A 72,089-nucleotide genomic window follows, 5' to 3' on the forward strand; every position below is an offset into this window, starting at 1 on the left:
TCATCTATCCATCCAACTAACTGTCTGTCTATCCATCATCTATCTATGTCTGTCCATCCATCCAACTAACTGTCTGTCTGTCTATCCATCTAACTGTCTATCCATACATCCATCATCTATCCATCCAACTAACTGTCTGTATCCATCCAACCATCCAACAAACTCTGTCTATCCATCCATTCATCCATCCATCCAACTAACTGTCTGTCTGTCTATCCATCAATCCATCCAACAAACTCTGTCTATCCATCCATTCATCCATCCATCCAACTAACTGTCTGTCTATCCATCATCTATCTATGTCTATCCATCCAACTAACTGTCTGTCTATCCATCATCTATCTATCCAACTCTCTGTCATCCATCCAACTAACTGTCTGTCAATCCATCTATCCATCCAACTAACTGTCTGTCTGTCTATCCATCCATCCATCCATCCATCCAACAAACTGTCTGTCTATCCATCCATCCATCCATCCATCCATCCATTCATCCATCCAACAAACTGTCTGTCCATCCATCCAACTGTCTATACATCCATCTAACTGTCTATCTATCCATCCATCTAACTGTCTATCCATACATCCTTCCATCCATCTAACTGTCTATCCATCCATCCATCATCTATCCATCCAACTAATTCTCTGTCATCCATCCATCCAACTAACTGTCTGTCTGTCTATCTATCCAATTGTCTGTCTGTCAATCCATCTATCCATCCATCCAACTGTCTATCTATCCATCCATCCATCCAACTCTCTGTAGGTCTGTCCATCCAACCAACCATCCATCCACTCATTCATTCACCCATCCATCCAACTCTCTGTAGGTCTATCCATCCATTCATCCATCTATCCATCCATCCATCCATCCATCCATCCATCCATCCATCCAACTGTCTATCTATCCATCCATCCATCCAACTCTCTGTAGGTCTGTCCATCCATCCAACCAACCATCCATCCATCCATCCATCCATTCATTCATTCATCCATCCATCCATCAATCCAACTCTCTGTAGGTCTGTCCATCCAACCAACCATTCATCCATCCATCCATCCATCCAACCCTCTGTAGGTCTGTCCATCCAACCAACCATTCATCCATCCATCCATCCAACTCTCTGTAGGTCTGTCCATCCAACCAACCATTCATCCATCCATCCATCCATCAATCCAACTCTCTGTAGGTCTGTCCATCCAACCAACCATTCATCCATCCATCCATCCATCCATCCAACCCATTCATTCACCCATCCATCCAACTCTCTGTAGGTCTATCCATCCATCCAACCATCCATCCATTCATCCATCTATCCATCCATCCATCCATCCATCCATCCATCCATCCATCCAACTGTCTATCTATCCATCCATCCATCCAACTCTCTGTAGGTCTGTCCATCCATCCAACCAACCATCCATCCATCCATCCATTCATTCATTCATCCATCCATCCATCAATCCAACTCTCTGTAGGTCTGTCCATCCATCCAACCAACCATTCATCCATCCATCCATCCATCCAACCCTCTGTAGGTCTGTCCATCCAACCAACCATTCATCCATCCATCCATCTATCCAACTCTCTGTAGGTCTGTCCATCCAACCAACCATTCATCCATCCATCCATCAATCCAACTCTCTGTAGGTCTGTCCATCCAACCAACCATTCATCCATCCATCCATCCATCCATCCATCCAACCCTCTGTAGGTCTGTCCATCCAACCAACCATCCATCCATCCATCCATCCATCCATCCATCCAACTGTCTATCTATCCATCCATCCAACTCTCTGTAGGTCTGTCCATCCAACCAACCATCCATCCAGTCTATCGGTCCGTCTATCCATCTAGTCTAAAACAGAGGCTACAGCTGAAGGATTTGTACACTACATAAATGTACTTGAGGCCAGTGCAATGTTTTTCTGTAGCGGTTTTCTAATTTAATATCAAACATTTGAGTGAAAAACATGTCACAATTTTCACAAATTTGCTTAGTGACCTAAACAGTCCTGAAGCGGCTATTGTTTATTTCCTCTTTGTTTACGTAGTATTTTTTTCTAACTCCTTATTAGCAGGTTTAAACATGTTTCTGAGTGTTCAGGAGGAGCTCGTGTGTATGCGGGACTTCAGACAGAGGTCTGTGTGTGTGTGTGTGTGTGTGTGTGTGTGTGTGTGTGTTTGTGTGCGTGTCACAGTCGCTTCCTGGTTGCAGCAGGGGGATTGTCGTGCAACAACATTTCCGGGACGCCGAGCGCGTGAGCGATGGTCAGTCGGCATTCGGTCGCGCGGGTCGCTGAGGGATCATGTCGATTCTCATCTCACGGTTAATATTAATGACGGCGGTGTGGCGCGTGGCGGACGGGAAGGTAACGAGCAGGTTTATATGTGCTGCTAACTGACACAATGTAATGATTCATTCTTATACTTGTCACTTTCATAAGTGTATATTGACAGACATGAGAAGATGCCTCCCATAAAAAAAAAAAACACTAAAGATAAGTTATTCTCGGATTATAAATGTGTTTCGTAAATGAAGTATTTATTTAATTTCAGTTGTGTTTTGCTCTTTTGCTGTTGGAATTCCCAGCCGAGGTTGAGCGCTTGGTTAGGCTATGTCTCAAATAGTGAGATGACTACTGGTTTGGCTGTCACGTGCATAGGTAACATAACTGGGCTGGAATTTTTTAAAACTTTATTAAATCTTTACGATACAAACAGAGGAACCATAACTGTTTGGACAACCTAGTGTGTTGCCTACGTAAACAACAGTGTGGGTGTCATAGTGACCTAACATGAGCATCATAGGCATCCTAAACGTAGTGTGCTGCCTATTTAGACAACTTTTTGGGAATCTTGGGCATCATCAAAGCCCACAGTAAGCTGCTTACATAGATGATTGTGTGTGTGTGTGTGTGTGTGTGTGTGTGTGTGTGTGTGTGTGTGTGTGTGTGTGTGTGTGTGTGTGTGTAAGATGGACATTAGAAACAAAATCTACCTACCTAGATAGCACATTTTGGTGTCATAAAGCATAATGCCTACATAGACAGCATTGGGTGAGGGGTCAAAACAAAGTGACCTGGACATCAAAAGCATCTCACTAGTGTGCCAAGAAAACACTGGCCTAGCCCTAGCCAAACTGCATCTTTTACAGCGATCTGAAATACATAGTGTGCTGCCTATTTAGACTGCTTTTTGTTGTTATCATGGGCATATGCAAAACTCAAGCTACTAAGCTAGATGGGGTTTTTTTAAACAATGGACATGGGAAAAACCAAGTGATCTGCCTACATAGATGACACATTTAAGCATAATAACACATAATGCACTGTCTGCTAGTGCTGTAGTACTTGAGAGCGGTCTTAAGACCATTTTTTGAAAGTCTTGGATTTTATCTCAAGACCATAACTGCGAGGATTTCACTAAATTGCCGGTGCATTGTCTGATTTAACATCATTAATGTGATTTGATGTAAAACTTACTGCTTAAAATGCGATCAATAACTTCTGTGAAATATGATTTATGTTGTTAGTGTGCTGCTGGGTTCTCAAAATCAATGCAAAAATGCGCAAAATTAATATAAATGCCCACAAAATTCTGAGGTTTCGTTTTTTTTGTATAACATAGAATATAATTAAGCAATATCACGAGCTATTTTCATGAATATAAGCGTGATATGCAATTATAACAACTGCTTTGAACAAATCGGTTGAATGAAGGATTCTGTGACTGTTAAATAATGTTAATATTTTAATGTTGAATTAATCTGAACATTATTTATTCACATGCAACTTCTGAGTTTTATTGGTAGTGATTTGACTTTAGTGTCTTACTATTCTAATTGTGTTTAATTATTCAATAGAAGTCATTTCTCAGACAGTAGATATGGATCTTTTAGATGAATTTAAGGAGTGCTGCTCTGGGGCCGGTTGCATAAACCGTTAAGACTAGTCTTACAAGTTAGACATACATTTTTTTCTTTAAGACTGTTCATAACTTTTTAAAATCAGCTACATAAAAACATAGACTGGCCTAATTTGATACAAAAAGTAAGACTGAATGCCACTTGCCTAACTGCTAGTGGCTCATACTAGATCTTAAGACACTGTCTTAACATAATGGCTTAGTTTATGCAACTGGTCTTGGTCTTGTCTTGGTCTCAACCCCACAAAGTCTTGGTCTCGATTTAGGTGGTCTTGACTACCAAAACAAACTGTGCTGAGCATCATAAGCATCTCATAACTGTAGTTTTTTGGGGGTATAAAACTAGTGAGCTACATTTTTGAGCGTCATAGTTATCGAAAATATTTTGGGCATCATAGGCATAGCCTAAACAGTATTTTTGAACATGATAAATGAGAAAACCCTAGGTGAACTGCAGCTTTATCCATTATAAGCATCTCAAAAGCAAGTGTTTTTGGGCATCACAGGACGATAAGCTGCCGACCGCAAGTGCTGTCTTGATAGGCAGGGCAAGATTGCAAGATACAGCCGTTCGGTGCAAAGTCAAGTAGTTCTTGCTCTTGTGGTCTAGATTGAGAGGGTGGGGAGTTCACGCATACATCACAGTTTAACTAGAACACATCCACGTACTTTACCATGTAGCAAGTGAGCATGCTAATGAAGTCTCTACCACTCAAGGCAACAAAAAAAGTTACATTGCAGGTTCTACTCGCTGTACTTGTTGTAATTCCACAGGTCATGGCAGAATAAACAGCTTTGCTTGAGGAATGTGCTGGAGCCCTGACCATAGAGCGTGTTTAAAAAATAAACAGATGGAATGGTTCATGTACATTAGGGCTGTACGAATATTCGAAAAATAACCGAAACTGACATTCACGACATATTTTTCCCATGTTGGTTATTTCGGTTGTCACGTGACTCCGCCCCGTCAGTCACATCAAGTGCAGTTTGCAGACACAGAGAGAGTTATCTGTGTTTATAGATGCCCAGAATCACTATAGTAACTGCATGTTTTTTACAGGTCAGTTAATCGTCGTTCTTATAGCCTACGCGCTGACACACACACGCGCGCACGCGCAAGCCCCGAAGCCAGATCGCTTTCACTTTCGTGCTCATAAAGTTTGTCAAGTATGCGTTTAAAGGCTTGCCAGTTTCAACATTTAAAGCGATTGTGCACTATTCAAAAATAACAATACGGAAAACTTCTCCTTTCAGTGCTCAGCTTTTTTTCATTGACACAGAGCCGTGTCGCGTCTCTGATAATGCGCGCGCGCCCTGAAGGCAGATCTTTCACCTGCGTCCTCACAAAGCTTTGTAATTTGCAGTGATGGGAATAACGGCGTTACAGATAAACGGCGTTACTAACGGAATTATTTTTTTCAGTAACGAGTAATCAAACGAATTACTGTTCCTCCCGTTACAACGCCGTTAGCGTTACTGAGGGGGAAAAAAGCGGCGTTAGTCACGTTACTATAATTGAGCTCACTGAAGCGCTTTTCATCCGAACAGGCTCTCTGTCAGTCGGACCTGCAACGTGTGTGTGTGTGTGTGTGTGTGTGTGCGCGCGCACCAGCCATGCGTGTTGGGGGTGGGTGCGGTGGTGCACATAACTGATGATGATTGGTGGGTGGGAGACAAGGTTGAAGTTGATAGGTTGAGTTCACACCTATTTTTTTCACGGTCTATGGTTCACACACACACACACACCAATGACGCACACGCATATGCACATTCAGCGATGGTCCTACGACTTCAAAGGTAGCTTTCGCAAACTGGAAGTATAAGCGCTACTTTTCCCTCGTTGAGGTGAAAGGTAAGAATATTTATGTAACATGCAACTTATGCCCAGGAAGAAACACGCCGGTGGCAAGTGATTCTGAAGCGCCTCACATCATCATATGCCACAAAATTAGTGGCTAAAAACCCAGGTGATAACGTGAGCTCCACTACCAAAGGAAAGTATAATACTGATAATATTTACACAATATTTACACTATAGTAGGCCTACTGATAATATTTACAATAATGCATTGAATTTGATAGGTGTCTCTTACATTGTCCCACAGCAACATTACAATAGTGTACATTAATGTACAATGTTTTATAATAATAATTTATTCTATTTAGTGTCCAATTCATTCATTTAACATATCTAATATTGGGGGCATCCAAGTTATTTGACATATTTGAACATTTGAAGAAAAAAAAAAAAGTAACGCAGTAATTACTTTCCCTGGTAATTAGTTACTTTTATAATGATGTAACTCAGTTACTAACTCAGTTACTATTTGTAAGAAGTAACTAGTAACTATAACTAATTACTTTTTTAAAGTAACGTGCCCAACACTGGTAATTTGTATGTTTTAAGCCCTGCCAGTTTGAAGATTAAAGCGAGTTTCAACCATCAGATGTGTATTATGTTGAATTAATGCCTGATATATTGTGACAAACGAGCACTCAAGACAGAAGCGCGCACATCACGTGAAGATCTTGGGCAGAAACACAGTCTCAACGCTGTCACTAAAGTAGCTTAGAAACTCAACCGTTATAGCATAGATTTTAATACCTTTGCAGTAAGTACAAACCACAGCTTCATAATGAATAGAGACGGAATGAGTAATTCACACACACAATCACTCTCTCATTAATGCATTCAAATAAATGTAATGTAGGCCTACTGTGCTAATTTATCTGTATTTTAAAATCACAAAGAAATGCACTTTTTCCTTAGAAAAAAAAATCCACCTTTAATAGTAGAACATTTTTACAATTCAAACCTTATCAGTGAACTTAGTCTGAAAAAAAAGAGCAAAATAATCATTCATTGAGTCGATTCAGCAGTTTGAATCGCCTAATTTCAGCAGTTTGGCGGTTTGACACGCGATCCGAATCATCATTCGACTCACTGATTCATAACGCTTCGAAGCTTCATGATGCTTCATGATGCTTTGTTTTGAAATCGTCATCACTATATAAGTCGTTATTTAGGGTTTTTTTGCGCACAAAAACTATTGTCGCCGATTCATAAAGTTATTGTAGTGAGATGGACTTTGTAACTTTAGTCTTTAGTGTCTTTTAAGGGTCTTGAGAGTGTAAAGTTGAGCCAATGGAGGCCTTTCAGAGCATCAGATTTACACTAAAATATCTTCATTTGTGTCTGAAGATGAACGGAGGTCTGACGGGTGTCGAACCACATGAGGGTGAGGAATTAATGACAGAATTTTCATTTTTGGGTGAACTAACCCTTTAATTGTAATCGAGGTCAAATGTTCAAATAATCGAGGTTGGTCAAATCGTTACAGCCTAATGTACATACAACATTTGAGTCTTTTTAACAAGAAATATGTGTGTGCATTTTGCATGCAATGTGTAAATCAGCTAAGAGAACGGCTTTGACTTGTTTGGCTGACTGTACAAGCGAGAACAGTGATAGCGTAAGGATAAGGGCTCAGGTCTATTCTTCGGTTGCATGGAGGATGTGGGTCGTTTCCCAGTAACACACCTCAGCAGTTTCCTCTCAACATCTTGAGCGTTTGTCATTTTTCTGAGAGGACGTCAGCGGTTTTAGAGATGATGCAGTCATTTTTCGTAACATCTAATCTGCATGCCTATCTAGACTGTGCATTTCCTGCTGAAAAGCTTGATTTTTCATTTGGAAGTTGACGTTAATCAAATCAGATAGTTTTACGGGCCAGATTTTTTTTTCTTCTTCTTAGTTATAAATGAGTCATTTATGAAGCCAGCCACCATTATAAATAGTCTAATGCTCGATTGCAAAACTCTTAGATCATCCTGTGCATTTCGGTCTGTGGCAGAAAGCGCAATCCTCCAGCAACTTCCTTTTTTAGGTGCACAGATCAGCTACAGTGCTGATGAAGTCTGTACAAATGTGGTCAGGGTTGTATTCTCAGATCTATGAGGGATTATGCAGAATCCACCTTTAACTGGGAAATACCTGGACCTTTTAATGTGAAATGTGTTTTGTAACGATTTCATGTTAAACTTCTTCCTTGTTCCTATAGGGCAGGGGTGTCCAAAGTCCAAACCTGCTCCTGCATGGAAGTTATGCTGCGTTCCAGGCAGGTTTTACGACTTCAAACCACGATTCACGACTTTGTAGCGTTCCAGGTAGGGCTGTCAAAAGATTAATCACGATTAATCGCATCCAAAATAAAAGATTGTGTTTACATAATATATGTGTGTGTGTACTCTGTTAATTATTATTTATATATAAATACACACACAAGCATGTATATATTTAAGAAAAAAATATTATTTTTATATATAAAACATTTATATTTATATATATATATATTATAGATTATATAAATGTATATACAGTATATACATGCAAATATTTCTTAAATATATACATGAATGTGTGTGTATTTATATATAAATAATAATTAACAGAGTACACACACACATATATTATGTAAACACAATCTTTTATTTTGGATGCGATTAATCGTGATTAATCTTTTGACAGCCCTAATTCCAGGCAAAGTCACGGCGACTCGATGTAAACAAAGCATGGCGGACCGTACGGAGCTTATGCTCATTTACAATTAGGGCTGTGCGATATTGAAGAAAAATGCGATATCCTTGTTAAATAATGCGATATTCGATATGCGATACGATATTGCTTTAACCCTCGGGTCCTCTTCGTTTAGGGGTCACACTTGTCTCCTTCGCGGTCAAAAGTGACCGAAGCCTTAAAATGTCACTTTTCTTTTTTTTTTTAAGGAAAACCAATGTAATATATTTTTGTTCAATAATATTTTTTGATTACTATTTAGAATTTTGAAGGGATTCTATGGTACTATGCAATAATTATACAATTTTAATGAGCAATTTTTTCCATTAGAATTAATTTTAATTTTTTTTTATTTTAATTTTTTTTCCCAAAAATGCAACATTTCACATTACAATAGAGTGCAGGCCTTTAAAATACATTTTTTGAAGTGAGAATAGCGCCTTCTGGAGCCGTTAAAAAAATTTAAATGTGTAATGTTGTGTAACCATCTGAAGGCTATAGCTTTTTTTTTTCAATAAATGCAGTCTTGCCTGTTCATTTCTCTCTCTCTCTCTGTCTCTCTGTCTCTCTGTCTCTCTCTCTCTCTCTCTCTCTCTCTCTCTCTCTCTCTCTCTCTCTCTCTCTCTCTCTCTCTCTCTCTCTCTCTCTCTCTCTCTCTCTCTCTCTCTCTCTCTCTCTCTCTCTCTCTCTCTCTCTCTCTCTCTGTGTGTCTGTGTGTGTGCATTTGAGCTATTTTTCTGCACAGTGGCTGATTTGTAATTTGTACCACCAAAAGTTTCTCTGAGTTTTCGTATTTTTGCATATTTCCCATGACCGACATAGGAGACAAGTGTGACTATTTTTTTTTACGACCCTTTAACATATCCGAATCATCTCCTTGATTTTTTGTGTGTGTTCACATAGCTAATACAACAAAAGTCACCAAGTTTCATCCAATTCCGATAAGGCAAAACATTTTAACATTTCAAAACGTAAAGGTTTCCGGTCATTTTTGAACGAAGAGGACCAGAGGGTTAAGTGTGTAAAATCTATTTCTTTCCCCAACTGATATCTTTCACTTAAAGCATAACCGACTGTGTTTACATGAATATTCATCAAGACAGCCATTTTGACAAAACTTTGTGTATTTGACAGTTCGAGTGTGTAACAAGACACGGAAAAAAGAACGGCTTGTGCGCACGTTTCGGTGCGTGTGTCAGACAGGAGTTGTTTTTCGCAAGTTATTGCGTTTAATAACTCTTTTTAACGTCAAGCAAGTCACATGAGTAACATTCGTGTGCTCAGTCTATTCTCTGCTATATGTGTCAACCTAAAACATACACTTTTCACAATGTTGAAGTAGCCTATTAAAATCATTCAGATATTGCGTGACCTTGCGATATGTACATTTGCGATATTTCGGTAATTTCGATGTATTGCACAGCCCTACTTACAATAATTTCTATCACCAAAGGTGTTTACTCCTCGCTTATTTGACGGAAACGGTGGAGAAAAAACAGCGCATAAGGCAAGAGAAGCTGTTATACTTTTTATTTTACGTTATTTAGCCCTATTCGCACGGGATTAGTATTATCTGGGGAGCTCTGGTGATTTGTAATAATTGCAGAGAATGTCTGTGATCTTAATCCCGTGCGAATCGGCCATGTCTGTAATATGTAAAGTAAAAATTCCCCCGCAAATGACCTACCATATTTCACCAAACACCGAGGTCCTGTGATAATATTAGTCCCGTGCGAATCGGCATCTCTGTGATTTGGCCAGGATTAGGCGGATCGTATGTCATTTTTGCAAGGTTTTTGTGTCCTGTGCGCATTTTTATCTTTATCTTTCACGAAGAATAGAGCTAGGCTGCATATAATGCGCACCGTTATGAATTCCCATGCAGCCGCGCGGATTATACTTTAACTTTAGAATGAGCACCAATTTGGGAGTAAATTGCTTGAATGGTGTGTTTAATATTATTAACACAAAAAACACAAAAAACACAGAAAAACACAAAAACAGAACAGTACAATGACAAACTCGCTTAAATGGGCGCTTTTACATTTAGCTTTGAAACTGAATCTTCCGCCGTATATTGTTATTATTGCTCAGTTCATTTTTTAATTGTAGCATCTGTTCTCTAACTGAACTAAAAAAAATGATTACTATAAAACAATCTAAATGATATCGAAATTTGTATTTGTAAACAATATTTGCATTAATTTGCGTAAAATATATTCTTTGCATGAGTGAGTGAATAAATATAGATCCACGATTTATTTACGTATTCTCTAGTGGTCTGGTGGTAGTATATTTGTCAACTGTGTCAAAGGTTCCGGGTTCTAATCCGCCCTCATGTAGTTTTTCTTCATTAAAATCAAAGATGTTCATCAATGATTGTATAATAAGAGCATGGACACATTTGCATTTTGTTTTGTGATTTCACCGGAAAGAATAGAGTCTCTCTCCGCAACGGCATTAAGCGATAGATTGACGCCAGGGATGGAAATTAACTTTTTTGTCCACCGGCCACTGTGGCTAGTGGATTTCAAAATCTACCAGCCACTCAATGTTTTTACCAGCCACTTTCTTGGTTTTAACCGACAATGTGTAACTGCATGTGAAAATTAATACTACAAGCTCTACAATACTTAAGCAGTTTATATAATCTCAAGTCTCAATGAAATACTGACATTTTCTTTCTCTCTTATACACACACAAACCATGAACTGATATACATTTCATTAAATGAGTAGGGCAGATTAATGGATGTGGCATTTGGATGATTCGTGGTCTTTTATGGCTTCCAGTTTTAGGTTTTTAGTCCCAACAATGAAACTATTAGTTTTGGCATCTTCTGAAGCGTGTTGATGACATACTAGGGTTGCCACCTTTAGTGTGGCAAAATAAGGGACACCCTTTCACGACAATATAAAATATAACATTTTATATTATTTTACATTTGATTATTTAATTTATTTGTAAAGAACTCTTTAGTAGCCTATTTGGTGCACTTTAAAGGGATAGTTCACCCAAAACTAAAACATTCTGTCATCATTTACTCTCCCTCATGATGTTCCAAAGCTGTATGAGTTTCTTTGTTCTGCTGAACACAAAAGATATTTTTAAGAAAGTTTGTACCCAGGCTGCTTTGGGGGCACCATTGACTTCCATAGTAGGAATGAATCTTCCAATGTGTTCAACATAACAAAGAAATGTATACATGTTTGGAACATCGGGTGAGTACATGATGACAGAATGTTCATTTTTGGGTGAACTGTCCCTTTAAGCAGTCATTCTGAACCAGTAATCACTTTTTTTGACAATTCTGAAATTCAAAAATGTATAATTTTTTATTAATTTACTTAAATTATGACTATTATAATGTAATTATTTGTCCCATTTTTATCTAAATATTATTTTAATAAATGTCAAACTTTATATGGCAGGATTATTTATTATGTGTGATTAAAATGATACATAACATTAATTAGGCTATAATCTATAAATTAATCTGTCTAAAAATATATAATTCTGTCTGCCAAGCTCTGATAATGTATGGAATATTATATAAATATATTAACCATTTAAAAAAACAATAGGCCTATACCTTTGGAAGCACGGATGTGTCTGTCACATAGACCGGTCTGTCAGCGCTGCTGCTTTAAGTCAGTCAGTCTGAGCAACTGAAATGCTTCTCTGCAAAGTGTGCAGTTGGCCTGAGGTTCATCACGAGTTACTGGACAGACCCATTGATACCTGTTTGATATTCAGCTCTATATCTGGAGATCCTCTTGCGTTCAAACGGTGGACGTTGCGCGAGCTCGAAGTTTTAAAAAAACCGCACACGTTTACAGCGCATGTTCTCTAGACTCCGCCACAATGGCAACAAAGCAGCTAAAACGCAACCACGTGCAAATTAACTTCTCCACTACTTATTGTGAATTTGATTTGTAACGCCACTTTTTTTTTTTTTTTTGAAGGTGTGCCTCCTCTAAAAGTGTCCGCTGTCGAGGTGAAACAGCAGGATATGCTATTTTTATTTACCCGCCACGGTGGCCGGTAGGTAAAGCGAGTCTATCCGCCACAACACAAAATCACCCGCATTTGGCTGGTGGCGGGTGCTAATTTCCATCCCTGATTGACGCGCTCATCTGTGTGTGAAGACTGTGCACGAGCCAAAAGAGAACGCAAACCCCGCCTACTTTGATTTGATTGGCCATCTCAATCATTTTGATATTGACGAGCGCTGTTCGACCACATTCGTTTCGACTGTCTGATCAGCTTCGGTCGTCTGTTCCTGTCAATCACGTGGTGCCAACCAATCATACTGCATGTAAATTTCCATCCATTTAGCCCAAAAACCGGATACTAATGGCTTGGTCAAAAGGAAGGAAATTCTCTTAAAGGGTTAGTTCACCCAAAAATGAAAATTCTGTCATTAATTACTCACCCTCATGTCGTTGGACACCCGTAAGACCTCCGTTCATATTCGGAACACAAATGAAGATATTTTAGTTGAAAGCTGATGGCTGAGAAAGGCTTCACACAGGCCTCCATTGGCATTCAGTACATTGACACTTCCAAGATCCATGAAAGGCACTTAAAACGTCGTTACAAAGTCTATCTCACCACAGTGGCTCTACAATAATCATACAAAGCGACGACAATAGTTTTTGTGCGCAAAAAAAAAAATCAAAATAACACCTTTATCCAACTTGTTCTTGTCTTCCGTGTGTGCCTCCACGACGCATGCGCGAGAATATGACGTAGCGCCGGTGTTCGGGAATCGATGAAATACACACTTAAGCCCCATTTTGAGAACTACGCCGAGACCTAAAGCACGATCAATGTAGAATCCAACAGCTTAGACACGCGCGTCTTCCTCTGCTCGTAAACAAATCTCTTCTGGGTCATATGTCCGAACGCCGGATCTACGTCATATTCTCACGCATGCGTCGTGGAGGCATACACGGAAGTCGAGAACAAGTTGGATAAAGGTGTTATTTTGATTTTTTTTGCGCACAAAAACTATTGTTGTCGCATTGTATGATTATTGTAGAGCCACTGTGGTGAGATAGACTTTGTAACGACGTTTTAAGTGCCTTTCATGGATCTTGGAAGTGTCAATGTACTGAATGCCAATGGAGGCCTATCTGAAGCCTTTCTCAGCCATCAGCTTTCAACTAAAATATCTTCATTTGTGTTCCGAATATGAACGGAGGTCTTACGGGTGTCCAACGACATGAGGGTGAGGAATTAATGACAGAATTTTCATTTTTGGGTGAACTAACCCTTTAATTTATTGATATCTCATTTTAAATCTGACTCCATTAATAATTTTAGCTGACTCCAATTCTAAGTGACTCCATAAAGTGTGCTACATTTAGAGTTTATCAGCTGATTTTACGATTAGTTGCGATTTAATTTAGATCGTTGATTTTCTTTGTATCTTCCTAGTTTTCATATTCGTTCATCGAGAGACCCAATATCGCAGAGAGACAGACGCGTCCGGACGCGCGCTCACGGGCACAAAATGTTTACTTCTGTAATTAGTCAGAGGATGCAGAGTGAATATTTTACCTTTAAGTGGTTGCACATGCTCACTCAACAAAAAGTGTAATTTTAGTAATATTCACGGACTACAACTTGCCAATCCAGCGATAGTCAGGAATCGGAATATCGCGCACGCTGCGCCCCATGCTTCAGTCGCGCCGTCATCGGTGTGATCTATCATAACCCTAGATTTTGCGGTAATAAAGGAGAATACATCGATCCATACTAGAATAATGATTTCAGAATCATACAAGATTAATCAAGATTAACATTTATTTTGGCCAGACAGGAAAAGTAAATAAGTAAACAAGAATCCCTGGTACACAACTGATCAGCATAAAAACATAAAACACAATTGCAAAGCAATATGAAAATAATTAAAGAGTCATCATGTCTGGCTCATAGTCTACATGTCGTGTATGTGTGTCCCAAAAGACACTGATCCAGCACTACATGGGGTTCTGACTACAGAATATTCCCCCCTCAGTTTGGTTACCCTCGCTTAAATACTCCAACTAGAACAAAAGGGTTGTAAATATTTGCAACACAAACACCTGGTTTTGGGGGAGTGGATCAGATATCTTTGAAGAAATTCCTCAGAAGGAGGACTGAATTCTCATTAGTTTTCAATCTTTCTAATACTACTAGTGACTGCAGTGAAACTGAGACCATTTTACCATTCGCACCGAGACCTTTAAAAAGACATCAAACATGAAAGGGATAAAACAATAGATTTACAAGATAGATCATCACTGGTATATCTGCATTTGGTGACTTGAAAACAGGGCAAGGAGAGGGCAAAATGGGGAGAGGGGAGGAATGTTTGTCAGGGTGTTGTCTCTCTCTCTCTCTCTCTCTCTCTCTCTCTCTCTCTCTCTCTCTCTCTCTCTCTCTCTCTCTCTCTCTCTCTCTCTCTCTCTCTCTCACACACACACACACACACAAAGGAGGCAGCAAGCGCTGCACACGCCACGACTCAGCAAAAAGGTGCTTTTCAGAGCAACACGCGGGCCGCACTAACACTAAACTTTAATGTCAAGAAGGGGGCCACAAAATATCATCCCGCGAGTTTAAGACCCCTGCTGTAGAGACGTGAAACTTTGAGGGATGGTAGAACTCACACCATCTATAACGTCACCAAGGCTCGACTGCGAGTGCGGAGACTTCATTCACGAAATATACCCTAATGTGTCCCTGTTCTTGATATACAATTACTGATTAACATCTTTGGTTTTAATGAGAAAATAAATAAACTATATTCAGCGGATCTATGTATTTATTTACTACCATAAAGAATCGCTGGACTGCAAAATAGTGTGTTATAGCAGACGTAAGGAACTATCATCCAATTTCTGGACACACACACACACACACACACACACACACACACACACACACACACACACACACACTCCTATCGCAGATTTTTTATTTATTTATTGACCTGAGGGAAGGGTTCTGGCAGACCAATCACAGCGCTTGCGGTCCGCGTAGAATTGACGCGTTGTTACATTTTTGGAGAGGTGCGCGTCAGGCTACGGCGTAGGGTACGGCGTATCCAACACGTCTATGCGTATGGTACGCCGTACCCTCTGCGTGCACTCGACGCAGAAGTATAAATTGGCCTTAACTCCTAAACTGTTACGGTGCGCTCTCGCCGGGAGCAAAGTCAAACTTCACTCTGCCAACGGCGCTGTAGAAAGATTCGCTCTGACGTAGATCGACTGCTTGGTCTTTTTTTAAACTTTATTTAAAGGGTCCAAAGCAAACAATCATGATGATCGGGATTTGTGCTGACTGACCACAAGTAGGGTATAACCGTACAAATTGACCTCATGAAATCATTGTCATTAATTACTCACCCTCATGTCGTTCGACACCCGTAAGACCGTCAAACTGCTGAAATCACGTCACTTTGGCGATTCAAACCGCTTTTTGGCGATTTCATAACGCTCTGAACCACTGAATCGACTCACTGATTCATAACGCTTCAAAACTTCATGATGCCTTGTTTTGAAATCGTCATCACTATATAAGTCGTTATTTAGGGTTTTTTTGCGCACAAAAACTATTCTCGTCACTTTATAAAGTTATTGTAGAGCCGCTGTAGTGAGATGGACTTTGTAACGACGTCTTTAGTGTCTTTTAAGGGTCTTGAGAGTGTAAAGTTGAGCCAATGAAGGCCTTTCAGAGCATCAGATTTACACTAAAATATCTTCATTTGTGTCTGAAGATGAACGGAGGTCTGACGGGTGTCCAACCACATGAGGGTCAGTCATTAATGACAGAATTTACATTTTTGGGTGAACTAACCCTTTAAAAGGATAGCTTTAAAGACTACTTAGTCCAGTAATCACGTGTTTGACAGGCGTTTAGTGCGCACGCTCGGAAAAGCGCATGTGCATAAGTGCGCGAATTAAGGCTTTAAAACGCATGCAAATAATGAACTTTGGTGATTGTGAATAACTTTAGTGTCCCGTGAGTATAACTCTAACACTAACGTGTGATGTGAATGTATGTCGCGTTGTTCAGTATTGGGATGGAGGTAAATGATAGAATTTGTAGAAAAATAATTAAGTAAATGCAAAACCGGATAAAAAAACGCAATTTACAAGGGCGTATTGAACCGTTAATGCCGTAACGAACGGTTCAATATTATATTGAGAATTGTGGCATCCCTAATAACTACGCAACCCTAAGTCTGATTGACTTGAAAATTGGCATGTGGTGTCTTTGTCCAAGGTGCCAAGACTGTCTTTGAGGACATTTGCGTATATAGAAAAAACGTGGCCGGCGGCCAATGAAGTTTGAGCAGCTATCAGACAAGGTTAACCGAGGCCGATCGGAACGAAACTCGCTGGGCAAGTTTGACTCGCAGTCCTTGAGGCCTATGAGAAATTCGGCCACCGGGGGCGACTTGGTGTTTTTCATGTGTGTAAAGGATTGTATAACCCCCCCCATTTTATCGCACAAATCCGCGACCTTCATACCACATGCTAGAACTCCTCATTCTCAGCAACTTTGCCTCTAGGACCGCCGCTGTCAATCGAATAATTCGTTAAATATTGGTGTTTATTTCAAAAAACAACTTTCAAGACTAGTCCTAGATTTTTGGCTCATCCTCGATTAAAATCACTACAATTCTCGGAACTCTCTAGGACAATAATTATATAAAAAAAATTAACTTTGGCCTTTGGATAGCTATAGCTGGGTCCTTTAGAAAACAGGCGTGGCCAAGTCTACCTAAAGCCTATCATTCCTAAACAAAAACTTGCATTATTAGTTGATTCTTAAGAAGCACAAAACTTTTATGGAGCATAGGTGGGGCTATAAATGTTAAAAAGCTTTAAAAACCATATATTTTGTATAGTGAATTGCCTCTATTGGCTGTAAATGGTATTTCCATCTATAATTGAGTGGTTACATGCTTGCTAAATAAAACATCATATATTTTTACGCATGTGCTTAAAGGCCTGAACCACATTATTATAAATTACATTTGATCCTGGGGTGAGATGTGACCTCAATAATATGTTGTGTAATATATTCATCCTTGTGGATATCAAACAATCGAGCAAGATAATATTAAATATTATAAATCACCTCTTGGTATGTTTTAAGTGCGTCAGGTTTGGAAAACACATAAACAAATTCAAGCTTGACTATTAAAGCAGTCAGAAAGTTCCAGATGATTTACAAAAGTCCCTTGGTTTTCCTGTAAACAGTTTATCTGGTTTCCCGATCTGAGTTTCCCGGTCATTATTCTAATTTGCATATTCTATTATGTAGCTAGTTAACAGTCATTTCCCTCTGATTTCACTTCTGCTTTTGTTCTCCTCTTCCATCCCATCATCAATGTTTATCATGTGTGCGTTCATTTGGAGTTGTGCATGGACATCATCTGCCGCTGGAGATTCTGTATGCAGGATATCAATTAGAGGACAGAAAAACAGCAAGCTTGGTCTTTGCCACTCTCCATTGCCCTTGGCCCAATTTGTCCATTCACCTCTTCACTGCGTAGTTTGAGGGAGAGTAGTGTGTGTGTGTGTGTGTGTGTGTGTGTGTGTGTGTGTGTGTGTGTGTGTGTGTGTGTGTGTGTGTGTGTGTGTGTGTGTGTGTGTGTGTGTGTGTGTGTGTGTGTGTGTGTGTGTGTGTGTGTGTGTGTGTGTGTGTGTGTGTGTGTGTGTGTGTGTGTGTGTGTGTGTGTGTGTGTGTGTGTGTGTAAAGTTGTGCTCATAAGTTTACATACACTTGCAGAATCTGAAAAAAGTAAATTATTTTAACAAAATAATATTTATTATTGAAAAATAATAGTTATTTTTTATTTAGTGCTGTCCTGAATAAGACATTATACATACAAGATGTTTACATGTAGTGTAAAAAAATGAATTTATTAAAATGACCCCGTTCAAAATGTTATGAACCCTTAAAGGGATAGTTCACCCAAAAATGAAAATTATCCCATGATTTACTCACCCTCAAGTCATCTGAGGTGTGTATGACATTCTTCTTTCAGACAAATAAAATCTGAGTTATATTACACAAGTCCAGGCTAATCCAAGCTTTATAATTGCAGTAATAGTTGCTCTGTTTTTGAAGTCCATAAAAAGTGCATCTGTGCGTCATATAACTGCTCCACGCGGCTCTGGGGTGTTAATAAAGGCCTTCTGAAGCGAATCGATGCGTTTGTGTAAGAAAAATATCCATATTTAAAACTTTATCAAGTAAACTTCATTTTTGGGTGAACTATCCCTTTAATTCTCAATACTGTGATGATCCACGGCTGTTTTTTTGTCTTGTGATGGTTGTTCATGAGTCTCTTGTTTGTCCTGAGCCGTTAAACTGACCAACGTTCTTCAGAAAAAAGGTTTCCAGCATCTTTTGCATATTCGAACCCTCTCCAGCAGTGATTTTATGATTTTAAGATCCATCTTTTCACACTGAGGACGATTGAGGGACTCAAACACAACTACTAAAAAAGGTTAAAACATTCACTGAAGCTCCAGAAGGAAACACAACGCATTAAGAGCCGGGGGGGTGAAAACTTTTGCACAAGTTGAAGATTTCCAAATTTGTCTTTTTTTGTATAAATCTATAAATGTTTTCACTGCCCTTGGGAAGCAACGGATCTTCAAATTCAAAAAGTTTTAACTTAATGCGTCGCGTTTCCTTCAGGAGCATCAGTGAATGTTTCAACCTTTTTTAATAGCTGTGTTTGAGTCTCTCAATTGCTCAGGACAAACAAGGGATTCAAGAACAAACATCACAAAAAAATGATCCAGGGAACGACACACAGTATTAGGAATCAAGGGAATGTAACAGGTCATTTTTATAAAATCAGCTTTTTTTTTTTGGTCTTGTGGACTATATGTAAACATCTTTTATGCAAAATATCTTAACTAAATTAAAAATAACATTCATTTTTTATAATCCCTCTTGTTTTGTTAAAATCATTAACATTTTTGCAGATTCTGCAAGGGACATGTAAACGTATGAGCATGAATGTATATCCCTTTTTCTTTCAATAAATTGTATAGTATTTATCATATTTACATATCAGCAACCAGCCAACCACCCTGAAAAACCCACATCTGTCACTCACCACATCTAGATTAGTTCACATCTAGACATAGTTTATTCATGTGTGCCAAATTAGTGGTTGACCATGTGAGTTTGTTTAATAAAAATTAAATCTGTTTTTCATATGTCAATGGATTTGTCAAATATTGGTAGACTAAATAAATATGAGCTAGTTAATTGGCTCGGCTGTTTCTGAAACTCTTTTTGTGTAGTTTTTGACTAGCTTTATAGCTGACGAGTGCAGATTTGAGACCATCATATCAGCATTTTCAGCATCCATCCATTTAAAATTCACATTTGATCATATCAGTGAACCTAAAAGTTACTGTCCTGCACTAAATACACTAGTAGCAGCATTGAGAAAAGACTCAAATCTGTGTATATATTGTGACCATGAGAAAACCGAGCCGCATGACATGTCCAAGTATCAGTTCCTGATAATCCAAAGAAAATGTCACTGACTGATATTTTTGGCTGTGTCCCTGTGTGTTCATAGGCGCCACTTCCATATAGCTCAAATGGAGAATGTGACAACAAAACCTCTGAATATTACATCAGAAGTCTGAACAAATGCTGCAGTAAATGCAAACCAGGTAGGTTGTTAAAAAAGATTACAAATGTTTTTACAGTATTAGTTTTGTTCAGAAACGACTGCAAGTTCTGACATATTTATATGTATTCTAGGAACCCGTCTGAAAGAGCAATGCAAGGAGAATTCAGATACCATCTGTGCGCCCTGTCCAGATGGACAGTACTCGGAGGGCTTTAACCATTTTTCGAATTGTTTCTCCTGTCCCAGTTGTAAAGATGGTGAGTCGACTTTTACAATAAAACACTCCACAGTCAAAAAGGCTTGATTTAGTATTAATTAGAGAAATAGTTACTCATAAATATAATTCTGTCATCATTTACACTCCCTCTTGTCCTTCCTAACCCTTGAAGAGTGTCTTTCTTTAATAAACTACACAAGGAGATATTTAGCACAATGTTCACTTTTCACAAAAAAAAGCACCATAAAGTAGTCTATGTAACAGTTTCAAGTATAATCTGTGTAATATGAATTTACAGGTGAAGGTTATCAGTGAATTTCTGAATGTTCTGCACACATTGATACCGTATGACTTAAAGGAACACGCCACTATTTTTGAAAATAAGCTCATTTTCCGACTCCCCAATTGAGTATGACCGTTTTCGAATCCATTCAGCCGATCTCCGGGTCTGGCGGTAGCACTTTTAGCATAGCTTAGCATAGATCATTGAATCTGATTAGACCGTTAGCATCTCGCTCAAAAAATGACCAAAGAGTTTCCATATTTTTCCTATTTAAAACTTGACTCTTCTGTAGTTACATCGTTTACTAAGACTGACAGAAAATTAAAAGTTGTGATTTTCTAGACCGATAAGGCAGGAACTATACTCTCATTCCTGCAAATCATGTCTGTGAGGCAAGTATACACTGAGTTTCAGTTCATTTTTGCGACCTGCTCAAGTTCACTGAGACCCAGACTGCAGAAAGCACATCCTGATTGTTTTCATTATTTTACAAAAGCACAATGTTTTGTTGTTATTGTGAGTTTACGGAAATAAAAGTAAGCCCTTTAGAGTTTGCATTCCTCTTATCTGTATGACTGTATGACCATTGATTTTTTTTTTCCCCCACTGAATTTCTTATTGAATTGTTGCTGTTCAATTCTTCTTGTTAGAGAAAGGACTGGCTTATGAGAAGAAGTGCTCCGCTGATACCAAAACAGTTTGTGTTTGCAAGCCTGGAATGTTCTGTGGACACTTCAATTTCAATTCTGAATGTGAGAAATGTAGAAAATATAAGTCCTGCAAACCTGGTGAACACATCACCATAAAAGGTAAGAGGCAAACATTATCTATCTATTGTACATAAACACTAATGAGAGTCCATGTCTGTTGATTAGGGATGCCACAATTTTCAATATAATATTGAACCGTTCGGTACAGCATTCACAGTTCAATACGTGCTTGTGAATTGCGGTTTTGCATTTAATTAATTATATTACTACAAATTCTATAATTTGTCTCCATCCCAATACTGAACAACGCGACATACATTCTCATCACACACTAGTGGTGGAGTTATACTCACGGGACACTATAGTTATTCACAATCACCAAAGTTCATTATTTGCATGCGTTTTAAAGCCTTTCCGGTTAAACATTTCATTCGCGTGCTTATGCACATGCGCTTTTCCGAGCGCGCGCACTAAACGCCTGTCAAACACGTGATTACTGGACTAAGTAGTCGTCTTACTGCGCTTATACTGTCAAATACACACAAGGTTTACATAAACACAGTCGGTTATGTCTAAAGTGAAAGTAAAATCGTGTGTGTGTGTATATTAGATGCGCGCAGGTCTTAAATTCACAGCCGCGCAGTCTATAGTGAACACGCTGTCCTTAAAGGGACAGTTCACCTCTAAAATGATGTCATTATTTACTCACTCTAATATTGTTCCAAACCTGTATTCATTTCTCGATGACAGAATTTTCATGTTTGAGTGAACTATCCCGTTAATGTTAATACAACAACAAAAGACAAAGAGAAAATCACTCACTGCTCTTGACTGAAGAACTTTAATACAGTAGCTTTAATAAGAATCAGTGTATATTTTATAGTGAAGTCTATGTAGTGTTTTATTTTTACATTTATTCATTCAATTTCATACGTAAATGCTGCTGTACAGCTCTGAGCTGCCAGTGTAAATCTTTATATATATTTGTTTTATATTATACAATACACTAGGAATGTGTACAAGGGTTTTTTTTTAAGTAAGGTTTTAAGTTTAAGTAAAGGTTTTCAATAATTTTTAGTAAAATAAAGAAAGAGTATTGCAATAAAAAATAGTATTTTTGTCCTTAACCTCTTGCTGTTCCTGTCGCCTAAGAATAGAATAACAAAAAACTGATGTGACAAGCCATCAGAACCGAACCGAAAACCATGGTTAAAAACCGAGGGATGTATTGAACCGTGGACTAACTGTATTGTTGCATCCCTACTGTTGACGAAATACATTTTCAGCACACATTCACATCTAAAAGGACTCTTTTGGGAAAACTAAAAATACTGATGACTCATTCAACTTTTGTCAAATAAAATGCTCTCTAGATTACGAATGCTTCTCCTTTTAAAGGGATAGTTCACCCAAATATGAAAATTCTGTCATTAATTCCTCATCCTCATGTCGTTTCGGACCCATAAGACTTTGGTTCATCTTCAGAACACAAATGAAGATCTTTTTGATTAAATTTGTCCCTCCACTGACAGCTAGTCAACTACCACTTTGACGCTTCAAAAAGTTCATAAAGAGATCACAAAATTAATCCATATGAATTGGGCGGTTTAGTCCAAATCTTCTGAAGAGACTCAATCAGATTTAATTTAGGCTTTTATTCACATAAACACTGATCAGTGAACATAAAGCTCAACTGACCCTGCTTAACGTGCGTGAACAAACCTCATTGGTTCTTGAGAAGCTCAAACGTGATGCGTAACACGAGAATGAACCTCATTGGTTCTTGAGGAAGCTCAAACGTGCTGCGTAACACGAGAATGAACCTCATTGGTTCTTGAGGAAGCTCAAATGTGATGCGTAACACGAGAATGAACCTCATTGGTTCTTGATGAAGCTCAAACGTGATGCGTAACACGAGAATGAACCTCATTGGTTCTTGATGAAGCTCAAACGTGATGCGTAACACGAGAATGAACCTCATTGGTTCTTGAGGAAGCTCAAACGTGATGCGTAACACGAGAATGAACCTCATTGGTTCTTGAGAAGCTCAAACGTGATGCGTAACACGAGAATGAACCTCATTGGTTCTTGAGGAAGCTCAAACGTGATGCGTAACACGAGAATGAACCTCATTGGTTCTTGAGGAAGCTCAAACGTGATGCGTAACACGAGAATGAACCTCATTGGTTCTTGAGAAGCTCAAACGTGATGCGTAACACGAGAATGAACCTCATTGGTTCTTGAGGAAGCTCAAACGTGATGCGTAACACGAGAATGAACCTCATTGGTTCTTGAGAAGCTCAAACGTGATGCGTAACACGAGAATGAACCTCATTAGTTCTTGAGGAAGCTCAATGATCTGTTCATCATGTAAAGTGATCGTGTCTCTTCAGAAGGTTTGGACTAAACCGCTCCGCTCATATGGATTAGTTTTACGATCTCTTTATGTACTTTTTGAAATGCCAAAGTTGAGAAGCTGTCAGTGAAGGGACAGAAATCTCTCAGATTTCATCAAAAATATCTTAATTTGTGTTTCAAAGATGAACGAAAGTCTTACGGGTTTGGAACGACATGAGGGTGAGGATTTAACCCATAAGAACCCGGACCAATTTATCCTTATAGGAAAATTATGGGGCATATAAAACAGGCTTAATGGACACTTGTAACATGTTTCTGCAGTTGTTTTTGAAATACAACCCCTCCTTGTGAGAGATCTGTAATGTTACACATGTGACATTGGGTGTTTATGATAAATTTTTTATGTTACAAATATGTCACATTGGGCATTTATTTCTCAGTTAAAAAAAAAAAACATTTAATTTTTTTTTTGCTAAATAGCAGTTTTTTTCTGTTTCTTTTCTGTTCCACAACATTTATCAAAATTATGCATATTATTAAAAAATTATTAACAAAACATATCAAGCCATAGACGGATCTTCCAACACTTATCCCCTGCTTGCTGATTTTAAGAATTATTGTTGTCAGTGAAATGTAGACATGCTAGTAGAGTCTGAAAACTGTTGCGTAACATTTGGTCATTTTCCCAAGTATGCATGATTTCCTGACATTTGGTGCAGATCAATACCAATCAATATTTCAATTATATTAAACAGTGCTGTTAACATTTTTCTGAGTCCCAGATTTTATATAAAACATAGAGAAAATATATAACACAAAAAAAATATTGAATCTGCTAAATTAATTGAGCAGCTCATTAATATTTTTCTTACTATGACAAATACATAACATCAAAATTCCACCAACTGTTGTAAGGTTAACAGCCCGATGTGACATATATGTCACCACAATATTTTCATAACTTGTTTTATATCAATTTGTTTAAGAAATGTATTAAAATCAGGTTAAGTGTAATTTATGATAAGTTATTAAAATGTTAGAATTGTTGCATGGGTTGAAACATACCTTTAGTAACCAAAACAAGCGTATTAAAAAATTGCTCACACTGCAACATGTGTTAACCTGACAGGCCAACATTTTGGAAAAAATGCACAAATTGTCACATGACTGAACCTGGGTGTTCCTTATATGTCACTTAGGGACTTCCTGAGTTGAAATTTAGGGATATTGCTTTAAAAAGACCTTTCCAGATAATCACCAGTGTCACTGTGGGTTCTTATGGGCAAAATGACAGAATTTTCATTTTTGTATCTATAATAACTAAAACTAATTGCTGGTAACTTGCTATATAAAAAGTCTTTTTCAATTGGAAGTACATTAATGAAGTGTTTTGATGCAGCATGTGAATATTTGTTTGATTGGGCCAGTTAAATGTGGCGTCATCATTGTGTTTGTGAATGCAGGATCTCCTGAAGCTGATGTCAAGTGTGAATCGTGTCCCTCTGGAACGTTTTCAAACCACAGTAATGCCGAGTCCTGCCAACCACACACACAGTAAGATGTCAATGGAAAGAAAGACTCACTGCTTACAAATGCACACAAATGCATACAGCTTTTTTTTTTCCTCTGTTAGATGTGGTTCAGTTTTAAGACTCGGCAACTCTACAGCTGACACTCAGTGTGATATGACGGCAGTCCCATCAACAACATTAGAGCTTCCTCTACAGGTGTCATCCAGGCATCCTCACCCAAGAGAACAGGGTAGTTTCCGGAGTCCGATGGAGGAAGTGGATGCGACCACCACCAGAACATCCAGCACAAGCACAGCAGCGAGTCTAACCACAACCAGCTCTAACCCAGAAACCCCGACTATGATCTACTGCGCTGGTAAACACCAGCCCTTTCAGTAGAGTTTAGTGTACATGTTCTTATCATGGTATCAGAATGATATGCAGGAAATCGGTTGCCTGGTACAACAAAACAGTTTTGCAGTCATTATGCTAAAATATTTGACTGTAGAATACCAATCAAGTATAGAGACAGAGCATATTTAGGCCACGCCCACACCGGGGGGGGGAAACAATCCAACGCTCTCCATTGACTTTGTATTGCGTGAGGCTGCCTCATTGTCATATCGGACTTATAAAAAAAAAAAACAGAACAATGTCTAAAAGCAGATATGTGACAAAGTGTACAGCAAACAAGCTAAAAACACAGAAATAAGTTTTTATACGCTGTCGACCCAAAAAAAGCGAGAGTTTAAGGAGACAAAAGTGGATAAAGGCAGTAAAACGTGACGCTTCAGCTGAAGAATGGGGACATTTTGGGATCCTGACACTCAGTGTGTCTCAGTATATCTATGTGTGCAGTAAACATGTTGTCACTGTTAAGTCAAATATCCAAATGTCAGTTTTATATATGATATTTCCTGTCGCTGATAACGTTCCCCTGTAGTGTGTGTACTTCTCAGTGTAATATAACGTGTCTCAATGGCCTGAATCCACTTTTTTTGTCCTTAAACGCTCGTTTTTTGGGTCAACAGCTTATAAAAACATCTGGGTTTCTGGTTGTGGGTTTTGTTTAGCTTGTTTGCTGTACACTTTGTCACATATCCGCTTTTAGACATTGTTCAGTTTTTTGTTATAAGTCCGAAATGACAAGGAGGCGCTTCACGCAATGCAAAGTCAATGGAGACGGTTTGATTGTTTTCCCCCCCGGTGGGCGTGGCCTTCAGATTATGACGCGTGTCGCTCTGTCTCTATTCCAGAACGCCACTTAAAGCTACACTGTGTAACTTTTTTAGTTTATTCTTTGCTAAAAACACTTAGTTCTTTCAAAAATATATGTGCTCATTAATGTATATTTACTTCTTTCAAGTAATTAAGTATTCTCGTAAGTTTATAATATGCCATTGTAAATACATACGGGTGAGGGTTCGAATGCCGGTCGCCATGTTGCCCCTCCATCTTGAAAGTACATTAGCCAAAGAGGGACATTCCCGTAAATTCGCGTTTTAACACTCGATGGCACTGTGTCGAATGTGGACGAGGTCGAACTGGAATTCATGTTAATCTTGGACTAAATCAGCCACCGTAGGAGTTAAAACGAAATCGTAATTGAGAGGAACAGAAACTAATATTCACTGGATGGTCATATACCTTTTCACCACTAGATGGAGGAAAATATCACACAGTGTAGCTTTAATAGAGTGCAATAATTCTGTTGCAAAAGTATTTTTCCCATGGTGAATCATAACAATACAAACTTTGATTTGAAGCAACAACAAAAACATTTAAAATTGGACAAGACTTTGTTGAGACGTATGAGGGAAAGAACTACAATCCCATGAAGCATTGCGAGTGATATGAACAATGGATAAATACAAAACTATTGATTTTGTATACACCGATCAGGCATAACATAATGACCACTGACTGGTGAAGTGAATGACACTGGTTATCTCTTCATCACCTGTTAGTGGGTGGGATATATTAGGCAGCAAGTGAACATTTTGTCTGCAAAGTCCATGTGTTAGAAGCAGGAAAAATGGGCAAGCGTAAGGATTTGAGCGAGTTTGACATGGGCCAGATTGTGACGGCGAGTCGACTGGGTCAGAGCATTGAGCAATGGTGATGCTTTTGGGCAATGTTCTGCTGGGAAACCTTGGGTCCTCCATCATGTGGATGTGACTTTGACTGGTCCCACCGACCTAAGCATTGTTGAGCCCATGTCCAGCCTCTCATGGAGACGGGATTTCCTGTGGCTGTGGCTCTTTCAGCAGATAATGCGCCGTCACAAAGCACAAATGCTTCAGGAATGCTTTGAGGAGCACAACAACGAGTTTGAGTCCAAATTCCCCAGATCTCAATCCAATCGAGCATCTGTGGGATGAGCTGAACAAACAAGTCCGATCCACCTTGCAATTTACAGGACTTAAAGGATCTGCTGCTAACATCTTTTCACCAGATACAACAGCAAAAGGGGGGACCAACACAATATTAGGTCATAATGTTATGCCTGATCAGTGTATATAAACAATACATTTTATGTTCATTGCAAATATGCATATATGCATTGTTCGAAAGAGTTCATTTGACATGATTTGCGTGTCTCGATTCCCCGATTGGTGTAGATTGCTTTGCAGAATCATGGGTAATGTAGTTTTCAACTGATATAATGTGTTCTGATGGCTTTAACAGAAGCATATACCATCGATTAACAACTTCGATAGAGCGTTTTTTACGTTATTTTAAAAACTGATTCCCCTGTTGAGATTGAAAATGAATGGAATTCATTTGCCATGATATTTATGTGATGTGATGATGGTATTTTGAAGAATAATCTAGTTTTACCATCCAAACATATCTGGAAAAGCCTAGCACTTTTTGTAAGTGAACAATTACTCAACTTTGATCTCATGTTGATTGTCCATGCATGTCAGTGAGTCACTTTTTGATGCTTGTGACAATGATTTTTTTCATGTCATGTGTTTCCTTCCTGACCTTTTCTTGTTTCTGTGGTCTGTCTTTATCTCTCTGTCTCTCCAGTCGTTGTTTGTGGTGTTCTGGTTTTGCTGACGCTGACAGTAATGGTGATTACTTGCAAGTTACGTAAGAGAAGAGGTATAGTGGGTATTTTCATATGAATTATGAAGAGATCAGAGAAGTGATTTTGATGGATCATTTCAATGTTATCAGCTTCTTCAGATTCTGTACTTTTTTACATTTTTATCATGATCGCATGTTTTACTTTCGGTGACGTCTCTTTTATTAACTTTCTCCAGCAGGTTTACAAAAGGTTCCAATCACAGATGGCAGCAAGGTACGTTTTTTAAGTGCATACTGCACAATACTATTTTTTTAAAGAAAATTGTATGTTTAAGGCAATTATTTTGGTGTAGCTTTACTATCAAACAAGGTAGCACAATATTAATTTAAAGTTTAAAGTCAGCAAGCATAAATTCAGAATAGCATACCATCATAATACTATGTCTGCCATATAAAGATATAGTAAGTCTATATATCTTGTGTTCTTACATATAAAGGATAAGCATACTAGCATACTACTCTTACTATTCCTGCCACGTAGAGATATAATAAGGCTGTGAAATCGCCCTATACCCTTAAATAGGGCACTATTTAAGGGGACAGCCATTTGCAGTGGTGTCCGAAACCATAGTGTACGTTATTGAGTGCACTCATTCAATCCCACAATGCACCGCAATAACAAGTGTACAACTATGCCAAAGCGGCAGCCCTTCCAGCTCACTTGTTTTCATTCTCTCCTTCAAGTGGACTATATTAGTGGAGTGATGTAGGGAATGAGGGTATAGGAGGCGATTTCAGACGCATATATATATATATATATATATATATACACTCACCTAAAGGATTATTAGGAACACCTGTTCAATTTCTCATTAATGCAATTATCTAATCAACCAATCACATGGCAGTTGCTTCAATGCATTTAGGGGTGTGGTCCTGGTCAAGACAATCTCCTGAACTCCACACTGAATGTCGGAATGGGAAAGAAAGGGGATTTAAGACATTTTGAGCGTGGCATGGTTGTTGGTGGAGTATTTCACAATCTGCTCAGTTACTGGGATTTTCACGCACAACCATTTCTAGGGTTTACAAAGAATGGTGTGAAAAGGGAAAAACATCCAGTATGCGGCAGTCCTGTGGGAGAAAATGCCTTGTTGATGCTAGAGGTCAGAGGAGAATGGGCCGACTGATTCAAGCTGATAGAAGAGCAACTTTGACTGAAATAACCACTCGTTACAACCGAGGTTTGCAGCAAAGCATTAGTGAAGCCACAACACACACAACCTTGAGGCGGATGGGCTACAACAGCAGAAGACCCCACCGGGTACCACTCATCTCCACTACAAATAGGAAAAAGAGGCGACAATTTGCACAACCTCACCAAATTTGGACAGTTGAAGACTGGAAAAATGTTGCCTGGTCTGATGAGTCTGGATTTCTGTTGAGACATTCAGATGGTAGAGTCAGAATTTGGCGTAAACAGAATGAGATCATGGATCCATCATGCCTTGTTACCACTGTGCAGGCTGGTGGTGGTGGTGTAATGGTGTGGGGGATGTTTTCTTGGTACACTTTAGGCCTCTTAGTGCCAATTGGGCATGGTTTAAATGCCACGGCCTACCTGAGCATTGTTTCTGCCCATGTCCATCCCTTTATGAGCACCATGTCCCCATCCTCTGATGGCTACTTCCAGCAGGATAATGCACCGTCACAAAGCTCCAATCATTTCAAATTGGTTTCTTGAACATGACAATGAGTTCACTGGACTAAAATGGCCGCCACAGTCACCAGATCTCAACCCAATAGAGCATCTTTGGGATGTGGTGGAACGGGAGCTTCGTGCCCTGGATGTGCATCCCACAAATCTCCATCCACTGCAAGATGCTCTCCTATCAATATGGGCCAACATTTCTAAAGAATGCTTTCAGCACCTTGTTGAGTCAATGCCACGTAGAATTAAGACACAGTATTAGTATGGTGCTCCTAATAATCCTTTAGGTGAGTGTATATAGTAGGGAAGTATGCAGCCAGTGTTTTGAAAATGGGCACATTGCATTGTGGGATACAGCAGGGCTCGACATTAACGCTTGTCCGGGACAAGTGGATTTTTTGAAGGGGCAAGTGAAAGAGAATTTTACTTGCCCGACGGACAAGTATCCTGATAAAACGTCATTAACAAAAATAACTAGGGAATCACCCAAATGCAAGAATGATTCTGCATTCATTACTGTAAGTGGCGATCGTCAGTGAATGATAATAATGTATAATGAACTGACGGTAACGTTGCTATGTTGACGCTCGCGCAGCCTCTCGAGGAGAAATCGAAACAAATGTGCGACGCTCACACAAAGAAACTCAGTTAACACACTGCCGTAAAAATGTGGAGTTTATTTATATTTATAACATGATACAGTTGCAACGTCACATTACCAAGAGTGTTGTTTTCCTGAATAACATTACGACTGAAAAGTACACTGATTTCATATGACAGTTCCATAAACAATTATTAACATTAAGTCACTTACATTTTAGATGCAATATTGAGTGTTTTTGTTCTATTTCAGCAGCGAAAATATTTCCAAAAGATCACAGCAGACGCGTGTCACCGCAACAGCGAGTTAGTGAATGATTCAGCGTTTTGAATGAATTGATAGAATCAAAGATTCAATAAACTATTCGTAAACGACCGCCTCATTCTTGAATGAATCAGCGTTTGAATGAATTGACTCAATGACTCACTCATTAAGAGTCACCTGCTGCCACCTACTGGTGGTTTAGTTTCATCTTTCCAACATTTCTTATTTGTATATTCAAAAAATATTTAAAACAATCTCATAACATTATTTAATGCAGTTGTAATTTTTCAGTGTAAATTATTTAATTTGACTGGTAACAGCCAGTGTCGTCTTCTAATATAAGTTATTGATCCAATTTAAGAATATAAAAGGAAAGCTGAAGCATAGCCTATATTTAAAAAGATTAGGGGAAAATGCCCTTTATAAAAGGTAAAAATATCACAAATATGCATATGTCAAAGCTGATTGAACACTGGTGAGAATATTGCTTCAGAATAAATTTTATTTACAACACACACAAAAAAAAAATCTTTTTTTTTTCAGGACAAGCACATTTTTTACTCGGACAAGTGGATGACAGATTTACTTGTCCGAAGGACAAGCACATGAACATGCTTAATGTCGAGCCCTGATATTCCGCACATCCTCATTTCACTTTTCCCATGTCTTCAGCTTGAGCAGGTTTCTTCAGAGAGCGGCATGCCTGATTGTCAGCATCTATTACACGCCGAGAAGTGCCAGAAGGAGCCGTCCATGAGTTCCTCGGACAGCCAGAGTCAGCCGGACTCCAGCCAGAGTCACAGCAGCGGAGACTGGGTGGAGCGCACCAGCCAGGAGGAGTCCCTACCAGAGCCTCCATCCGTCTCCAGCCCCGTAGTCAATCTCAGCATCACGGCCACCTTCAACTGCCAGCTGAACCCGGGGACGGCTTCCTGCTCCATCCCTCTGAGCACATCCACACGGAGTCCACATGTTGAAGCTCCAGTGCCGCTCTCTCAAGAGGAAGTCTGTACATCCTGCCAGCAAGAGGACGGGAAGGAGGCTCTGCGGTCAGTGCAGGAGAGCGGCCCGTGTGCCTTCTGATCAGACAAACTACACTTTTAGATAAATATATTTGCCAAATGCCCGAATGCAATGCGCTGTTGAACAGAGATTTATTGCATTATTTAAGGGCGTTTTCACACCTGCCTTGTTTGGTCCGGATTTTCGGACTTTTCAGTTTGGTCCAAATCAAAATGACCGGTGTGAAACTTCCACCGTACCACGGGCCGGATCAAACAGACGAAATTTGGTCCGATGAAAAGAGGTCGTCTCAATCCGGATCAAACTGAACAAGCTTCGGTTCGTTTCTAGTGTGAAAGCGTTTTCTGTGTGGTTCACACTTTCAGACCATTTACAGGAAGTTCCTGTTTATGTTTAAATATTATAATGTTATTTTTAAATTTCATCTCGGCTACATTGATTATGAAAAGTGAAAGATGCGCAATATTTCATAAGACAGAAAGTCAGAAATAATTTTGAACGAAATTTTGTATGATTTTGCTTAGAAAGCCTTTCTTTAAAGTGAATTTCGTTTTGTATAAATTGTATCTTAAATTTAATTAATGTTTAATCAGATAATTGCCTGGATTTAATAAATAAGAAGCTAATAGTCTATAGCAGACAATAATGGCGGGAGCGATCACATGCTTTGAACTGAAGCGTCTCAAATAAACCCAAACTCAGCAGATACTCGTCTCACAAACATGAGAAATATGTGTTTATAAAGCTTGAAATGTCCACTTTTAAACGTAACTAATAAAAAATAGTCCAGCAATGTGCACTGTTCACTAGTGGCGGCGATATGCGTCCGTTCATTCATTCTTGTCAAAGACGCGTCAGACGCACGTCCGTTTACAAACCAATCAGTGTCCAGATGCCGATAGACGAAGACGAGTGGACTCAAGTGTGTCATGTTCAGTTCTTTAGTGCGATCGCATAATTACAATATGACCAAACCAAAACTAACCCAATGTATAAAATGTATCAAAACATGAACTTCGGTTCGGATCTTGGTGCGACTCTCAGGTGTGAAAACGCCCTAAAAAAGGCTCACGTTACTTCTTGTTACTACGTTGCAAGCGGACGTTACTAATGCTAATTAGGGGTTTCTTATCTACAGTGGCATGAAAAAGTGTGTGAACCGCTTGCAGAATCTGTGAAAATGGGAATAATTTTAACTAAATAAGAGGGATCATATAAAATGCATGTTGTTTTTTATTTAGTACTGTCCTGAATAAGATATTTTACATAATTTCTTTTTTACATATAGTCCACAAGACAAAAAAACAGCTGAATTTATTAAAATAACACCATTGAACCATTGATTCTCAGTGTTGTGTGTCGTTCCCTGATGATCCACGGCTGTGTGTGTGTGTGTGTGTGTGTGTGTGTGTGTGTGTGTGTGTGTCGTTCCTTGATGATCCATGGCTGTTTGTGTGTGTCGTTCCCTGATGGTCCACGGCTGTGTGTGTGTGTGTGTGTGTGTGTGTGTGTGTGTGTGTGTCGTTCCCTGATGATCCACGGCTGTGTGTGTGTGTGTGTGTGTGTCGTTCCTTGATGATCCACGGCTGTGTGTGTGTGTGTGTGTGTGTGTGTGTGTGTGTGTGTGTGTGTGTGTGTCGTTCCCTGATGATCCACGGCTGTGTGTGTGTGTGTGTGTGTGTGTGTGTGTGTGTGTCGTTCCCTGATGATCCACGGCTGTGTGTGTGTGTGTGTCGTTCCCTGATGATCCACGGCTGTGTGTGTGTGTGTGTGTTTTGTGATGGTTGTTCTTGAGTCTCTTGTTTGTCCTGAGCTGTTAAACTGACCAATGTTCTCCAGAAAAATCCTCCAGGTCCTGCACATTCTTCAGTTTTCCAGCCTCTTCATATTTGACCCTCTCCAGCAATGACTGTATGATTTTGAGTGTATGATCTGTATGACTGTATGATCTTTTCACACTGAGGACAATTGAGGGACTCAAACACAACTACTAAAAAAAGGTTTCTGAAGAACATTGGTCAGTTTAACGGCTCAGGACAAACAAGGGACTCAAGAACAACCATCACAAAACACACACACACAGCCGTGGATCATCAGGGAACGACACACACACACACACACACACACACATACAGCCGTGGATCATCAGGGAACGACACACAGCACTGAGAATCAATGGTTCAATGGTGTTATTTTTAATAAATTCAGCAATTTTTTTGTCTATATGTAAACATTTTTAATGTAAAATATCTTATTCAGGACAGCACTAAATCAAAAACAACATGCATTTTGTATGATCCCTCTTATTTAGTTCAAATTATTCCCATTTTCACAGATTCTGCAAGCGATTCACACACTTTTTCATGCCACTGTATATATCCGATGCTCATATCTGATGATAAATGCACACATACTGATAAAATGTATATGTTTAGATAAATGCATTGGCAAATTCCTGAATTCAATGGATGAAAAAACCGCATAGGTTGATTAATAAGCTCACATTACTACTTTAGCACTATTTGTATATTTTTTCAGTGACATCTGAAGAGCAGGGTGGCTGAAGGCTGATTTAATTCCACATCATTTGATGATAGCAACTTGCACATAAACATAACTGCTGGCCCAGCTAGAAAACATTCCATCATACTTCACGCCACACTAAAATTATCTCACCAAACGGGTAAAGTCGACCAATGATCATCTAAAGTACCAAATATTGGCCTGGCTGACATTGGCCGGTTTCGTTGTTATAAAGCGTTATGAATACTTATTTAGTAATTGTGTTTGACCCATAAAATACAACATTTGTACCATGTAATACACACACACACACACAGACACACACTCACACACACTCACACTCACACACACACATACACACTTTTTGTATTAGTTTAACTGTTAAAGTAATAAATTAGAAATAGAAATGATTAGGCTACCCAAGATTTTTGGATATCAAATATTGTAAATACCAAACAAAAATATTATATTTAATTTAAAGTGGGTTTTTTTATCACTGGTTTGGTTACCAATATTCTTCAAAACATCATCTTCTATGTTGAGATAAACCGAGGGTCAGTAAAGGAGGGCGAGTTCTTACTTTAGGCTGAACTATCCCTTCAATGAACAATAAATGGATGTTTGGACGTGTGAAGCAAGCGCCACCCAGTGGTGATTTCCTCTACCTCTCTTGCAAAGTGTTTTTCTGACTATTGATTTCCCGTCATGATATTGACTCTGAATGTGTTTTTAGGGATTGCGTGAGATGAATGAGAAGTCTGTTTCACCACAGGTTGTCCAAAACGTTTGTAAAAGTGAACATACTGTATATATAAGTGCATTGCTAAAGATGACAGATATATAAAGAATTATTTTTTTATGCTTTTAAATGCTTTTTAAACTTGTACATTGATTTTGTCATTTTGTATATACTGTTATAAAACACAATATTGTTCCAAATTGTTATATTTTTCTGTTAGGCAAGCTGTTACTATTTCTTACAGATGATTTTTCACCTTGTGGACAATAAAGTCTTTTGAGTGACCTAGCAATGCTTTGGTAATATGGCAGGAATCTCCCGCTGCTCAGTTTATTCAGCGTGAATCGCTTTGATTTAGATATTTCATCAGAGACCAAACTGTGGAAACTCCTTTATGTTGGTGGACCTCCAGCACAGAAAGCGGTTTAGGATGAAAGTGTTTAAAGGGTTAGTTCACCCAAAAATGTAAATTCTGTCATTAATTCCTCACCCTCATGTCGATCGACACCCGTCAGACCTCCGTTCATCTTCAGACACAAATGAAGATATTTTAGTGTAAATCTGATGCTCTGAAAGGCCTCCATTGGCTCAACTTTACACTCTCAAGACCCTTAAAAGACACTAAAGACGTCGTTACAAAGTCCATCTCACTACAGTGCTTCTACAATAACTTTATAAATCGGCGACAATAGTTTTTGTGCGCAAAAAACCCCTAAATAACGACTTATATAGTGATGACGATTTCAGAACAAAGCATCATGAAGCTTCAGAGCGTTATGAATCAGTGAGTCGAATGATGATTCGGATCGCGTGTCAAACTGCTGAAATTTGGCGATTCAAACTGCTGAATCGACTCACTGATTCATAACGCTTCAAAACTTCATGAGGCTGTGTTTTGAAATCGTTATCACTATATAAGTTATTTAGGGTTTTTTTGTGCACAAAAACTATTCTCGCCGCTTCATAAAGTTATTGTAGAGCCACTGTAGTGAGATGGACTTTGTAACGACGTCTTTAGTGTCTTTTAAGGGTCTTGAGAGTGTAAAGTTGAGCCAATGGAGGCCTTTCAGAGCATCAGATTTACACTAAAATATCTTCATTTGTGTCTGAAGATGAACGGAGGTCTGACGGGTGTCCAACCACATGAGGCTCAGTCATTAATGACAGAATTTACATTTTTGGGTGAACTAACCCTTTAAGATGAGGCCGGAGGACAGGATCCAGACTTGAGGAATGCTGGAGAAGTGTGTCTTCAGGAGCTGATTATTGAAGATGTTTGTCAGAGGTGGACAGTAACTAAGGACATTTACTTGAGTACTGTACTTAAGTACACTTTTTGAGTATCTGTACTTTACTGAAGTATTATTTTTTAGGAAAACTTTTACTTTAACTTCACTACATTTGAAAGACAAATATCGTACTTTTTACTCCACTACATTTCTATCAAGGTCCTCGAAGTCGAAAGTCGTTTCTGTAGCAGCTTTAAAAGTCAGTGGATGAAATTTTTTTCTTCATTAAAAGTTTTTTTTTTTTTTGCAAAATGTAAATGTCTGGGAGAAAGAGAAGCGCAGACATATGGATGAATCTGAGAAAGCCTGATGAAGGAGCTCAGTTCAGTCTGGTTTTTTGTGGCTCTGAGATGCCAGAGCACGAGTATTGAATAGAGCTTTCTTTTGTGTTTTTTTCGCACTTAAACAGACCAAAACACACAAAATGTCAAAATTTTCATTTTGGAAAGTATTCACGTAAACAAAGTTGATTATGTCTTAAGTGAACGTAACAGTTGGGGGAATATCGGATGTGTATCAGTGTGTAGGATTTGTGCATTCTGCCTTAAAGTGACAGCAGCTTTGTAAAAAGCTTTGTAACTTTTAAGTATTTAAATTGGTTCAAGGTGGTCGTATGCTAGCATGTCGGATGGAGCATCACTGACTGGCTTAAACCAGCATGGCATAGTGTGCATTTATACAACAATGCAACAATAATAAAATAATGCATTGACATAAAAAAGAAAATTTACTTTTGATACTTAAGTACTTTTAAAAGCAAGTACTTCTGTACTTTTACTTAAGTAAAAATAGTTTTTAACAACTTTCACTTGTAACGGAGTAATATTTGACCAGTAGCTCTTTTACTTTCACTCGAGTAATGGAGTTGTGTAGTTTGTCCACCTCTGATGTTTGTGAATGAGCTGCTCTTTCTCTTTCTGAGCGGAATAAAGTGTTCAGTGGAAGAAGCCACAGTGTGTGTGTTGTGGGACGGCTGCAGGAAATCTGGGTTTCATTGAGGAATCATTGAGCAGATGATGTAAGTATTATAATGTACACACGTGTTCTTTTGGACACGGTAACACTGTTGAAATCCTGCTGGGGAATATTAGGGTGTGTGACTGTGAACACTTTTTATTGGAACAAACGGGTATTTTGTTGTTATTAAATGAACTTAAAAGGATTTTCCCCATTTATTTCCTTTAAAAAAAAAAGTTAAGTATTATGTTCATCTATATTAATTATTTCAATATTTACTGTGATTCCTGTAGCTAAAGAAATAACCATTTATTTTTAATTATATTATTTTATTTTATTTTTCATTTATTTTATGCTATTTGTATTTTATGTATAGATTTTGTTTTACCCTCATCATAGATCCACGTCTTTCCATGTGAAAATACATCATTAAATATTCTTTCTAAATACAGTTAAATAATAATTATTATTATTATCCAAATAAAAAATACAATTAAAATGATCATCATCTATATAAATGATTTCAATGTGATTCCTGTACCTAAAAAAAAAGTATTATATATTTACAAACTTTTTCCATTTATTTTCTTTTTCATTTTTTTCTCTTTTTATGTATAGTATTATTTTTAAATTAAATGTAAATAATGATGGTCATCTATATGAATGATTTCAATATTGACTAATTCCTGTACTCAAAAATTAATAATTGTTTCTTTTTTTTATTACATTTATTTCTTTGTTATTTTCAATGTATTTTTATGTATAGATTTTGTTTTACCCTCATCACAGACCCAGACTTTCAGTCATGCAATAATTAAAAATCCATCTTTAAATATTAAAAAGAATAATAATAAATAAATAAAAAATTATGGTCATCTATATGAATTATTTCAATATTTTTTTTATAATTACTGTACTTAAAATGAATCGTTTTTCACTTTTTATTATATATATATATATATTTAAAAATTATGTTTTCCCATTTATTTAATTTTTCATTTATTTCTGTTATTTTTATGTATAGACTTGGTTTTACCCTCATCACAGACCCAGACTTTCAGTCTTTCAATATGAAAATACATCATTAAATATTATTATTATTATTACAAATTATCCAAATAAAAAATACAATAAAAATGATCATCTATATAATTATTTCAATGTGATTCCTGTACCTTACAAACTTTTTCCATTTCAGTATATCATTTTTTATGTATATTATTATTATTATTATTATTTTGGTCATCTATATGAATGATTTCAATATTTATTATAATTCCTGTACTCAAAAATGAATAATCTTGTAATCTTTTTTTTTTATTATTCTTTTTTCAAAGTATTTTATGTATAGATTGTGTTTACCCTCATCACAGACTTTCAGTCATGCAATATGAAAATGAAAAATCCATCATTAAATATAAAAAAAAAAATCGAATTAATAATAAAAAATGATGGTCATCTTTATGAATTATTTCAATATTTATTATAATTACTGTACTCAAAACGAACCTTTTTCATTTTTTTAAAAATCTATTTTATTTCCAACGTCTTTTTAGAAATAGATTTAGTTTTACCTTCGTCACAACCCAGAATGAAAATGCATCATAAAATATTAAGTATACATTAAACATTAAATAAAAATGGTCATATATGAATTATTTAAATATTTATTGTGATTCTTTTCTTTTCTTCTGTTTTATTTTTAACATGTCTTATGCATATTTTTACCCTCATCACAGACCCAGACTTTCAGTTTTGCAATATGAATATCCAAGAAGTAGAGCTTATGGGTTATGGGTTTAACTCCAGGCAATGCATGATCAAATCAAGGCAATATAAATCTAAAATTGACTTTGTGCAAATCCATTTTTACACATGCATGCCTCAGTTTAAAGCATCGTTTCTATCACAGAATAATGCAAATGAAATTCTATATCATGGTTTCAGAAGAAAAAGATGAATGGCCACTGTTGGACACATGAAATGGTTTGTTTTGTAGAAGTTGTCAGTTTTCAGAAAGCCCTGCTGAGTCATTTGAGTAAACCGTGTTCTCCATAATCCATCCCTGCTGTGAAACCACGGCGATGTGTTAAAGCCCAGGTGTTCTGATTATGAGTAAGCAAACTCAGATCTGGTGGAGCTTGTGGGAAACGGTTTGTTTGCTGTTCTCTGTGACTGACAGGAAATCCTCACATCAACATGAGGCAGGGAAGCAAACGCAGGACCTGCGCGTTAACAGATTTCTCCAATCAAATGTGTGCAAGCTATGAATGAATTCTGATAGTATCTTCTTGCACACTTTCACAATGAAGATACAGATTGCGCTGAAAGGTGCAAACAATAAATATAAACCGCAGGACCTCAGATTTTCACACTGAAGCTTCAGAGATAAGCACAGTTTGCGCTGATGTCTGGCGATGAACTGCTGATTCATACCTTTCTGTGTTGTTCTTGTAAAGTGGGCACAGGTGAGGAAGGCATCCTTATTTGTTTTAGTGAGACAGTAAGTGCTGTTAAATGTGTGGCACAAGTCAAACCACGAGCACCAGATTAACTCAGCGAGGTCAGAGGTCAGCGGTTTCGGGAAACGTGGGTGCATGAGGTAAAGGGGAAAACAACACAGTGTGACATTACATGGGCATTTTTGGGAAAGAGCTTTGGCAATAATTCAGTCAGGCTGTTGACCTGTGGTTCTGCAAACCTGTGTAAAAGATCACGTGATGAGTTGTGTGCAAATTTCAGCCATTTCATGAGATTTGCCATAGAAATACATAATTTTTTTACACTTTTTTAACCCTCTGGTGCTCTTTGTTTGCATTCCTCATCTTCCCGGTCATAAGTGACCGGACACCGACAAATTAAACTTCTTCCACCCCAGTCAAACCAATGCAATTTATTTTTCTTCAATAATATTTTTTCTTTTTAATTTTGTATTTTGAGATGATTTGATGGTATCTTTTTATATTTATGCAATAATTATGGTCTATTTTTGCCATTGAAAATTATTTAAAAACATTTTTTTTTTTAATTATTACAGTGTTTCAGGTTAAAATAGAGACTAGGCCTTCAAAATATTTTTTTTGAAGGCAGATTAGCCCCTCTTTTAGAATGATTTAAGAAATCATGTGTGTAACCACTAGAGGTCTCTATGGAGAATTCACTAGTTCTGTTTTGAACACATTTAATGATTTCTTTTTGATGGATTTGAATATATAAAACTCAAAGACTATTCATTATAAAGTTTTAGATATTTTTGTTGTTGTTAGAAATATAGATTTTTTTCAGTGAATTTGTGTTTTTGCAGATTTCCCATTCATTTCCTACGGTGGTCATTTTTGACCGAAGAACACAAGTGGGAGTATTTTTTTTCACGACCAATTAGCATGCTCGAATCATGCCCTCAATTGTTTTGTGTGTTATCATACTAATGCTAGAAAAGTCAGTCACCAAGTTTCATATCATTCTGATGAAGCTGTGATTTTTAAAAATTCCAAATGTGGTTCATAGGCTCAGTTTTTCATAGGTGTGTGTGTGTGTGTGTGTGTGTGTGTGTGTGTGTGTGTGTGTGTGTGTGTGTGTGTGTGTGTGTGTGTGTGTGTGTGTGTGTGTGTGTGTGTGTGTGTGTGTGTGTGTGTGTGTGTGTGTGTGTGTGTGTGTGTGTGTGTGTGTGAGACTGGATGTGTCCTTCTTGTGATGTGGAATGTTTTAATCTAAAATTACTATAAAATCAAAGCCATATGTCTAACCAAATTTGAAGTTGATATCACAAAAATTGAAGTTCCCAAGAGATGTTGTTTAGGGCGCTGTACCACAAACAGCCACCGGGTGTCATTTAAATTCCATTGATTGTTTTTTTTATGCATTTTCCTGTAAATTTCTGTCCAAATGTCACTTCCATTACCAAATATGAACCCTTGAGACTCAGACCTTTCCGACGATATGTGTCAAGATTAGAAAAGATTTTGATTATAAAGTCGTTAAAATAAATGTTGTAATATGAAACATGACGCCGCCCACTAGGGGGAGGAGCCCGCAAGAAGAATTGAAAGTACCATTTCCATGGAAACGCAACGTCTGATCTCAAAACGGTTTTCACAGGATGAATTTTGAGTTCGTAAGCTTTCCAATGATACCTAATTTATGATAATTACTCAAATATATGATACGAAAAAAAGGCGATCAAAAAAAGAGCACCAGACGTCCCACCAGCGGGACGGTGACAGTTAAGAGGTTTTTATTGCTGGTTCTGAGAGAAAGGGCTCAGAATACACAGAGCATCTCAGTTTGTTGTGTATGGGGCGGCACAGCCGCTGACCCCTGACCCCTGACCCCGCCCAAAGCACCAACAGTGGCACATGAGCATCAGAACTGGACCCCGGAGCAATGGAAGAAGGCCTGGTCTGATGATCACGATTTATCCTGTACATGTGTTAAAGGAACACTCCACTTTTTTTAAGATAGGCTCATTTTACAAGTCCTCTAGAGTTAAATAGTTGAGTTTTACCATTTTTGAATCCATTCAGCCGATCTTTGTATCTGGCGGTAGCACTTTTAGCATAGCTTAGCATACATCATTGATTCTAATCAGTCCATTAGCATCTCATTCAAAAAATGACCAAAGACACTTTCAATATTTTTCCTATTTAAAACTTGACTCTTCTACAGTTACATCGTGTGCTAAGACCAACTGAAAATGAAAAGTTGTGATTTTCTACACCTATATGGCTAGGAACTACTTTCTCCTGCGTAATAGTCGAGGATCTTTGCGGCCGTACCATGGCTGCAGCGGCGCATCTATTATCTATTATCCGGTTAATTTATTGGCTAATTTACCGATTAATCACTTAATCTATCGCCTAATTTGTCGATTAATCTACAGACTCAATTAATCTATCGACTAATTTACCAGTTAGTCGATTAATCTATCGACTAATTTACAGATTCATCGTTTAATCTATCGACTAATTTACCAGTTAGTCGATTCATCTATCCACTAATTTATCTATTAAGCATTTAATCTATTGACTAATTTACAGATTCATCGTTTAATCTATCGACTAATTTGCCGATTAATCTACAGACTGATTTATCTGTTACCCGATTAATCTTTAGACTAATTTACCAGTTAGTCGATTAATCTATCCACTAATTTATCTATTAAACGTTTAATCTATTGACTAATTTACAGATTCATCGTTTAATCTATCGACTAATTTACAGATTAATCTATTAATCTATCAACTAATTTACAGATTAATCACTTAATCTATCGCCTAATTTGCCGATTAATCTACAGACTGATTTATCTGTTACCCGATTAATCTATCGACTAATTTACCAGCTAGTCGATTAATCTATCCACTAATTTATCTATTAAACGTTTAATCTATTGGTGGTAGTTACACCTTCGACTTACTATCACAGCCCTTTACAACACACAGAACCATGGCTAATCACACAGGTAAATCCACAACACACAGAACCATGGCTAATCACACAGCTAAATCCACAACACAATTTGTCGGCTGCAAGCCTGAAACTTTCTCTGCAACTACACAAACTTAGTGCCGGTCACATTGAAAGTAACTGGGGCTACTTTCAGACGCTGTAATATCACTGCGCCGCTGCAGCCATGGTACGGCCGCGAAGATCCGCGACTATTACGCAGGAGAAAGTAGTTCCTAGCCATATAGGTGTAGAAAATCGCAACTTTTCATTTTCAGTTGGTCTTAGCACACAATGTAACTGTAGAAGAGTCAAGTTTTAAATAGGAAAAATATTGAAAGTGTCATTTTTTTGAATGAGATGCTAATGGCCTGATCAGAATCAATGATGTATGCTAAGCTAAGCTAAAAGTGCTACCGTCAGATACAAAGATCGGCTGAATGGATTAAAAAACGGTAGTATTTAACTCTAGGGGACTTGTAAAATGAGCCTATTTTCAAAAAAAGTGGAGTGTTCCTTTAACAGGCTTCGTGAGAATGCACTTTTACCAAGTTCCACTGAGAAATTAAAAAACAATAAACGTATCTTTCTTTGATAATGATCATTTTTGGAGTGGCATAAATGTCCTTTAATTTAAATAACCGAGTACTATTTCTGAATCTGAACTCTTTTGTGTTTTGTGTCGACCAACTACAAATACACGCCAGCAGAGTGCGAGCAATCACCCTCATATTATCATATGTCTGAGATGAGGAAGCCGGGGCTGTACCATCGCACCAGCGGGGGGGGATTCACCCTTCACCCGTTTAAAAATGTCTTATATTCCTCACAAATCCAGTCCAGACGATGAACACAAATTAAAAGTATGTACTGTACTTAATTTCCTTATAGTATAAATAAAAGTCCCGAGAGAGCTGTATTAGCTTGTCATCTATTAATGTGTCCACCCCCCCTCCGGTGTGGAGTTGGTTCGTCCCGTTGCTGTGCGCCTCTGGATTGAGTTTAGAGCGGTGGGATTGCGAGGAGCTGCGAATGCGGTCGGTCGCTTCAGCTTTGATGGATCAGATGTGATGAAAATGTCTGATTAAAACAACGACCCGCTCTTCCAATAATGTGACAGTCGTCTGTTTGCAGTTTATAACGCGTCAGGACCGTTTAGGGTAAGTGAGCGAATCGATAATGTCAGTTTTTTCAGAGGATTGAAGACATGGAAAAACCTGTTTACACATCCTGCTAGCTGGCTAATTATTTAGCAGCCGGCTTTGATAAACAACAAGAAGGAAATTATGGAGAAAGCGAGGAGACGAGGTTAAAAAGCTGTTTTTTGAAACAAAGCAGTGATGCTCGTAACTTTTGTGCAATTGCCATGGTGTATAGGAGCTTTAAATGGACGTGATAAAATCCAATTAAGTTCATGTATAATCTGAATAACCTTATGAAGATGAGCACTTTTTATTAAATTCTTTACATTTATTTGAAAAGTGTCATTTTGTACATGTACTTATTTTTTTCTTTAGTTATTTTATAAAATGTTTGTTTTTATTATATTGTATTTATTAAATTATGTTGTTAAATGATTAATATGTAAAAGCCAGTGATGCTGATATGGCTATATATATATATATATATATATATATATATATATATATATATATATATATATATATATATATATATATATATATATATATATATATATATATATATATATATATATATATATATATATATACTTATATACCACTACTGCTTATTGAAAAGTGTTTGGTGACTGAGTGACAGCTTGTATAAATTAACCTGTTTTTATAAATGAAAGTCTTAAATTAGCCTGTCTTGAGGGAATATCATTTTTGATATATATATTTTTTATGTTCTTTAAATGCATTTGACAAGATTTTGGAATCCCAAAACCTGCTGAAATAAATAAAATAAATAAATATAATAATGATAGGGAAATAAATCAAAAGAATAAAAGTAAAGGTAAATAAATGTGCAGTACAATAAAGCTAATTAAACACAGATAATAGTAAAGATAAATAAATAAAAAATAATAAAAGTAAAGGTAAGTAAATGTGTAGTACAATAAAGCTAATTAAACACAGATAATAGTAAAGATAAATAAATAAAAATAATAAAAGTAAAGGTAAGTAAATGTGTAGTACAATAAAGCTGATTAAATACAGATAATAGTAAAGAGAAATAAATCAAAAGAATAAAAGTAAAGGTAAATAAATGTGCAGTACAATAAAGCTAATTAAACACAGATAATAGTAAAGAAAAAAAATCAAGTCGTATATTGCTTTTTCCTTTTATTCAATTTGTTAATTAAATTTTATTTAACATTTCTGCGAGTTTGGGCCTCAATAGTGAATGGTGACACAAAATGAATGAATGTCTTTAATTAGCCTGGGAATATCGTTTCCGATTCTTAAATGAAAATGTAATTATGTTTTTAATGGGCGTGATAAGGTTGAGGGTTGTAAATAATACGATTTTCAGGCGAATCTCCTTTAATTAAGGAATATCATCATTTTCTTGTCTGCTTTCAGTCAGTGAAGATGTATCTGTATTCGCTCATCAATGCAGGATCATTTAGGGCAAAGTCCATGTCTAAAGCATTTATACTAGGGCTGCAACAACTAGTCGATAAAATCGATAATGAAAATCATCGATAACGATTCTCATTATCGTTTAGTCGGGTCTGCCCTCTGTTCACGATAAGCTTCGAAAATCTGTCTTTCACTTGTCCGAGCAAAAAATTAGCTCGTCCGGAATTTGTTTGTTTGTTGGTAAATATAATCTATTCTGAAGCAAAATTCTCACCAGTGTTCAATCAGACATATTTAAATCTGCATATTTGTGATATTTTTACCTTTTATTTCCATAATCTTATTAAATATGGGTTATGCTTAAGCTTTCATTTTATATTCTTAAATTTGATCTATAAATTAATTTAGAATAAGACACTATAGGGCTGTACCAATCAAATTAAATAATTTACCCTGAAAAAAATTATGAGATTGTTTTAAATATTCTTCAATGTACAAATAAGAAATGTTGGAAACAATATTTAAACATGAAACTAAACCACCAGTAGATGGCAGCAGGTGACCGTCTTAATGAGTGAGTCATTGAGTCGATTCATTCAAACGATTCATTCAAACGGCTGATTCATTCAAGAATGAGACGGTTGTTTATGAATGCGACGATTCAACTGATTCATTCAAACACTGAATCATTCAGTCACACACACTGTTGCTGTGAGGTGTGTTATGGTTCTGCTGTGATCTTTGTTTGGAACTATTTTCGCTGCTGAAATAGAACAAAAACAGTCCATATTGCGTCTAAAATGTAAGTGACTTAATGTTAATTAATGAATTGTTTATGGGACTGGCGTATGAAATCAGTTTCACATTTTCAATCGTGATGATATTCAGGAAAACGGCACTCTTGCTTGTGTGATGTTGCTTAACTGTATCATATGTTATAAATATAAACACAATTTGTAATTTTAACCTTGTATGTTAACTGAGTTTCTCTTTGTGAGAGGCGCTCATTTGTTTTGATTTCTCCTCGAGAGGCTGCGTGAGCATCAACAGCGTTAGTTTATTAAACATTATATACTATTATCCACTATCGATCACCACTTACACTAAATGAATGCAGAATCATTATTGTATTTTGGTGATTCCCTAGATATTTTTGTTATTGGCGTTATAATCAGCTTGTCCGGTCGGGCAAGTCAAATTCTCTTTCACTTGCCCCTTCAAAAAAATCCACTTGTCCTGGACAAGCGTTAATGTCGAGCCCTGCTTAATGTATAGCACAAACATACCCTTACGAAAATTAACCGTGGTTTTATTATAATAAAACCATATTTTTGCAGTATTGATTACCAATTGTATAACCACTAAGGATGCACTGGTTGACCGGCCAAAAATCGGAACCGGACGTTTTTTTGCTTCTAGCGCACGATCGGTTTTCTTTATATTTTTCTGCCAGTTTTTCCGGAAGTGCGCCCGCGTGCACATACGCCTGTATTGCAATTATTCGCGAACATGTCACTTGTGTGTTTCAAACGGAAACTGGAGAACCGAGGGAAGAGACGAGATCCGCTGAAGGGAATGAAGAGCCGCTTTCCGAAACAGACTAACTTGTGACAAAGCCGAAATACTTATTTTTGTAAAGAAGAACATGCACGCACTTTTGAAATGAAATACTATCAGTTCTGCAGCCTATAGGATGATCATTTTTAGGAAAAACCCTGAAAAATAAGCCCTATTCGGACGGGATTAGTTTAACATGGGGAAAGTAATTATTACCAGAGGTTCTCTGTGATTTTAGTCCCGTCCGAATGTGCCATCTCGGTTATCATTATGGACAATGTCAGTAAAGATCACGGAGACTTTTACCTTCTGTAAAAAGGTCCGGGAAAATGACCTCAGCTAATACTAATCCCGTTCGAATAGACCCGCTGTAAAAATGTACGGTAAAATTCCGTCATTTACTGTTTAAAAGTAGTTTTTGGCGCATTTTGCAAGCATGCAAACGCTCGGTTGTGTTGTAGGTGGTGGTACAACTCTGTGGTAGTATTTTCCGCATACCATTTAAACCAAAAAGAAGATTGAAAGCACTTATTAGAGGCACAACACTTCTTTAAGCATTACATTAGAATATTTTTTAATATTCATATAATATAAAAATGTTATTTAAGATTTTTTTAATATTCCGAGATTAAACACAGCGTTTCCCTGCTCCAGTTTCGGATTTTTCTTGTTTTCGCGTGTTTGCTCACATGATAACAGGAAGCAACGTCATACGACAAGGAGGTTATTGTGATGCGTAAAGCGAGTTACCCCTCCCACTTCTGCTAGTTATACTGAGATGTCTTATCCCGTGCGAATTGGCCATTAACATTAGACGTCCTGAGGTAAAATTACTTTACCCCCACCTCCCCATGTTAAAGGTCCCGTTCTTCGTGTTTTTTTGAAGCTTTGATTGTGTTTACAGTGTGCAATATAACATTTGTTCATGTTTCGCGTGTAAAAAAACACAGTATTTTTCACACAATTTACTTTTCTGTATACCGCTGTTCTCACCGTCCTAAAAACGGCTGGTGATTTCCTTGTGCAATGAAGTCCCTCCTTCAGAAATACGTAACGAGTTCTGATTGTGCAAGCGGTTCCTGTGTTGTAATTTGACAGCAGCTTAGCGCACGTTGGAAAGGTCACGCCTCTTAACGGGGAGATGTATGCGTTCAATAATCTCTACAGCGTCCCTGGGAAAGCCAAACAAAGGTGATTTGACTCCTGGATGAAAATAACAGCGTCTCGATGACATGGCGATAAACACACTCAACGCAACAGTTCCTTTTCTCCACGCGACCGTCCGCTTCTCCACGTGGGACAGCAACAAGACCGCGCCCCCTTTTTCGCGTTTCTTTGTGGGCGGAGGTTAGTCTGTTCTACTGCTCTACTGACGTAATTAAAGAAGGAAGTACCAGGATGTAGTCCAAGCCAGCCGTTCGCTGTAGGCTTTGAAAGGGAACTTCTGTTAAATCAAATATCTCGCTTGGCATTGAACTTTGAGCTTTATAATTTTACAGGTATTATTTATGCTCTAACAGCAACATTACACACTAACTAAAGTTTGAACAATGGAATCGCGAAGAAGCGGACCTTTAAACTAATCCCGTCCGAATAGGGCTTTAATAGCCTGGATGCCAGCCGAACTTAGCCCCGCCCACAACATTTTAACTCGGGCAGTTCGGTCTGGACTTGATCCGTAGAGGAGTAATTATGCCTGAACAGAAACTGTTTGGACCAATGAAATCATCAGGGCGGGCTTTAGACGATGATGGACAGATGATAAACAGTAACGTCATCATCCACGTCATCGAAGCCGCTTGGGTTGAATTTGTTCTAATCCTAAACGGAGAACTTGTTCGTATATGCGTTCACCTTTACTATTTCTCTCAGAAATGATGATGGTGTTGGTAAGTACTCTGTGTATCCTTAAATTCTTTTTTACAACACCGGCAAAGATCGTTTACACTCATCTTCTTCTTCTAACGTAACTTATTCCAGCGTGCGGGCAGACAGGGTTGCCAAGTATTTACAACAAAACCCGGCCAATTGCTACTCAAAACTAGCCAAAAACAAGCCCAATAGCTTTCCGGGGTGGTTCTCCGTGAAAAAAATGGCATTTGGGGGGTAACGTGTTATTTTGGCAGGGCTGCCTGATAACATTTGCATTCTGTATATCACATAATTGGGGTCGCTTCAACCTGCGGACATGGCAACACAGGTCAGTCGAGTTCTGTTGACATGTGACAACTAATGTTATTCGTCACTCCATTGCTCTGATTGGTTGTAGGTCTGTCCAATTGAGGTCTTTCCTGGTTTGGTTGAAACACACCCCATAATCACAGCCCAACGGAGCAGATCAGACTCATATTCTGACTAGAATTGAGTATGACGACGTCAGGCTAGGGCTTTAAGGCCTGTACACACCGGGACGAATATCGCGCGCGCTTATCGCCAGCGTTTTTCGTGCCGTTTTTCGGCGCGTCTTGAGTGTTCACACCCAAGCGATTTTCACTGGCGCTGCGCCGAGTGAACGTGCACATTCAGTAGATGCGCTCCCGGTACACAAGATGGCGCTGCGGCACTTTAAGCCTCTGACACTCGCTTGTCACACAGAAGGAGAAGAGAGACAGTATTTACGTGCTTGCCAAAACCACAGACATATTATGTATATGGACAAAACCATTCACACACTTTTTGCTAACTGGCAAGCAGCATTAGCAGTTCATCTTCTTCTTTGTCTACTTACTACTTCTTCGTCGTATCAATGTGTGCTCGGCAAGAGCGTTTTGTGCTTGAGCGCCACCAAGTCGTGTTTTACTGTCACTTCAGCAGCTCCAGGCACGTGAACAAAAGCGCTGATCTCATTGGTCGGACAGTTTTTTACGCGCCGCGTCAAAATAAAAAAACGAACCCGAGGCGTTTTTTTTTTTAAATGACGCTTTTACGCCTGGCGTTTTGCGCGTCGGTGTGAACACTCACATTGGCGCCCATTGTTTAGTCCCGAGGCGTTAAACGTCGGCGATAAACGCGCGCGAAAAGCGTCCCGGTGTGAACAGGCCTTTAGTGTACCTGTAGCAGAACCATCTTGCTCATCCTCTCTGTTTCTGCTTTTCCTTTCTAGAACATTTCATCTGATTCAGGAGGGGCCGTTTTCAAGACTCACAAAGCACACAAAGCTGGTTTGGAGAGTGCATGACTGACCCCTCCATAGATTCAAATGGCTTGCTGTCTGAAGGACGAGCTCTTGTGTTCCATTTGTCTGAGCATTTATCAAGACCCGGTCAGTTTCGGCTGCGAGCACTACTTCTGCCGAAAGTGTATCACGGAGCACTGGAGCAGGCAGGAGCACCACGGCCCGCGGGACTGCCCGGAGTGCAGGAGAACCTTCGCCGACCCGCTCCTGTCCCCGAGCCTCAAGCTCTCCAACATCGTGGAGCGATACGCCGCCTTCCCTCTGGACGCCATCCTCAACGCCCAGAGGAACTCATACCCATGCAAAGACCACGAAAAGGTCAAGCTCTTCTGCTTGAGTGACAAGAGCCTGGTGTGCTTCTTCTGTGACGAGCCCGCCTTACACGAACAGCACCAGGTCACCACCGTCGACGAGGCCTATGAGGAAATACAGGTCGGTTTTATTACAATCATGCTTTAAAAATGTGCTTGAGGATGTTTTTAGTACAATACAAACATGTACTTAAAGGGTTAGTTCACCCAAAAATGAAAATTCTGTCATTAATGACTGACCCTCATGTCGATCGACACCCGTCAGACCTCCGTTCATCTTCAGACACAAATGAAGATATTTTAGTGTAAATCTGATGCTCTGAAAGGCCTCCATTGGCTCAACTTTACACTCTCAAGACCCTTAAAAGGCACTAAAGACTAAAGTTACAAAGTCCATCTCACTACAGTGGCTCTACAATAACTTTATGAAGCGGCGAGAATAGTTTTTGTGCGCAAAAAACCCCTAAATAACGACTTACATAGTGATGACGATTTCAAAACAAGGCATCATGAAGGCACCATGTTGGGGGAAACGCATTACAAGTAACTTAAGTTACGTAATAATATTACTTTTTCTAGTAAACTAACGCATTACTTTTCAAATTTACAACAATTTAAGTTACTTTTTCACATTAATTTGACTGACAGCTCTCCTGTCCCCATGTTGAGTTAGTGTGTGTGTGTGTGTGTGTGTGTGTGTGTGTGTGTGTGTGTGTGTGTGTGTGTGTGTGTGTGTGTGTGTGTGTGTGTGTGAACATGATGGTTATTGTAGTTCTAGACTAAATGTGAGCATTTATTTATCTCACTTGCACAATAAAGATTCTGTCCTCCTCAAAATGAATAAAATCAGTCAAATGCAAAATCAGAGTAATATGCAAACCTCCAATAATTAAATGTTAAATAAAACAACTATTTTTATGCATAATCTGCCTTTATATTTAATTGACCAATGTCTTGCTGCTGAGCTTTGATGATGAAAATTACTAGATTTTTTGTTTTTATTGGTAAAACTTTTTTCTCCTGCATCTATTCTCCATTATCCAGAGCTGCGCCCTCTAGTGTTCATGCGGGAATCTGCATTTTTACCTCAGCCTGGGGCTTATTATTTACATTTTGGTATGAAGAGATCTTTACCGTTGCACCAAAATATTACTTTTTTGTTATAAACAAAAACAAGCCCAGGTTAGAAAAAAACACAAAAGTAACGCAACGTATTACTTTTCTTAAAAAGTAACTAAATAACTCAATTGGTTACTTTTTAAGGGAGTAACGCAATATTCTAATGCATTACTTTTCAAAGTAACTTTCCCCAAAACTGCTTAAAGGGAAAGTTCACCCAAAAATGAAGATTAGCTCATAATTTACTCGCCCTCAAGTCATCCGAGGTGTGTATGACATTCTTCTTTCAGACGAATAAAATCTGAGTTATATTACACAAGTCCAGGCTAATCCAAGCATTAGAATTGGATTCATAGTTGCTCTGTTTTTGAAGTCCATAAAAAGTGCATCTGTCCGTCATATAACTGCTCCACGCGGCTCTGGGGTGTTAATAAAGCCCTTCTGAAGCGAATCGACGCGTTTGTGTAAGAAAAATTCCATATTTAAAACTTTATCAAGTAAACTTTCAACATTCAACACTTTTCCACAAAAGGCGGTCGGCCGAAAGTTTACTTGGTAAAGTTTTAAATATTAATATTTTTCTTACACAAACGCGTTGATTCGCTTCAGAAGGCCTTTATTAACACCCCAGAGCCGCGTGGAGCAGTTATATGACGGACAGATGCACTTTTTATGGACTTCAAAAACAGAGCAACTATTAATCCAATTCTAATGCTTGGATTAGCCTGGACTTTTGTAATATAACTCAGATTTTATTCATCTGACAGAAGAATGTAATACACACCTCGGATGAGTAAATTATAGGTTATTTTTAATTTTTGGGTGAACTATCCCTTTAATACATTTAGTGTGTTTTTCACATGGGATGTCATCATGAAGCTCTTATTGTTTCCATTGGCGTATTACGATGATAATCCTGCAAGTTTTCTTACTGGTTGTGAGGAGCAATTAAAATGTTATGAAATAAACAAGATGCCAGGCCTTGAGGAAGGTCAGTTCTTAGGCTAATTACATTAGCATCATTGCCAGATAAATTATTTATTTATTCTTTTGACAGTTAGGCGGTAACTGTATTTATCACTTAGGTGACATAATTTGTGCTTAGTATCTGAAAACTTGCTGGTGTTATTGGGAGGGTTTATGATTACTGTGATCAAGAATGAGGTGTGGAATTAGTCCAAACCCCACTTTGCATTTCTTTAAAGGGATGGTTCACCCAAAAATGAAGATTAGCCCATGATTTACTCCTCCTCAAGTCATGTGTATATCACATTCTTTCAGACGAATACAATCTGAGTTATATTAAAAATGTCCTGGCTCTTTAAAGCTTTATAATGGCAGTGAATGGTTGGGTTGTTTTTTTCAAGTCCATAAAAGTGCATCTATCCATCATATAACTGCTCCACACGGATTCGGGGGGGTTAATAAAGGCCTTCTGAAGCAAAGTGGCGCATTTGTGTAAGAAAAATATCCATATTGACTAAAATAGCTAGCTTCTGCCAGAAGCAGTTATATGATGGATAGATGCACTTTTATGGACTTAAAAAACGACCCAGCCATTCACTGCCATTATAAAGCTTTGAAGAGCCAGGACTTTTGTATTATAACTCAGATTGTGTTCGTCTGAAAGAATGTGATATACACATGACTTGAGGAGTAAATTATGGGATAATCTTCATTTTTGGGTAAACTATCCCTTTAAAGATCTGTCCATCCATGTCTGTCTGTCTGTCTGTCTGTCTGTCTGTCTATCCGTCCATCCATGTCTGTCTGTCTATCCGTCCATCCATGTCTGTCTGTCTATCCGTCCATCCATGTCTGTCTGTCTGTCTGTCTATCCGTCTATCCGTCCATCCATGTCTGTCTGTCTGTCTGTCTGTCTGTCTGTCTATCCGTCTATCCGTCCATCCATGTCTGTCTGTCTGTCTGTCTATCCGTCCATCCATGTCTGTCTGTCTGTCTGTCTATCCGTCCATCCATGTCTGTCTGTCTGTCTGTCTGTCTCTGTCCATCCATCCATGTCTGTCTGTCTGTCTATCAGTCCATCCATCCATGTATGTCTGTCTGTCTATCAGTCCATCCATCCATGTATGTCTGTCTGTCTATCAGTCCATCCATCCATGTATGTCTGTCTGTCTATCAGTCCATCCATGTCTGTCTGTCTGTCTATCCGTCCATCCATGTCTGTCTGTCTCTGTCCATCCATCCATGTCTGTCTGTCTGTCTATCAGTCCATCCATCCATGTCTGTCTGTCTGTCTGTCTGTCTATCAGTCCATCCATCCATGTCTGTCTGTCTGTCTGTCTATCAGTCCATCCATCCATGTCTGTCTGTCTATCCGTCCATCCATGTCTGTCTGTCTATCCGTCCATCCATGTCTGTCTGTCTGTCTGTCTATCCATGTCTGTCTGTCTGTCTGTCTCTGTCCATCCATCCATGTATGTCTGTCTGTCTATCAGTCCATCCATGTCTGTCTGTCTGTCTGTCTGTCTGTCTGTCTGTCTATCCGTCCATCCATGTCTGTCTGTCTGTCTATCCGTCCATCCATGTCTGTCTGTCTGTCTGTCTATATACGTCCATCCATGTATGTCTGTGTCTGTCTGTCTGTCTATCCGTCCATCCATGTCTGTCTGTCTGTCTATCCGTCCATCCATGTCTGTCTGTCTGTCTGTCTATCCGTCCATCCATGTCTGTCTGTCTGTCTGTCTGTCTGTCTGTCTGTCTATCCGTCCATCCATGTCTGTCTGTCTGTCTGTCTGTCTGTCTGTCTGTCTGTCTGTCTGTCTGTCTATCCGTCCATCCATGTCTGTCTGTCTGTCTGTCTGTGTATCTGTCTGTCTGTCTGTCTGTCTATGAGGAGTAAATTATGGGATAATCTTCATTTTTGGGTGAACTATCCCTTTAAAGATCGTCGTAGCTCCGTGATTGAGTCTTTATGAGTCTCATAAACATGTTCTAAACCTTGAAATTCCAGCGGTAAATATTGTTTCCTGTTTTATCTGAACAGTTGGTGTACAGTAGATGTTCATGTAGTTTCTCTCTCTCCATCTTTGTTGGAATATTAGCACAGAAATATGTGCTAATTCTAGATCTGTGTAGGTGAGACGTTTAACCTTTATTATGTCCACTTTGAGGAGAAGCCAGAGATTATCTGATGGTTTAATCCGAACCGCTGTTCCGGAGAGATATTAATGAAGCACGTCCCATTTATTTGCTTTGCGAGCTTGGAAACGCTTTTGAAAATGTGCTTTTGCTCCTCACTGTACCAGGTTTGTGCTAATGAAGTAATGATTCCGCTTGAGTTTCTTGACTGTAATGCGTTTGGTATCAGTGGATGTGGACCTGTTCTCTTCATTCACTAAACCTGCTGACTCTACAAACACACACACACACACGTGCAGATAGACAACACTGATCTCACTAGAGCTTCAACAGACCACAATATAGACACACAGACAGACATGGATGGACGGATAGACAGACAGACAGACAGACAGACAGACAGACAGACGGACAGACGGATAGACAGACAGACAGACATGGATGGACGGATAGACAGACAGACAGACAGACAGACAGACAGACAGACAGACAGACAGACAGACATGGATGGACGGATAGACAGACAGACATGGATGGACGGATAGACAGACAGACATGGATGGACGGATAGACAGACAGACAGACAGACAGACAGACATGGATGGACGGATAGACAGACAGACAGACAGACAGACAGACATGGATGGACGGATAGACAGACAGACAGACAGACAGACATGGATGGACTGATAGACAGACAGACAGACAGACAGACAGACAGACATGGATGGACTGATAGACAGACAGACAGACAGACAGACAGACAGACATGGATGGACGGATAGACAGACAGACAGACAGACAGACATGGATGGACGGATAGACAGACAGACAGACAGACAGACAGACATGGATGGACGGATAGACAGACAGACAGACAGACATGGATGGACGGATAGACAGACAGACAGACAGACAGACGGATAGACAGACAGACAGACATGGATGGACGGATAGACAGACAGACAGACAGACAGACAGACAGACAGACATGGATGGACGGATAGACAGACAGACATGGATGGACGGATAGACAGACAGACATGGATGGACGGATAGACAGACAGACAGACAGACAGACAGACATGGATGGACGGATAGACAGACAGACAGACAGACAGACAGACAGACAGACAGACAGACAGACATGGATGGACGGATAGACAGACAGACAGACAGACAGACATGGATGGACTGATAGACAGACAGACAGACAGACAGACATGGATGGACTGATAGACAGACAGACAGACAGACAGACAGACAGACAGACAGACAGACATGGATGGACGGATAGACAGACAGACAGACAGACAGACAGACAGACATGGATGGACGGATAGACAGACAGACAGACAGACAGACATGGATGGACGGATAGACAGACTGACAGACAGACATGGATGGACGGATAGACAGACAGACAGACAGACAGACATGGATGGACGGATAGACAGACAGACAGACAGACAGACAGACATGGATGGACGGATAGACAGACAGACAGACAGACATGGATGGACGGATAGACAGACTGACAGACAGACATGGATGGACGGATAGATAGACAGACAGACATGGATGGACGGATAGACAGACAGACAGACAGACAGACAGACATGGATGGATGGACGGATAGACAGACAGACAGACAGACAGACATGGATGGATGGACGGATAGACAGACAGACAGACAGACAGACAGACAGACAGACATGGATGGATGGATGGACGGATAGACAGACAGACAGACAGACAGACATGGATGGATGGACAGACAGACAGACAGACAGACAGACAGACATGGATGGATGGACGGATAGACAGACAGACAGACAGACATGGATGGACGGATAGACAGACAGACAGACAGACAGATATAGATAGACAGACAGACATGGATGGACGGACAGACAGACAGACAGACAGACAGACAGACAGACAGGCAACGTAGTGCTGGATGTGAAAATGAGAACTGCGTTGGGCTGAAATTAGCAAAAAGCTCTTGCGTTGCTCTGGTGGCTCAGTGTGTGCCGTGTGTATGATGGGCCCCAAGGAATTTTTTTTTGTTGTATGATTAGGCTTATAATTTTATATTTGTATTTATCATTTATAAGGTCCTAATTCACATTACTGCATTTTTTTTCTTTGTTAAAGCATGGAATAAAGCATGGTTGGAGCATTGCAGTAAGTCAGTAATTGCATGGATGTGGCCAGACATAAATAGAGCGGCTCTTTATCTCTATAGTTTGAGGCATTGGTCATTCAACACTTACTCCTGTGGGCTGATAACACACACACACACACACACACACACACACACACACACACACCAGAGGTGGCTCAGGGACGCCTGCATGTTCTGCAACTTGGCCTTATCTCTATAGGACCGTTTTATCGTCTGCAAGTGAGAAAGCACTCGAGAGTTACAGAAGACAAGTGAAGTGTTTGAGTGGAACAGATTGTCTGACACACACACTTTAGAAGTTGGTGAGATGATGTCATAATTGAAGGGGCACTTCAGCGCTGCTGGGAAGATGAATGTGTGTTTAAACTGGGGCATTTATGCAGTAGAAATGTGAAATTATTTTTGAATCTGGTGCCTTCTAGACTGAGAAAAGACAGAAAATGTATTTTTGTCTCATGTGGATGAAAGACAACAACTCCCAGAATGCACTTGCTTCGCTGATCTACCAACTCTCTACACCGTCCCCACCGTCGTTTTTATATTCATAATACAATAATTTCGTTCAGTTAGAGAATAAACACTACTAGTAATGGGCGATATAAACGATACAAAATTGGCATGGTTGATAACATGCGGAACAGCTCCATCTAGTGGCTGTAGTCTTTAGCCTCTGGCCAAAAAATCCTCAGAAGACGCAAAATGACGATATTTGCGTCATCGGAAGATTTTTTTTCCAGAAATAAAATGCATAATTCTCTCGTCTCAGGGGGAATGTGAATATACTACCGGGTTTCTACTGATACAAAGCCTAATGCTGGTGGGACGCCTGGCACTCTTTTTTTTTTTGATCTGCCTTTTTTCGTATCATATATTTTAGTAATTATCATAAATTAGGTATCCATCAAAAGCTTACGAACTCAAAATTCATCCTGTGAAAATCTTTTTGAAATCAGATGTTGCGTTTCCATGGAAATGGTACTTTAAATTCTTCTAGCGGGCTCCTCCCCCTAGTGGGCGGAGTCATATTTCATATTACAACATTTATTTTAACGACTTTATAGTCAAAATCTTTTCTAATCTTGACACATATCGTCGGAAAGGTCTGAGTCTCAAGGGTCCACATTTGGTGACTGTTTTGTGATGGAAGTGACATTTGGACAGAAATTGGACAGAAAAAAACTATCAAAGGAATTTGAATGACACCCGGTGGCTGTTTGTGGTACAGCGCCCTAAACATAATCTCATGGGAACTTCAATTTTTGTGATATCAACTTCAAATTTGGTTAGACATATGGCTTTGATTTTATAGTAATTTTAGATTTAAAACATTTTTGTAAAATATATATTTTATATAAAATAAAAAATATTTAGTACAGTATTTTTTATTTACAGTAAATGTAAACTTTTGGTCTATATATTCCTAAGCATTCTTGAATTACAGCCCATTAAGTTTGGATAGTGTATTCTCAAAAAGGGAACATGGTGTATTTTATTTTGTGATCATTTTGCACTTATTACTTTTAAGTCTGTATGCTGTTTTGCATAATATTTGGTCCAACTGGACCTCTATCAGAGTCGCTATGGAAGGGTGAAATGCTTCTAAACTCGTTTTGGGGAATTAATTTGAGCAACATTGCAGTTTTCAGACAATTAGCGCCGCCTCTTTAGAGACACTCTCTCCAGGGACGGACTTTATTCCATTCCGTGTCTTTTGAGACGAACACAAGACACATCTTCTCTTCAGCACTTTAAAAGGCTCAGGGATACACACCGAAAGCCTCCGTCATGAACAAATACTCCCCATGAGGAACTGCACGCTTGATAATGCAGAGTGTGTACTTTACACACACGTTTTTCAGCAATTTACTCCAACACAACAAAGAGCAAATTGCTTGGGAATTCCTGGGCGAATGAAACTGTTTATCCTCAACAAAGCCCTTTGGCTAAATGAGGTAATGTGTTGGGGATTCATAAGATGTGGCATCACATGTGAATCAATAAAGCCCTTGTAAGGTTTATTCCGTTAAAAGCTGAAACTACGACTTGTGTTTTGTGCTAAATTATGCATTTTGATTTAATGTACTCATAAGCAGTGGCCAATGCTAATGCATTTACTAGTGTTGATTGACCGAATTTGGTAAATAATTCACACTACATTGTTTTTCAATGTACAGTGGCATGAAAAAGTGTGTGAACCGCTGGCAGAATCTGTGAAAATGGGAATAATTTTAACTAAATAAGAGGGGTCATACAAAATGCATGTTGTTTTTTATTTAGTGCTGTCCTGAATAAGATATTTTACATTAAAGATGTTTACATATAGTCCACAAGACAAAAAAATAGCTGAATTTATTAAAATCACCCTGAGAAAGTTTATGAACCATTGTGTCGTTCCCTGGATGATCCACGTGTGTGTGTGTGTGTGTGTGTGTGTGTGTGTGTGTGTGTGTGTGTGTGTGTGTGTGTGTGTGTGTGTGTGTGTGTGTGTGTGTGTGTGTGTGTGTGTGTGTGTGTGTGTGTGTGTGTGTGTGTGTGTGTGTGTGTGTGTGTGTGTGTGTGTGTGTGTGTGTGTGTGTGTGTGTGTGTGTGTGTGTGTGTGTGTGTGTGTGTGTGTGTGTGTGTGTGTGTGTGTGTGTGTGTGTGTGTGTGTGTGTGTGTGTGTGTGTGTGTGTGTGTGTGTGTGTGTGTGTGTGTGTGTGTGTGTGTGTGTGTCGTTCCCTGATGATCCACGGCTGTTGTTTTGTCTTGTGATGGTTGTTCTTGAGTCTCTTGTTTGTCCTGAGCCGTTAAACTGTCCAATGTTCTTCAGAAAAATCCTCCAGGTCCTGCATATTCTTCAGTTTTCCAGCCTCTTCTTCATATTTGACCCTCTCCAGCAATGACTGTATGATTTTAAGATCCATCTTTTCACACTGAGGACGATTGAGGGACTCAAACACAACTACTAAAAAAGGTTAAAACATTCACTGAAGCTCCAGAAGGAAACACAAGAGCATTAAGAGCCGGGGGTGAAAACTTTTGAATGTGAAAATCAAGGTAAATTGTACTTAATTTGTCTTCTGGGAAACATGCAAGTATCTTCTGTTGCTTCTGAAGGGCAGTACTAAATGAATTTTTTTTTATTTAAACAAAATAAGAAAAATGTGGACATCTTCATCCTGTTCAAAAGTTTTCACCCCCAGCTCTTAATGCTCTTGTGTTTCCTTCTGGAGCTTCAGTGAATGTTTCAACCTTTTTTAGTAGTTGTGTTTGAGTCCCTCAATCGTCCTCAGTGTGAAAAGATGGATCTTAAAATCATACAGTCATTGCTGGAGAGGGTCAAATATGAAGAAGAGGCTGGAAAACTGTTTAACGGCTCAGGACAAACAAGAGACTCAAGAACAACCATCACAAAACACACACACACACACAGCCGTGGATCATCAGGGAACGACACACACACACACACACACACACACACACACACACACACACACACACACACACACACACACACAGCCGTGGATCATCAGGGAACGACACACACACACACACACACACACACACACACACAGCCGTGGATCATCAGGGAACGACACACACACACACACACACACACACACACACACAGCCGTGGATCATCAGGGAACGACACACACACACACACACACACACACACACACAGCCGTGGATCATCAGGGAACGACACACACACACACACACACACACACACACACACACAGCCGTGGATCATCCAGGGAACGACACACACACACACACACACACACACACACACACACACAGCCGTGGATCATCCAGGGAACGACACACACACACTGGGAATCAATGGTTCAGAAATGTTTTATCAGGGTTATTTTAATAAATTCAGCTATTTTGTTTGTCTTGTGGACTATATGTAAACATTTTTTATGTAAAATATCTTATTCAGGACAGCACTAAATAAAAAATAACATGCATTTTGTATGATCCCTCTTATTCCCATTTTCACAGATTCTGCAAGCGGTTCACACACTTTGTCATCCCACTGTATATTATAATGGCATGTATATTTTGTTGTAAATGAAGGACTTATTTCTCTTTTATTTTTTTCAATAAGCCCAATATTCCCCCTCTTTTGCTGTTATGAGCTCCCGCTCATATAATGCTTTGTAAGCTCATGTATCTTTGTTGTTGTTTATAGTCTGCCGTTTCCGGCTTCCAGATGTCTCTGGTTTTATACGACTCTAATTTCAGCGAATTCTGGTTTAAGGAAAATCATACACAGATCTGAACCGCCATCAACAAATGACTTACTCAGACTGAGCCTGTGTTTCAGTGAGAATATAGGAAGCCTATTGTCTGAACTGAAACTGACTCGAGAAGGGGTCATTTTTTATTTGAAGTGCCACTGTTCAGTGCTTTTATTAGATTTAATAAATAGTCGACTGTCTGCAGATGTCGGCGCTTGCAGGACAGGAACTGTATAGTAATGTATAGTCTCTTTTAGACCAAAATATTGCCATTGGATGAACTCATTGGCTAATTATATCATTATTGCATTGTATTTATAGATCTTGTTCGATTTTCTTGCTCACCCCCTTGTTCTCTCTTCTCATACTTCATCAGTCTCTCTCTCTCATTGTCAATTGGCAGACGAGGAACAGTTATTTAGGTGGAATGACCGTGCAGGTTTCTCGTTTTATGTCATGTAATTTTGCGTTGACGCTTCTCATTGCATGTTAACTTCGTTTTACCACAGGAATAATAGGAAGACTTTACAATAAGGTACCATTTGTTATTATTATTAGTTAGTCAGTTAGTTAAAGGATTAGTTCACTTTTAAATCAACTTTTGCTGGTCATTTCCTCACCCCCATGTCATCCAAGATGTCCATGTCTTTCTTTCTGCAGTCGAAAAGAAATGAAGTTTTTTGATGAAAACATTCCAGAGTTTTTCTCCATATAATGGACTTCAATGGGCTCCAAATGGTTCAGGGTCCAAATGACAGTTTCAGTGCAGCTTTAAACTACACCAGATGATGAATAAGGGTCTTCTCTAGCCAAACCATCAGTTTCTGAGAGAAACCCAGCAGTATTTATGCAATTATTTTACCTCTTATCAGACGAACGTGATCATCTCTGAGCTCCGCCATAACTTCCGCTAAGTGAGGTCAAAATACGAGCCTGGTCATAGATATATCAAATAGGCTATCAATCATGGGATCAAAACTAATACAAACAATGGGCACAGCGCATCACGCATTATAGGCTCCAAATAAAAAATTAAATAATAAAATGCCCAAATCCAATAAATAATACTAGAAATAAATTTGCAGTTTGCACAATAAAACTTGCACAAGTTTTAGTTTACCGTCTTTCTGTGATATGACATGTTTGTCGTCGAGCTGGGATATGCAAACTGTTGCTTGCAAAATTTGCAATCGACTTCTTTCCCATTTTCTATTTTTAAAAAGTGCTACCGCACTGCCGATGTCTTTGTTGACATGGTAGAAGAGGACTGACTAGGAAAACGCTCTCACAATTAAATAAATAAAATACAGCAAAGCCTACTTCAATCTGCCTCTCTTCTCCACTGGGTTGGGCTAATCCAAAAGAAGTGAAAACAAGGGGGTGTTCTGAAGACAGACTGTTACCTGTGGAACAGGGCTGCTCTGAAAACACCCCCATTAGCAGTTAGTGCTTTCCACCTGATCAAATGAAGGCGGCAAAACTGATGAAATGAAGGCGGCAAAACTGATGAAATGAAGGCGGCAAAACTGATCAAATGAAGGCGGCAAAACTGATCAAATGAAGGCGGCAAAACTGATCAAATGAAGGCGGCAAAACTGATCAAATGAAGGCGGCAAAACTGATGAAATGAAGGCGGCAAAACTGATGAAATGAAGGCGGCAAAACTGATCAAATGAAGGCGGCAAAACTGATGAAATGAAGGCGCCAAAACTGATCAAATGAAGGCGGCAAAACTGATCAAATGAACGCGGCAAAACTGATCAAATGAAGGCGGCAAAACTGATCAAATGAACGCGGCAAAACTGATCAAATGAACGCGGCAAAACTGATCAAATGAAGGCGGCAAAACTGATGAAATGAACGCGGCAAAAAATCGACCAATCAGAATTTTGGTCAAGCCAGAACTTATCGACTGATAATCGACTGGAAGATTACAGCCCTAATTTAAACATTACTAAAAATACATACCGAGTCTTTGTCATAGAATATACTTGTTTGCTCACAGTTTGAACATTCTTGTTTCAGTTTGTTTAATTTCAAGATCTGAGGTGAATTATCCTTTATTGCTTTTAGTACGACTGACAAAGCGGAGCACGAAATGATAGTCAAAGTCAAAAAATATCACCTGAGATTATCATTGCCATGTTTTGTGTTCTAGCCGTGACGTTGCAGACAAATAGAAACCGTTTCTAAAATAAATTCAAACACTGCAAATAACATTACAATAATAATGAACGTAAACATTTTACAGAGTTAATGCACTTTTGTTGTAAAAATACAATCGAGCCGAGTCTTCCTGCAGGCTTTCTATACCACGCTAGAATGGCTTGAAACAAGGCATTTTTTCCACAATAATTTTTGCAGACAACTTCAGACATTACCACAAAAGTACTGAAATGTGTGTGGCAGGGCACCTTTAATAATAAAAACTAGCACACATGATTTTGCTTCCATTGGCGCCTCTAAAGGGACATGATGGGAAAAAAAATTATCTTGCGAAAGTTTTGCATTCCCCCCAAGAAACTCGTTCTTTGCAAGGGAACACAAAAGCATACTTCCCCCCCCCCATATCATATCTTTCCATCACCATGTACCTTAAGGGGCACCGTACTTGAGCGCTATACTAAAAATACTGTAGTAAAATACTCTGAAAATGTGTTTCCCTGCTTCTGAATCGACAGCGGATGAGAACCGCTTTGGCTGATTTGTAAATCAAGTTGAGACCTATTATACTGAAAAAGATAATAATTAGACACCTAACTATTGCAATGTGCTCTGGCAGTGTTCATGGATAAATGTTTAAATCATTAAGTGCGTACTAAACAAAAAGTAGTAAGAATTGTTAGTGGAATCATTATTAACCGCTGTGTTAAATTGTTTATCCTTCAGAGCCCGACGGCATCGCCCACGACGTCACACGGCACCTCCGATAAATATCGATATTATTTCATGAAACTTTTATCGATTTTCTTACCGTTTTTTCCAGCAGAAAGCTAACGAGCTAGCCATCACGGGGGTGTCTTTGGTGTCTTTGTAGCCTTTACAGAAGGTTTTCTATCCAGCCTGGAACATGTGCATCTTTTTGGAGTTGTTCAGCAATAAATCAAAACGCTTACATCCAAGATATATCCACTTGATGTCCATAATTTATAAATTTTACGTCATCCACGTTGGTGTGCGTCATTACGCATGAACCACAGCTCTGTTATTGTGGAGAGAGAGAGACGCACGGCTAGTGTTGAGGAGAGAGAGAGAGTTTTGAGTAGTTTTGAGAAGAAAGTTTGAGGAGAAGTTCCTGATAGGAGCTGTTTTGAGGCTTGGCACCAGTAAATATCCAAAATCCAAAGAGGCCAAAAGCGCCTGGACTTTTTTTGTAAAAATGTAAATAGTTTTGGTTCTGTATAAGTTCTCATGTTTATTCCTGAGTTCCAGGACTCCAAAGACTTGAACAAACTGTTTTCCAGAGGAAATATGCTTAGCTTTTATTTATTTGTGTGTGTTTTCAATAAATATTTGAGTGATTCAATTTCCGTTTTATGTTTTCATTTGTCTTTATGGTCCCATAACTTATTTTACATTCAGGTGACATCAATGCAACACAAATATACTGACAGTGCAACTTGTCTTGAAAAAAAAGAGGTGTGTCAATTGTCTGTGCACAACAGGGTTGATGTTTTACAAGCTTTTTTAGTAAATAACACCAGGCGGAAAATTAATTGTAAAAATACCCTTAGGTCTTAAAGGGTTATGATTCCCGTCCTTGTTTGTCCTCTCATTTGTAGTCCATGCAGTCTCAACAGACTTATTAATGCTGTTTATGTGATGTTTTTATGCCAGTGAGCTTTCCAGAAAGGACGTAATCAAGGATTTTGATGCAGGCAGGTCTAATTGGAGCAGGTTTTTAGCGAGAAACATATGTCGGCTCTCTCTGCTGGGAGATTTAGATTTTGCCTGTTGAATCTACTTGTGTTTGTGTTAATCTACTTAACTTCGCATGTCTCACCCCTTTGACCCATCAGACATCTGCATCTGCTGATGGACGTTTGCTCACTCTTCTCCATCCTTTCGTCTTCCTTCCAGATGCTAATATTGCATTCCTAATGCACTTGAACACTTGAGCTGTGCTCCCTCTTCAACATGCTCTGTGTGTTTTAATGTAGATGCTATATCGAAGATAGGAATGGATTTGTTTAGAGCTCTAAAGTGGGATTTCACTGCAAACTAATGCACTCTTAACCCTGAGGGAAAAGGCTTTTATTAATGTCCTTGATGCGGGCCGTCAACAATCGCCAGCACTTGCGTTCTCTCGTCTGTTTTGTGCCATTTCCTGGTTCCTTGTCAACAGATTAAATAGATAATCGAGTGCATATGTTTTGATCGAGGCAGTAGTGTAAGAAATACACTACCCATGAAAACTACTGTTGGTAAAAACAGTAATATTGTGAAATATTATTACAATTTAAAACGTTCTATTCCTGAGCTGAATTTTCAAAGACGAATTATACGCACATGCAAAAAACCTTTGCACTTAACTAAGGTCCGTCCACACGAAGCCAGAGCTTTCCCTATTCAATCTTGTTTCAAGAAATGTCTGCATACACACGAAAGCACTGAAACCGACTCAAAACGATGTAGTATACATGCCAGGCCTGTGTGTGGCGCTGTAATTCTGCCACTGAACTACACTAAAAACAGAGAAGAATAAATAAATAAATGTGCTACTTACCAGATTGTGTTTACACCTACCCCAACCCTAATACAATAATGCAAATACATTAATTAAATGAAGCAATATTGATGTGACCAGTAGGGCTGTCACTTTTTATTTGATATTCGAATATGCATTCGAACATGACGTGAAATATCCATAATCGAACTATAAATAAACGATCCGGTTTTTAAAGTGCCCAAATTTTTTATAGTCTACGAGTGCCCACATTTTTTATAGTCTACGATTAGACTGTTTGTTTTTTATTGTTTGTCATCTCATCCAATAGAGGGCGCTCTAAACGTATTGTAGCGTAGGCCCATGACCAAGACCAGTCTGTTTTGAAAATGGAAGATGACTCTCAGAACGGCCAGCCTGAGCGGACAATTACGACCCCAACCCATCTTAAAGCTACACTGTGTAACTTTTAGTTTGTTCTTAGCTAAAAACACTTAGTTCTTTCAAAAATATATGTGCTCATTAATGTATATTTACTTCTTTCAAGTAATAAAGTATTCTCGTAAGTTTATAATATGCAATTGTAAATACATACGGGTGAGGGTTCGAATGCCGGTCGCCATGTTGCTCCTCCATCTTGAAAGTACATTAGCCAAAGAGGGACATTCCCGTAAATTCAAGCTTCGCCTTTGGCGTTTTAACACTCGATGGCAGCGTGTCGAATGTGGACGAGTTCGAACTGGAAGCCATGTTAATCTTGGACTAAATCGGCCACCGTAGGAGTTAAAACGAAACCGGAATTGAGAGGAACAGAAACTAATATTCACTGGATGGTCATATACCTTTTCACCACTAGATGGGGGAAAATATCACACAGTGTAGCTTTAAAAATAGTGTCTGGAAACATTTTGAGTTCTACGCCGTAGATGGTAAAGTAACCGTTAAAGATAACCACTTCTCTCAACATTTGACGCGCAAATACCTGTGTGTTGTTGTTGTTTGGTTTTTTCCGGTTGGGGGCGGTGCTTGTAGATATTCAAATATATTTGAATACATTGCTTGATATTTGATATCCGTTCAAATTAGAGGTCACATTTGACCATCAATGAGTATGAGTGTGAGCAATTAGTTAGGAATACCTGAGGGCTAATTACAAAACAAAAAAATATTAACATTAATTTCGTATTAAAACTTAAAAAAGGTTAAAAGCTTAGACTTTTTCATATCAAAAGCAGGTTTGGCCATTTGAGAGCGAGAGACGTGCGTGAGTGACAGAGAGAGAGCAGGGAAAGCAAACGCAGCTGAACGAATACGCATGTTTTAAATAGCGTAAAAAAAAAAAGTAAGAATAACGACTTGATTCTGTGGCGCACCGCCACAAATTAGTCTATGTGTGGGAAACACTGCTTCAGTACTAATATATAAAATATATTGTTTATGTATGGAAATTTCACATCACGATTATAGTGACCCAAATTATCACGGTTATCAATATTATTACGGTTTTGTTCAAATGAGATTAAAAGTGTTCAAAAAGAACAGATGCACACACTTAAAACATTTCAACAAGTTTGAAAATCAACAAATAAATCAGCAGCTCTATGCACTTTTTAAAGCTAGATTCTATTCTGTGGGATTTCCTTCCTTATAATGGCCGTCGTCAATAGCAACGCATAAATAATAATAATTTGTCGTAAATATAATCTCTAATATTATCTCTGGACTGGACCGGATTTACCGCCAGTTTTCACAATCGTGATAATCACACGCGGTTTTAATGATAATTAAATTTTATACGATATTACTAACCGTCACTAAATTTTATCGTGAAACCGGTAATCGTTTCATCCCTAGTCGTACACATACAATATTTGTGTTTAACCACACTAGGGATGGCTTGATACCACAATTTTGGCTTCGGTACGGTACCACAATCTAATACCGAAGTACCGATATTAAATCGATACCATACAGGGTCTGAATTTTGGCGCGGGTATTGCACATAATTTTACTCACTTTCGCAAGTTTGGGGTTTATGAACCGGGAAATTACCACAAATATTTATTATTAAATTAAAGCTACACTGTGTGATATTTTCCCCCATCTAGTGGTGAAAAGGTATATGACCATCCAGTGAATATTAGTTTCTGTTCCTCTCAATTCCGATTTCGTTTTAACTCCTACGGTGGCCGATTTAGTCCAAGATTAACATGAATTCCAGTTCGACCTCGTCCACATTGGACACGCTGCCATCGAGTGTTAAAACGCCAAAGGCGAAGCTTGAATTCACGGGTATGTCCCTCTTTGGCTAATGTACTTTCAAGATGGAGGGGCAACATGGCGACCCGCATTCGAACCCTCACCCGTATGTATTTTCAATGGCATATTATAAACTTACGAGAATACTTTATTACTTGAAAGAAGTAAATATACATTAATGAGCACATATATTTTTGAAAGAACTAAGTGTTTTTAGCTAAGAATAAACTAAAAAAGTTACACAGTGTAGCTTTAAATTAATCAACAAAGATGATCACATCAAATCAGTCATTCGGAAAGTTCAGAATAAATCACAAATGTATACACAAAGTATCAATAAACAGAAAAGTGGACTAGGTTAAAATATCTTAAATGAATTCAGTAAACCGGCTAAACTACATATCAAAGTAACTGGCATAAATGCTTCAGTACTAATATATAAAGTCTTCTAAATTGTCTGTTTGAGGTGAGGCTGGATGCTTTTCTGTAGAAGTCATTGCTTTTCGTGTTTCCTGCACGATATTCTAAAGAGTTGTGTAGGAAACACTGTTGTTATGTCACATAACTGCCTCTTCCTGTTATCCTCCTCATGCTGACATCATGCGATATAACCTACTGCACTTTTAGAGCTGGTCTCAACATGATTTGCACAATTTGAGATTCAAGAGTTTTTTTGTCATGCATGGAAATTCAAATACTAGTCGTACACATACAATGTTTGTGTTTAAGCACACACCAAAATGGTTGCAGCTTAGGGTGGCCATACGTCGGGATTTTAAGCTCTCTATTATTATTATTATTATTGGGAAGCAGCAGTATATAATGCTGTAAGATCTCTGGTCAAACAAATGATTGGCTGAAAGCGGTGTCAAATAAATATCTAATATATCATTGGTTAAAAACGTAAACAAGCCTCCACGATGTGCTGGCTACGTCGTTTAACGTTAACATGCCTAAATGTCAGACGTTCAGACCTCATTTAATCCAGAATGGACAAAAGAGCTGCTTTATATTCATAAAGAATCTCAATGCAAAGAGCAGCTCCTAGTGACAAAATTCTTAGAAATGTGGGCTCTTAAAATTAACTAAAAAATCCTAGTAAAGAAAAAAGTCATTCAGAAAGCATCTTAACACTTAAAAGAGGTCTTAAGGTCAAATTTGTTAGGAGCACGGATGAGGACTTTTAAGAGGCTTAAGAGTTTCTTTAGCAGCGGAGAAAATGGCAGAAATGTGTTGCAGACGATGGATGACAGTGACTTAATAAGACGCTATAGATTAGATCGTGCAGGGATCATGTTTGTTGCATTAAACCCAACTTTCAAACCACCAATTAAATAGACATGCCAGCAATCAGTGTAATTGGAAAGAGTGGAACAAAGTTTATAGTTCTAAGCCAATCAAATACCTTATAGGAAATTAACAGCATGGTAAATAATAAAATAATTTATATACATATATATTTAATGTGTGTGTGTGTGTGAGAGAGAGAGAGAACGGTAAAATAGGACAATTTGCGCTTTTAATTTCAAAGTGAAGGCTTAGAATAGACCCGATACTTAAAAACGCTCCTTTTTTCCCCTTTTTGGACAACCAACCAATCGCAGTCTTCGAAAGACAGTATCATAGGTAGCAACGGGGTCAGCCCCGCCTCTTCACTGAGATAAAAGCTTTTGTATTTTCCTTGCTCAGAGTTGCTCTCAGATCGGTCCCTAATAGCTCTTAGGCTAAGACTCCTACGTAAAGGTTTTTAAGCTAAATTAGGAGTTTTCTGAGAGGACTCTTAGGCTGTGTTCACACTGCAGGGCTTAATGCTCAATTCCGATTTTTTGAAAAAATGTGATTTTTTTTTGCAAGGCCGTTCACATTTCCAATTAAATGCGACCTTTTGTGATCTCCTGTGTGAACGTGAAATGACCCAGAAGTGACCCGCATGCGCAGAAGAGAACTCAACGGTCAACGACGTCACTTGTTGTTTACGGAAGTAGCCAAATATGGGTGTCAGCATTGGAGTTCGTTTAGCTTTATTAAAGTTATTTTCGCAACGGAGCCAGCACCATTACAACCTTCTCATGTTAAGAAGAAAATTAAAAAAGAGGAGGAGAGCAAGGTTTTTGGCCATGGCGTCTTGTGGAGCAGTGGTAGCAACGTCGGTACAGTGGTGGGATACTGATGTGAGTGGCTTTACTGATACCGAATTCGTCAGTAACTTCAGAATGACCAGATCCACCTTCAATTATGTTTGCGAGCGCCTTTAACTAACTTTGTCACGGGAAGAGACACGTCTGCGGCGGCCCATAACAGTGCAGAAACGCGTTGGAGTTGGAGTGTATTGGCTAGCAACAGGTGCGTACTTCTTCTTTTATTGGCGGTTAGCAACTATTTCTTGTGCATTACCGCCACCACTGGACTGGCGTAAGGAACGGGAGTTACAATGATGACGTTTGTCGCGTATCAACGACGTGCGGGTCGGATACATGTGACCTGGCAGTTCAGACTGAAGACGCATTTCAAAAGATCGGATATGTATCGGATTTGGACCACATACCCAAGTGGCCTGGGTCGCATTTGAAAAGATCGGATCTGTCTCGTTCAGACTGTCATGAAAAGATCAGATACAGGTCGCATAAGGGCAAAAAAATCGGAATTGGGTCGTTTCAGCCTGCAGTGTGAACGCAGCCGTAGAATCTTTATGAATATGGGCCCAGGAATTTATATCAAAAGCACACTGTGTGTCGCTGTGAAGTGGACGATAGTAGTCAAGGGAAATCCGACATTGACCGACATACCAGCACGGAAAAACATAAAAGTTACCGACGAGCCCCAGGTCGTTTTTTGAAGAAGCAACATCACCTCGTAATAACAATCTCTGCTCATAATCATAATCATGCAGTCAAGCATCACCAGTCATACACGAATACATAACCAAATAATCAGAAAACATTACATTCCTGGACTTCTGCAAATAACAGAAATACATAAATAAGCGAAAAATAAATAAATACACATTTCAGTTCTTAACAAAGAGCTGCTGCAGAGGGTGAACTTCTTTGTTAAGAACTGAAATGTGTATTTATTTATTTTTCGCATTCATTTTTGTTTATGTATTTCTGTTATTTCCAGAAGTCCAGGAATGTTATGTTTTCAGGCTCTGTGCACTTTGTAAGACCGGTCAGTTTCTGAAACAGACATCACTTTTTTGCCTCTTCCACATAGGTCTACATCAAGAAGATATATCGTAGATCAAATTGTCTGGCAATGAATAGAGTAGGCTATTGGAGGATCACTGTATCACGATACCATCGATATGATGGACAAAATTGTATTGTAGTTGCGAGTACACCAGAGTCCTGTGCAATTATTCTTGCTTCACTAAATTCCGCAAAGTGTCCTTCTTTTTGGTGTTATGAAAAATGTCCACCCTATAATTTTTTTCATGGTCGCATTGGTGCGAGTGCATAATGTGTTTTGGTACCTGCTAAACTGCTCAAATCAGCGCTTGGACAACTATTCAGTATTTTCAACCACATATTGTTTATTTTAGGTTTCATAGGACACATAGTACAAGCAAAACAATAGATTTATAGTTTGTAAAACACACAGCGATGTCTGTGGAAGCAGCGATAACAATCCATTCAAATATAAATTGACTAGGTGTTTTATTAATATCGATACACATTGTGTAAGTAAATATAACGTTTACTCTATTCTTCTCCCAGTTCACCGGCCACTTGCTTTGATGTATTTCGGGAGATGTGGTTGAATTGATGTGTTGTAATCTGATTCTCTGAACTGCAGCGCAAACTAACATCATTATAGAAGTTTTTTTCAACAACAAAACGTGTTCACTTTCATGTATTTGAGAATGGGAATATCTGGTAGTTGATGACATAGCCAACAAGTAGTGAATATTTTGAAGGAAAAACGGAATAAAGGCGAAAAACATCTGCCATACAGCGCTATTGTGGCTGCGGAAATAGTGCCATGGAAATAATACTTTAATAAAATAACACCCATGGCAATAATACTTCTGTTATACATGTTATATATGATAATATTTTAGTGATGTTTTCTTTTAAATGCATGCTTGTGTAAA

General features: G+C 38.6%; 2 protein-coding genes across 5 annotated transcripts in view; both read left to right on the forward strand.

Moving 5' to 3' along the window:
- The first annotated feature begins 2,210 nt into the window (after positions 1-2,210).
- tnfrsf1b (tumor necrosis factor receptor superfamily, member 1B) lies at positions 2,211-35,442 on the forward strand. Of its 2 annotated transcripts, XR_013818581.1 has the most exons (10): positions 2,211-2,372; positions 20,118-20,214; positions 20,306-20,431; positions 21,325-21,483; positions 25,206-25,296; positions 25,376-25,629; positions 28,290-28,364; positions 28,526-28,563; positions 31,538-33,025; positions 34,234-35,442. XR_013818581.1 is itself a non-coding variant. In XM_079844635.1 (9 exons), the coding sequence occupies exons 1-9, from the start codon at positions 2,310-2,312 to the stop codon at positions 31,946-31,948; spliced, it is 1,314 nt and encodes a 437-aa protein (XP_079700761.1). In that variant the 5' UTR covers positions 2,211-2,309; the 3' UTR covers positions 31,949-33,330. The 2 variants fall into 2 exon arrangements, 1 of the variants encoding a protein (XP_079700761.1); XM_079844635.1 differs by lacking the exon at positions 34,234-35,442 and having other exon boundaries at positions 31,538-33,330.
- Positions 35,443-43,853: 8,411 nt separating this feature from the next.
- The window catches only part of trim62.1 (tripartite motif containing 62, tandem duplicate 1), a 120,028-nt gene continuing 91,792 nt past the window's right edge, over positions 43,854-72,089 (forward strand). For all 3 annotated transcript variants that reach the window (XM_079844637.1, XM_079844638.1, XM_079844639.1), the window contains exons 1-2: positions 43,854-44,001; positions 50,051-50,554. In XM_079844637.1, the coding sequence (XP_079700763.1) occupies positions 50,147-50,554 (408 nt within the window). In that variant the 5' untranslated portion in view covers positions 43,854-44,001; positions 50,051-50,146. The remainder of the gene's footprint in view (positions 44,002-50,050; positions 50,555-72,089) is intronic.

Source organism: Gobio gobio, assembly GCF_949357685.1.
Source record: "Gobio gobio genome assembly, chromosome: 19".
In the NCBI taxonomy this organism is placed as follows: Eukaryota; Metazoa; Chordata; class Actinopteri; order Cypriniformes; family Gobionidae; genus Gobio; species Gobio gobio.

Coding starts and splice junctions, on each gene's coding strand:
- tnfrsf1b (XM_079844635.1), top strand. CDS start 2,310: ATGTCGATTCTCATCTCACGGTTAATATTAATGACGGCGGTGTGGCGC. Junction 20,215..20,305: donor CTGCAGTAAATGCAAACCAG/GTAGGTTGTTAA, acceptor TATGTATTCTAG/GAACCCGTCTGAAAGAGCAA. Junction 25,630..28,289: donor GACTATGATCTACTGCGCTG/GTAAACACCAGC, acceptor CTGTCTCTCCAG/TCGTTGTTTGTGGTGTTCTG.